General features: G+C 45.6%; 2 protein-coding genes across 2 annotated transcripts; both read left to right on the top strand.

The window, feature by feature from the left end:
* Positions 1-40,088: 40,088 nt before the first annotated feature.
* LOC140476839 (actin, non-muscle 6.2-like) lies at positions 40,089-45,304 on the top strand. Its single transcript, XM_072569654.1, has 3 exons — positions 40,089-40,193; positions 40,449-40,591; positions 43,943-45,304. The coding sequence occupies exons 2-3, from the start codon at positions 40,466-40,468 to the stop codon at positions 44,945-44,947; spliced, it is 1,131 nt and encodes a 376-aa protein (XP_072425755.1). The 5' UTR covers positions 40,089-40,193; positions 40,449-40,465; the 3' UTR covers positions 44,948-45,304.
* Positions 45,305-61,111: 15,807 nt separating this feature from the next.
* Positions 61,112-68,673, top strand: LOC140476838 (actin, non-muscle 6.2). Its single transcript, XM_072569653.1, has 3 exons — positions 61,112-61,237; positions 61,534-61,682; positions 67,301-68,673. The coding sequence occupies exons 2-3, from the start codon at positions 61,557-61,559 to the stop codon at positions 68,303-68,305; spliced, it is 1,131 nt and encodes a 376-aa protein (XP_072425754.1). The 5' UTR covers positions 61,112-61,237; positions 61,534-61,556; the 3' UTR covers positions 68,306-68,673.
* Positions 68,674-72,089: the final 3,416 nt, after the last annotated feature.

Here is a 72,089-nt window from a genome sequence, read left to right as displayed (position 1 = left end):
TTGGGACTGAGATAAGGTGGGGGGAGGGGAAATGAGGAAGCTGGAGAAATCTACATTCATCCCTTGTGGTTGGAGGGTTCCTAGGCAGAAGATGAGGCGCTCTTCCTCCAGGCGTCGTGTGGCCACAACCCCACCAAACACATGTCTGCATACCTCGACACGGTCCTGTCCCCCTTAGTCCAAGAACCCCCCACCTACGTTCGGGACACCACCCACACCCTCCACCTCCTCTATGATTTTCGCACCCCGGCCCCCTGCGCCTTATCTTCATGATGGACATCCAGTCCCTATACACTTCCATCCCCCTATCACGAAGGCATCCAAGCCCTCCGCTTCTTCCTCTCCCACCGACCCAACCAGTACCCTTCCACTGACACCCTCCTCCGACTGACTGAACTGGTCCTCACTCTTAACAACTTCTCTTTCCAATCCTCCCACTTCCTCCAAACCAAAGGAGTAGCCATGGGCACCCACATGGGCCCCAGCTATGCCTGCCTCTTCATTGGATATGTGGAACAGTCCATCTTCCGCAGCAACACCGGCGCCAGCCCCCACTTTTTCCTCCGCTACATCGATGACTGTATTGGCGCTACCTCGTGCTCCCACGAGGAGGTTGAACAGTTCATCCACTTTACTAACACCTTCCACCCCCGACCTCAAATTTATCTGGACCATCTCACCTCCTCCCTCCCCTTCCTAGACCTCTCCATTTCTATCTTGGGCGACTAACTCAACACAGACATTTACTATAAACCGACTGACTCCCACAGCTACCTAGATTACACCGCCTCCAACCCTCCCCCCTGTAAAAACACCATCCCATATTCCTAATTCCTCCGCCTCTGCCACATCTGCTCCCAGGAGGACCAATTCCAATACCGAACAACTCAAATGGCCTCCTTCTTCAAAGACTGCAATTTCCCCTCCGACATGGTCAATGACGCTCTCCACTGCATCTCCTCCACTTCCCGCACCTCCACCCTTGAACCCCACCCCTCCAATCACCACCAGGACAGAACCCCACTGTTCTTACCTTCCACCCCACCAACCTCCAGATACATCATATCATCCTCCGTCATTTCTGCCACCTCCAAACAGACCCCACCACCAGGGATATATTTCCCTCTCCACCCCTATCAGCATTCAGGAGAGACCACTACCTCAGTGACTCCCTCGTCAGGTCCACACCCCCCACCAACCCAACCTCCACTCCCAGCACCTTCCCCTGCAACCGCAAGAAGTGCAAAACTTGCGCCCGCACCTCCCCCCTCACCTCCCTCCAAGGCCCCAATGAATCCTTCTATATCCATCGCAAATTCCCCTGCACCTCCACACACCATTTACTGTATCCTCTACACTGGGGAGACAGATCGCCTACTTGCGGAACGTTTCAGGGAACACCTCTGGGACACCCGCACCAACCAACCCAACCGCCCCGTGGCTGAACACTTTAACTCCCCCTCCCACTCCGCCAAGGACATGCAAGTCCTTGGCCTCCTCCATCGCCAGACCCTGACCACACGACACCTGGAGGAAGAGCGCCTCATCTTCCGCCTCGGAACCCTCCAACCACACGGGATGAATGTAGATTTCTCCAGCTTCCTCATTTCCCCTCCCCCCACCTTATCTCAGTCCCAACCCCCGGATTCAGCACCACCCTCTTGACCTGCAATCTTCTTCCCGACCTCTCCGCCCCGACCCCCCTCTCCTGCCTATCACCCTCACCCCCACCTCCTTCCACCTATCGTATTCCTAGCGCCCCCTCCCCCAAGATCCCCCCCCCCACCCTTTATCTCAGCCTGCTCGGCACACCAGCCTCATTCCTGAAGAAGGGCTTATGCCCGAAACATCGATTCTCCTACTCCTCGGATGGTGCCTGGCCTGCTGTGTTTTTCCAGCACCACATTTTTCAAACCTTTCCACACACTGTGTAGGTCTGGCTGGAAACAACTGCAGGGAATTTTTTTGGTCTCATTATAATTGCAGACATTCAACAGATTGCTGGATAACCTTTTTCCTCAGGCTATAAACACTGTATTTTGGATTTCCCCCAAATAAAAGCTAAAGCAAATGTGTAGTTATGAAATAAAAGACAGTGTTTCCACTTCACCTGGTAAAAATGTTCACGACCATATGGGAGATTTAAGTGAGAAGGGAAATGCATCATTAGATCGAATGGATCGGTTGGAGCGACAGTTCGAGGCAATGAGAACTTTACAGGAGCTGGGGGTGTGATGGATGACAATTATAGGAAGGGAGAAAAGCTGCAGATAGAGTCAGGTACATGGGTTAACTCCAAGAAAGGTAGGAGGGGTAGGCAGGTAGTACAGGAATCTTCTGTGGCAATCCCCATTTCAAACAAATATGCTGTTTTGGAAAATCTAGGGGGGTGATGAACTCTCAGGGGAATGTAGCATGAACAGCCAAGCTTCTGGTATCAAGACTGGCTCTAATGTAATAAGGGGGTACGTCAGGTTCCAAGCGATCGATTATGTTAGGGGATTCTCTAGTCAGAGGCACAGACAGACGTTGCTGCAGCCAGCAGTAAAAAATCAGAATGGTGTGTTACCTCCCTGGTGCCAGGATCAAGGATTTCCACAAGTAAGGGTGGTTTGGGGGGTGGGGGCAAGGGAGATACGGAGGAAAGAGATCAATCTGAGACTGGTACAGTTGAGAAAAGAAGCGAGTCAAACAGTCAGGGCAGGCAAGGGCAAAGCAGAGAACAAGGTTAACATTTAAGTCGTCATTGGACAGGCATATGGACGTACATGGAATAGTGCAGGTGGGATGGGCTTCAGATTGGTATGACAGGTCGGTGCAACATCGAGGGCCGAAGGGCCTGTACTGCGCTGTAATGTTCTATGTTAAGGTAGGACTGATAAATTCAACTACCTTTATTTCAATAAAAGTGGCCTGATAAGGAAGGCAGACGAACTCAGGGGCATGCTTAGAAACATGGGACTGGGATATCATAGCAATTACAGAAACAGCTCAGGGATGGGCAGGACTGGCAGCTTAATGTTCCAGGATACAAATGCTACAGGAAGGATAGAAAGGGAGGCAAGAGAGGAGGGGGAGTGTGGCATTTTTGATAAGGGATAGCATTACAGCTGTGCTGAGGGAGGATATTACCAGAAATCTATCAAGAGAAGTTATTTGGGTGGAACTGAGAAATAAGAAAGGGATGATCACCTTATTGGGATTGCACTATAGCGCCCTAATAGTCAGCGGGAAATTGAGAAGCAAATTTACAAGGGGATTTCAGATTATCTGTAAGAATAACAGGGTGGTTATGGTAGGGGATTTTAACTTTCGAAACATAGACTGGGACTGCCACAGTGTTAAGGGTTTAGATGGAGAGGAATTTGTTAAGTGTGTACAAGAAAGTTTTCTGATTCAGTATGTGGATGTACCTGCTAGAGAAGGTGTAAAACTTGACCTACTCTTCAGAAATAAGGCAGGGCGGGGTGACTGAGGTGTCAGTGGGGGAGCACTTTGGGACCAGCGACCATAGTTCTATTAGTTTTAAAATAATGATGGAAAAGGATAGACCAGATCAACAGTTGAAGTTCTAAATTGGAGGAAGGCTAATTTGGCTGGTATTAGACAAGAACTTTCAAAATCTAATAGGGGGCAGATGTTCGCAGATAAAGGGGACAGCTGGAAAATGGGAAGCCTTCAGAAATGAGATAACGAGAGTCTAGAGTCAGTATATTCCTGTCAGGATGAAAGGAAAGTTTAGGGAATGCTGGATGACTAGAGAAATTGAGATTCTGGATTAGTGGTGCTGGAAGAGCACAGCAGTTCAGGCAGCATCCAAGGAGCAGCGAAATTGACGTTTCGGGCAAAAGCCCTTCATCAGGAATAAAGGCAGTGAGCCTGAAGCATGGATGAGAGAAGCTAGAGGAGGGTGGGGGTGGGGAGAGAGTAGCATAGAATACAATGGGGTGAGTGGGGAGGGGATGAAGGTGATAGGTCGGGGAGGAGGGTGGACGTGGATAGGTGGAAAAGGAGATAGGCAGGTAGGACAAGTCCAGACAAGTCATGGGGACAGTGCTGAGCTGGAAGTTTGGAACTAGGGTGAGGTGGGGGAAGAGGAAATGAGGAAACTGTTGAAGTCCACATTGATGCCCTGGGGTTGAAGTGTTCCGAGGCGGAAGATGAGGCGTTCTTCCTCCAGGCGTCTGGTGGTGAGGGAGGGGCGGTGAAGGAGGCCCAGGACCTCCATGTCCTCGGCAGAGTGGGGAGGGGGAGTTGAAATGTTGGGCCACGGGGGCGGTGTGTTTGATTGGTGCGGGTTGTCCCAGAGATGTTCCCTAAAGCGCTCTTCTAGGAGGGCGTCCCAGTCTCCCCAATGTAGAGGAGACCGCATCGGGAGCAACGGATGCAATAAATGATATTAGTGGATGTGCAGGTAAAACTTTGATGGAATATGTAAGACCCCTTTAGGGGCCTTGGATGGAGGTGAGGGAGGAGGTGTGGGTGCAGATTTGCAATTCCTGTGGTGGCAGGGGAAGGTGCCAAGATGGAAGGGTGGGTTGTAGGGGGGCGTGGACCTGACCAGGTAGTCATGGAGGGAACCGTCTTTGCGGAAGGCGGAAAGGGCGTGGGGAGGGAAATATATCCCTGGTTGTGAGGTCTGTTTGGAGGTGGTCGAAATGTCGGCGGATGATTTGGTTTATGCGAAGGTTGGTAGGTGAGCACCCAGGGGCGTTCTGTCCTTGTTATAGTTGGAGGGGTGGAGTCTGAGGGCAGAGGTGTGGATGTGGACGAGATGCATTGGAGGGCATCTTTAATCAAGTGGGAAGGGAAATTGCGGTCTCTAAAGAAGGAGGCCATCTGGTGTGTTCTGTGGTGGAACTGGTCCTCCTGGGAGCAGATACAGCGGAGGCGGTGGAATTGGGAATACGGGATGGCATTTTTTGCAAGAGGTAGGGGTGGGAAGAGGTGTAATCCAGGTAGCTGTGGGAGTCGGTGGGTTTGTAAAAAATGTCAGTGTCAAGTCGGTCGTCATTAATGGAGATCGAGAGGTCCAGGAAGGGGAGGGAGGTGTCAGAGATGGTCCAGGTAAATTTAAGGTCAGGGTGGAATGTGTTGGTGAAGTTGATGAATTGCTCAACCTCCTCGCGGGAGCACGACGGTAGGCACCAATAGAGAAATTGAGAGTTTAATTAAGAAAAAGAAGGAAGCATATGTGAGGTATAGACAGGATAGAATCCTTAGAAGAGTATAAAGGCAGTAGGAGTATACTTAAGAGGGAAATCAGGAGGGCAAAAAGGGGACATGAGATAGCTTTGGCAAATAGGGTTAAGGAGAATCCAAAGGGTTTTTAAATAATGAATTAAGGACAAAAAGGTAACGAGGGAGTGAATAGGGTTGCTCAAAGATCAGTAAGGCAGCCTCTGTGTGGAGCTACAGGAGATGGGGGGAGATACTAAATGATGGGGCCATTGGTGGTGACATCTTGAAAAATGTCGATGTTACAGAGACGGAAGTGCTGGATGTCTTGAGACACATAAAAGTGATAAATTTTCAGGACCTGGTCAGGTGTACCCATGAACACTGTGGGAAGCTAGGGAAGTGATTGCTGGGTCTCTTGCTGAGATATTTGTATCATTGATAGTCACAGGTGAGGTGCCAGAAGACTGGAGGTTGGCTAACGTGGTGCCACTGTTTAAGAAGGGCGGTAAGGACAAGCCAGAGAACTATAGACCAGTGAGCCTGACCTCGGTAGCAGGCAGGTTGTTGGGAGGGAATCCTGAGGGACAAGATGTACATGTATTTGGAAAGGCAAGGACTGATTAGGGATAGTCAACATGGCTTTGTGCATGGGAAATCATGTCTCACAAACTTGATTGCATTTTTTTGAAAAAGTAACAAGGAGGATTTTTGAGGGCAGAGCGGTAGATGTGATCTATATGGACTTCACTAAGGCGTTAGACAAGGTTCCCAATGGGAAACTGGTTAGCACGGTTAGATCTCATAGAATATACGGAGAACTAGTCATTTGGATACAGAACTGGCTTGAAGGTAGAAGACAGAGGGTAGTGGTGGATGGTTGCTTTTCAGACTGGAGACCTGTGACCAGTGGAATGCTGGGTCAGTAGGAGTATGCTTCAGAGGGAAGTCAGGAGGGCAAAAAGGGACATGAGATAGCCTTGGCAAATATGGTTAAAGAGAATTCAAAAGGTTTTTACAAATGCATTAAGGACAAAAGGGTAACTAGGGAGAGAATAGGGCCCCTCACAGATCAGCAAGGCGGCCTATGTGTGGAGCTGGGGAGATGGGGGAGATACTAAATGAGTATTTTGTATCAATGGAAGATATACAACGTGGGGAAATAGATGGGGACATCTTCAAAAGTGTCCATATTTTTGAATATGGATCGGTGCTGGGTGTACTATTTTTTCTCATTTATATAAATGATTTGGATATGAACATAGGAGGTATAGTTAGTAAGTTTGCAGATGACACCAGAATTCGAGGTGTAGCGGACAGTGAAGATTGTCAACCTCAGATTACAACTGGATCTTGATCAGATGGGCCAATGGGCTGAGAAGTGGCAGATAGAATTTAATCTAGATAAATGCGAGGTGCTGCATTTTGGGAAAGCAAATCAGAGCAGGACTTATACACTTAATGGTAAGGTCCTGGGGAGTGTTGCTGAACAAAGAGACCTTGGACTGCAGATTTGTAGCTCCTTGAAAGTGGAGTCGCAGGCAGATAGGATAGTGAAGAAGGTGTTGGTATGCTTTCCTTTATTGGTCAGAACACCGAGTACAGGAGTTGGGAGGTCATTTTGTGGCTGTACATGCTGTTGGTTAGATCACTGTTGGACTACTGCGTGCAATTCTGGTCTCCTTCCTATTGGAAGGATGTTGTGAAACTTAAAAGGGTACAGAAAAGATTTACAAGGATGTTGCCAGGGTTGGAGGATTTGAGAAAAATGCAAATTACTGCGGATGCTGGAATCTGAAACCAAAAGAGAAAATGCTAGAAAATCTCAGCAGGTCTGGCAGCATCTGTAAGGAGAGAAAAGAGCTGATGTTTCGCATCTAACTGACCCTTTGTCAACGTTTTAAAAAAGAGAGAAATGGGGAGGTATTTATACTAGGCTGAGAGAAGGTGAGTCATGGCTCTAGAAGCAAAGGTAGCAATAAAGAGGTGATAATGACAGTGCATAGAGAGATTATAGGGAGATTAGGACCTGTGTATGACCGAGGCTGAAGCCAGTGCTATGTGACAAAATATGTGGGGAATGGGTGAAGCAGAGGCAAAACGGAAAACAGGGGAGAAGGGTAGCAAAGGGGGAAGAGGAGAGGAGAAAGGTGATGAGAGAATGGGGAGCGAGAGAAAGAGAGAAAATCAAGAAATAAGAGGTACAGAACAGTGAAAAAAATATTTAAAAAGAAATAAAATAACAAAGCAAAATGAAAATAGAGGCATTGAGGGTGGTGCGTGTATGGAATGAGCTGCCAGAGGAAGTGGTGGAGGCTGGTACAATTACAACATTTAAGAGGCAGTTAGATGGGTACATGAATAGGAAGGGTTTGGAGGGATATGGGTCAAATGGTGGCAAATGGCACTAGATTAGGTTGGGATATCTGGTCGGCATGGACAAGTTTGACCAAAGGGTCTGTTTCCGTGCTGTACATTTCTATGATTCTCTGACTCTAAGGAGACATTCCGGGTGGACTCCTTTTCTGGGATCAGCACAAACAGCTGCACCTTTGGCTTTCTGTCAACTGATGATGTGATGACATTTCCTCCAGTCCGAAAACCATCAAAATAATAATATTTCTTTATACAACACCAACTTTTCATGGTTAGACAGAAATGCACACAAAGAGGTGTGAGAAACATTCACAGTCCCCACTTTTGCCTGAGAAGCACTTCCCTCTGCTGTCCCATTGCAGTCCCACTGCCTCAAGTGAATCAGCCAGATCATTTTGTCACGGTTGGAACAATTAGCATCAATCACTGAGCAGTATCTTGATTAGATTACTTAACGATGTGGAAACAGGCCCTTCGGCCCAACAAGTCCACACCGACCCTCCGAAGAGCAACCCACCCAGACCCATTCCCCTACATTTACCCCTTCACCTAACACTACGAGCAATTTAGCATGGCCAATTCACCTAACCTGCACACCTTTAGACTGTGGGAGGAAACCAAAGCACCCGGAGAAAACCCACGCAGACATGGGGAGAATGTGCAAACGCCACACAGACAATCACCAGAGGCGGGATTTGAACCTGGGCCCCTGGTGCTGTGAGGCAGCAGTGCTAACCACTGTGCCACCGTGCCACCCATCTTGCTGAGCACAACATGGCTTTTAAAATTATTATTCTTTCATGGATTTGGAACATCACTGACAAGGCCAGCATTTGTTGTCCATCACTAACTGTTCTGGTACAGAGTGGCTCACTCGGCCCATCTCAGAGAGTGATCCAGAGTCAATAATACTCCTATTGCTCTGGAGACACATACAGGTCAAACCAGGCAACAATGGCAGATTTCATGCCCCAAAGAGCATTAGTGAACCAGTTGAATTGCTTTCAACAATCAATAGTCTCATTGTCATCATCACTAGTTTAATAATTTCAGTTTTTATTAAACAAATTCAAAGTTTCACCAGCTGCAGTTTTGGGACTTGAAGCCCAGTCCTCACACACAGAGGTGGGTTTCTGGATTACTAGCCCAGTGACAGTACCACAGTCATCATGACAAATACACGCCACAATTCAAAATTGTTAATTGTACTTGCGTTCTTTGGGACATTTTTAAAGGAGCTTTAAATATCAAGCCTTCAGCAGGATTCTCCCACATGTCCTTATGGGCAAAAGGCTACCATTTATTGTTTTTATTAAGGGCAGGAAATTATGTTTCTTTTGTTGTGATCAGTAACTTAGAAGTGCTTAAACATCAGTAAAGTCGGAATTCATGGCTGGCAGCATTACAATATTCAAATTTGGTTGATTACAATGCAAACTGCCACAAGCAAAGTACACAATCTCCAGCAGCTTTCTGCCAATGCTTCATTCCTATAGTAACAGCGATAAGCAGTTGGATAGAGTCGATATCAGTATTCATCGGTCTTCCAGATAGTCATTTCCCCTTCCCTGCCTGCCTGAAAAGAGCTGATAACAAGCTGTATTTATGTGGCTAGAAAATAAAACAAAAACCCTTCAAATGTCTCGAAATAAATTTGCATGTGGGGATTTAGAATGATGACCAAAAGATTGGTTTGAAGGGGTATGTTTTGGAAGTGGAGGCATGGGGAAGTGAGGGGGAGGGACTCAGACACAATACAAATTACACAGATGGAAGCTTTGCCACTGGCAGCAGAATGGAGAGGGTCTTCAGGACATAGATGGCCTGTTAGAGGTACACAGGCTCAGGACACAACATCTGCATGGAGGCAGGTCACAGGGCAATAGGAAAGAAGAGGGGAGTTGCTAGTTGGGACATACAAGCCAGCAAGGAGAGTACTCCAGAAATATCTGGAGTCTGAGAAGGTTAGAAGTAAAGGAAAGTAGGAAGGAGTATTAGGTGTAAGAGGAGAAGTAAACAAACAATATTGTAGCAGGATATCCCATTTGGGACTGAGCAAGACACAAAGGATGTTGAGGATCCGATCAAGGGAGGAAATATTCAGCAGCAAGCAACTCACCACAACCACAGCCTTCATTCAGTCTACTATTACACTGTTACCAGAGTTTTGTCAACATCACCTGAAAATATTCTACAGTCACATGGATCAGATCGCAGTCTGGCATCCTAGGGAGGTTGTCCAAATAGGGCGATTTCATGGAATGATTTCATGCATTCTTAAAGTGCCACAATTCCTTTGAGACTGCATTGTACAGTGAAACAGACCAACAGGTTGGCAACATGATACAGCAGGAGGTCTCCATTACTGGCCTGCTGGTGAAACAAGTCATTATCAATTGCAAGCAGGGTCAATGCAGGTCCTGACACCTTGTTGATGTCATTATGAAATGGCCAAAAGTCACAAGTACATCAGTCAATAGCTTTAATTTACAGAGCAAAGAAGCAGATGCAATATGTAATAGCTGATGACAGCAGCAATTGTTTCAATATAGAGTTTGACACAGAGGAAACAGTGGTGCTATATTGCAATTTCAGTGTAACTTGATGTACAGGGTGTGAGCCAAATGTTCAGCTCCTGTGGGAAATGGGAGACTTCAAGGCACTGTGAAAGATTTATCTATGGATAACTCATGAGATAATTCGTTCAGGCTAGTTGTCATAGCAGACCAGAAACATTGTACAATGGCTTGAGCACACACCTTTAAAGAGGCAATGTCATGAGGAAATAGTGGAGAAGACCCTTGAATTAGTTTTGAAATCCCCAATAGCGGGAATGGGGTCAGTGGCAAAGTGACCAGATCACATCAGCTAACTGCTTTAAAATAAATTGCAGCAAAGGAGGGCAGTGCCAATCAATGACATCATGTAGGCAGGACCCCATTACTGATTGCATTCAAGCTTGACCAAATGCCATAGGGGGGAAAGTGATATGATTAAAATGGAGGAGAAAGTGAGGACTGCAGATGCTGGAAATCAGAGCTGAAAATGTGTTGCTGGAAAAGCGCAGCAGGTCAGGCAGCATCCAAGGAACAGGAGAATCGACATTTTGGGCATGAGCCCTTCTCCGTGCCCGAAATGTCGATTCTCCTGCTCCTTGGATGCTGCCTGACCTGCTGCACTTTTCCAGCAACACATTTTCAGCAAATGCTAACTACACTCCATTTCAAAACTGCATGCAACCACACCAAAAACCTCACTGTCGCACAAGCTCCATGCATAGGGTACAATGAGCCCAGATAATCTGGCCACCTATAATCTTGTGGAACAGACAATTAAACAATCCAACATTCCCACATTCCTGCAATTCCATTTTGTTATTCATTCTTGACTCTTAAAACCACCAGTGGCAGCAGTGCCTTCTGCTATCATCCCAGTACATCCCAGTAGAATGTCCTTCTTAAACTGGTCTCTCTGAATCTTTGTCCTTGTGGAAAGTGCCTTCTAAGAACCATTACCTCTTACCAAAGTTTGAGTAACACATGCCAAAATCTCCTCTCTGGCTTGGAGTCAGTTTTAGTCTGCTTATACACTTATCAAAGCACTTGGTTATTATAGAAATGTGAGGTATTTTCATTGCGTGCAGTCAAGAAACTGCACCATCCACACTCCATCCCTTTGGCCAGAACTGTCGTCTCACTGATGAAAGGGAGAACGTGTCCAGTTGATAAATCTGTTGGGAAGCGATGGGGTCCAGCTTTGGCAACTCAACTCTTGTAAGTAGATCACAGGCAAAAAGGTTGCCTGTGGACAACTCCTTTTCAATATCGTCCATCAGAATGAGGAAAATATAATTGCTACTCACTTTGACAAGGTAAAAACAATAACTGCAGATGCTGGAAACCAAATTCTGGATTAGTGGTGCTGGAAGAGCACAGCAGTTCAGGCAGCATCCCAGATGGCCTCCTTCTTTAGAGACCGCAATTTCCCTTCCCACGTGGTTAAAGATGCCCTCCAACGCATCTTGTCCACATCCCGCACCTCCGCCCTCAGACCCCACCCCTCCAACCGTAACAAGGACAGAACGCCCCTGGTGCTCACCTTCCACCCTACAAACCTTTGCATAAACCAAATCATCCGCCGACATTTCCGCCACCTCCAAACAGACCCCACTACCAGGGATATATTTCCCTCCCCACCCCTTTCCGCCTTCCGCAAAGACCGTTCCCTCCGTGACTACCTGGTCAGGTCCACACCCCCCTACAACCCACCCTCCCATCCTGGCACCTTCCCCTGCCACCACAGGAACTGTAAAACCTGTGCCCACACCTCCTTCCTCACCTCCATCCAAGGCCCTAAAGGAGCCTTCCACATCCATTAAAGTTTTATCTGCAAATCCACTAATATAATTTATTGCATCCGTTGCTCCCAATGCTCTACATTGGGGAGACTGGATGCCTCCTAGCAGAGCACTTTAGGGAACATCTCCGAGACACCCGCACCAATCAACCAAACCGCTCTGTGGCCCAACATTTCAACTCCCCCTCCCACTCTGCCGAGGACATGGAGGTCCTGGGCCTCCTTCACCGCCGCTCCCTCAACACCAGACGCCTGGAGGAAGAACGCCTCATCTTCCGCCTCGGAACACTTCAATCCCAGGGCATCAATGTGGACTTCAACAGCTTCCTCATTTCCCCTTCCTCCACCTCATCCTAGTTTCAAAATTCCAGTTCAGCACTGTCCCCTTGACTTGTCCGGACTTGTCCTACCTGCCTAGCTCCTTTTCCACCTATCCACTCCACTCTCCCCTCCCTGACCTATCATCTTCATCTCCTCCCCCATTCACCCATTGTACTCTATGCTACTCTCTCCCCACCCCCACCCTCCTCTAGCTTATCTCTCCACATTTCAGGCTCACTGCCTTTATTCCTGATGAAGGGCTTTTGCCCGAAACGTCAATTTCGCTGCTCGTTGGATGCTGCCTGAACTGCTGTGCTCTTCCAGCACCACTAATCTAGAATACTCACTTTGACAAGGTAAAAACAATGACTGCAGATGCTGAAAACCAAATACTGGATTAGTGGTGCTGGAAGAGCACAGCAGTTCAGGCAGCATCCAACGAGCAGCGAAATCGACGTTTCGGGCAAAAGCCCTTCATCAGGAACCAGTCAGAGATCCGATCAACACCTGTAAAAGCAACGTCTAATGACACATTTTGATTCCAGTCAAACCCACTCACAGAGTGGATTTCCTGTTGGAGCCAACCGGGAGTTTCTCCAATTTCAACACTCAGATAACCAGCTAATCCCTCAGTTGGGATTTCACAGGCAGTGCATCAAGTTAGGTCTTTTGGATCCAAACCATGGAAGTGTGTGGCTTTCTGAAAATTCAAGTTACACGGCACCAGCAGTTTCAGACCCTCACTAGTGAACTTTTTGAAACATTTAAACAAGAGCAAACCAATGCAGATGATGGAAATCTATATCAAAATGAAAGTCAAGGAGTGTGCGTGGAGAGGGAAACACAGCTAACGTTCCATGTTATCAGTCTTTTCAGCAGATTTGAAACTAAACAAATGATTTTGCAAAAGATCAAATAAATCCTCGATATGGAGAATGAACCTCGCATTTATCTAGCATCAGTCATGACCCTCAGGATTGTGAATTCTAGTTCAGGAAAGGTTAATAACAGGTTCAGTTGGTGGTTAGGAAGGTAAATGGGGTCCAGGATTGGCCACTCAACCCTGACTGGTTAGAATTCAGTTCAAGAGGGCTAGAATACAAGGGCAGAGATATACTGCTGAGGCTGTATAAGGCTTCTGATCAGACTGTTTTTGGAATATTATGAAAGGGTTTGGACTCCCGATCTAAGGAAGGATGTGCTGGCCTTGGAGAGGGTCCAGAGAAGGTTTACAAGAATGATCCTGGGGGTGAAAGGCTTATCAATATGAAGAAGGTTGAGGACTCTGGGGCCTGTACTCAATAGAGTTTAGAAGAATGAAGGGGACTGGATTGAAGCTTACAAAATGCTGAGTGGCCTGGAATCGAGAAGAGACTAGGGTCCAAGGGCACAGCCTCAGAATGAAAGGACATTGAAAGAATTGAGATGAGGAGGAATTTCTTCAGCTAGAGGGTGGTAGTCTGGAATTCATTGCCACAGAGGGCTGTGGAGACCAAGGCACTCAATTTAAGACAGAGATAGATAAGTAAGGGGATCAAGGATTATGGGGAGAAGGCAGGAGAATGGGGTTGAGAAACATGTCAGACATAATCAAATAGCGGAGAAGATGTGATGGACCAAATGGTCCTTAAACTGCAGACCACTTAACTTCAATTTCTATTGGGGAATGGGATTGAGAAACATATCAGCCATGATGGAATGGCAGAGCCATTGATGGGCCAAATGGCCTAATTCTGCTCCAATGTCTGATGATTTGTCATATGTTTGTATGTACTCTATGATCTTCAAGGAACAGGAACCTTAAAGGAGACATGCAGGCATGTCCTTAAAGGTATAAGCACCCTTGGATTCAGTTTAGTTCGTTCAGTCTTTGTCTCTTGTCATTTCTCCCACTAACATGGTTCACGCAACACCAACTCCTCACACCTCTTCCCATCCAACTAATTCCACTCAATCTTTCCTTAACAAACCCCCACCCGTTTCTCATTACCCTCAATACCTCCTCCAATCCCAGCAAACCGACCACTCCGGAAAAATTGTAAAAACAGTTAGAGGCACATGCTGAAAAGTTGGAGAGTCTGAGACAAGCCTGAGCACGGCCCAGTGAGACATACAGGAAGGCAGAGTGTGTGAGACAGAGAGAACCCTGAGGGCAGGAACCTGCCCCAACGGAAACTGCAGAGACACTCCACATTCCATACCTTATATGGAAGAAAACTCCAGCACACAAGAGTGTCGGTTATAGGAGTGGCAGGTGAGAGAACGAGTAAATGACATGTAATGTCAAAAAGAGATCTTAATCAGGAGCCTCAATGTCCCTTCCAGAGAAGGGGTTCAGTGGTTGAGAACCTGCAACTCCGAGCTGGTGGGAATACAGCAATGATTAACTCATTACTTGTCTCCCCAAAACCTGTTCACCATTTACAAGATACAAGTCTGACATGTCCAAGGTAATAATATTGGTTTTGCCACTGACCAGAAATCTGGAGATCAACTCTAAAGCACCGAAAACCCAGATCGAATCCTAACAGGGCACCTGATGGGGTTTAATAATCACCACTTCCAGTTCTCCTCCAAGCCACACACCATGTTGACTGGGAATTGTATCACTGTTTCTTCACTGTTATGGTACAAAATTCTGCAACTTCCTCCATCACAGTAGTGTGGACATCTTTAGATGACACGGACTGCAGCAGCTCACCATCACCTTCTCAGGGCATTTAGGGATGGGCAGTAAATGCTGGCCCAGACTGCGACCCTCCCATGTCCAATTAATACATAATAAGAAATCTATAAGATTGGACTTTAAAGCTGGAGCCAGCCATGGCGACCACGAATTGATTGTTGTAAAAACCTACCTGGTTCACCAATGCCCTTTAGGAAAGCAAATCTGCCCCCTTAACTGGTCTGGGCCTACATATGACACCAAACCCACAGCAACGTGACTTAGTCTTAACTGTCTCCTGAAATGAGCGAAAGTGAGGACTGCAGATGCTGGAGATTAGAGTCGAGACTGTGGTGCTGGAAAAGCGCAGCAGGTTCAGGCAGCATCTGAGCGGCAGGAGAATCGATGTTTCAGGTTTTTGCTGACTTCTGAACTGGCAGAGCAAGACACTGAGTTGCTAAAAGAAAATCCAAAGGGATTTGGTTTGGAGAGTGGGGGGCAGGAGAATGGGAGGGAGCGTGTCATGTAAGAGATTGAGGAGCGAGAGGAGAAACCAGGAAATGGAACTGGATGAGAGAAGGATGGGGAATAGGGTGGATTTGGGAACTGTGAAGAGCAGTGTGAACTGATTCATTTTAGTAGGAAGAACTTGGACTGACCATACAAAATAAACAGTATCATTCCAAATGGTACATAGGAACAGAGGGAAGCTTCAAAGGGTTCAGAAAAGATTTATAAGGATGTTGCCAGGGTTGGAGGGTTTGAGCTATAGGGAGAGGCTGAATAGGCTGGGGCTATTTTCCTGGAGCATTGGAGGCTGAGGGGTGACCTTATACAGGTTTATACAATCATGACGGGCGGCACGGTGGCACAGTGGTTAGCACTGCTGCCTCACAGTGCTGGAGACCCGGGTTCAATTCCCGCCTCAGGCGACTGACTGAGTGGAGTTTGCACATTCTCCCCGTGTCTGCGTGGGTTTCCTCCGGGTGCTCTGGTTTCCTCCCACAGTCCAAAGATGTGCAGATCCAGTGAATTGGCCATGCTAAATTGCCCGTAGTGTTAGGTAAGGGGTAAATGTAGGGGTATGGGTGGGGTGCGCTTCGGCGGGTCGGTGTAGACTTGTTGGGCCAAAGGGCCTGTTTCCACACTGTAATGTAATCTAGTGAAGGGCATGGATAGGGTAAATACACAAGGTCTGTTCATGGGGGTGGGGCATACAGAACTAGAGGGTATAGGTTTAGGGTGAGAGGGGAAAGATATAATAGAGACCTAAGGGGCAACTTTTTCACACAGAGGGTGGTATGGGTATGGAATGAGCTGCCAAGGGAAGTGGTGGAGGCTGGTACAATTGCAACATTTAAAAGGCATCTGGATGGGTACATGAATAGGAAGGGTTTGGAGGGATATGGGCCAGGTACTGGCAGGTGGGACTAGATTGGGTTGGGATATCTGGTCAGCATGGACAAGTTGGACCAAAGGATCTGTTTCCATCCTGTACATCTCTATGACTCTATGACACACTTCATTGGAGGTAACAGGCCAGACTGGGTGAGTGGTCAATAAAGCTTACAAAGCCCTCAGCTTTACAACTGGAGGAATGGAGTACAAAAACAAAGAGTTTTTAACACAGGATTAGCCGTGGCCATTTTCCTCGGATGGTGATGGCTAGCAGGAGGGGACATAACTTTACATTGAGGGATGATAGATATAGGACAGATGTCAGCGGTAGTTTCTTCACTCACAGAGTAGTAGGGGCATGGAATTCATTGCCTGCAACAGTAGTAGACTCATCAACGTTAAGGGCATTTAAATGGTCTTTGATATGGATGAAAATGGAATAGTGTAGGATAGAGGAGGCTTCAGATTGGTTTCACAGGTCTGTGCAACATCAAGGGCCGAAGGGCTTGTACTGCGCTGGAATGTTCTATGTTCTATGGCTGGGGTATTGTGTCCAATTTTGAAGGGATTAGACAGAATGCAGAATAGATATACGGGAATGGTTTCAGGATAAGGAACTTCAGTGAAGAGGACAGATTCAAGAAGCTGAGAAAGTTTCATTAAAGAGGAGATGAATGAGGGGAGATTTGACTGTGATGTTTGAAATCACGAGAACACAAGTATTTGGAAAAGGGGAGGCTACTTGATCTTGCTGTGGTCTACCATTCACTAAGACCATAGCTTTTCTGATAGAGATCTTCCTCCACTTTCCTGCTTGCTGCTTATAACCCTTGAATGTTAACGATCCAAAATCTCAGCTTTAGATACATTCAGTTACACAGCCTCCATTGCTCATTAGTGAACAGAATTCCAGTACTGATGGGCTTTAAAAATTATATCTTCACAGCAGACCATCAAGAGTTAATCATAACGGCTTAATTGCTGTCTGACAGTGTGATAGGGTCAGGTACTCTCAAGTGGTTAGGGTCTGGAACGTACTGTCTGAGATTGTATCCAAAGGGAATTGTACAGGCATTGGAAGACAACTATTTGTTTTGGGGAAAGATGTGAGGGAGTGGGATTAGCTGAGCTGCCTTTGCACAGATTGGGTGCTGAGAAGATGGGCTGAATAGCCTCCTTCTGTGAGATAACCATTTCATGATTTTATCCATTTAAGTTACAGTTTTCCTTGTTCGGGTGTAAAAACAAGAAAAATGAGATTATGGATTCCACAGCTGTCTCATGCTCAGAGCAGCAGATTGAAAGAAACTTCATTGTCTTAATGTTACCTTGGGTGCACCCCTAATCCCCAATGGCTGCGTACGGCTTCCCCTCCCACCTCTGAACTACATTGGATGTTTTCAGATCCACAGGCCTGACCCACATTGGATGGTGGTCTCATGTGATGGGGAAAGGTGTGGGAATGTGATATTAAAGAAACAGGACTGATAGACGTTTTTATTGCCTTACAGAGAGAGTAGTACACACTTACAAATGTTAAAACTGAGCAGATAATTTACTGAAATATTGAGCTGATCTTTATTAAAATTCTCATTCTCTGTTTCAGTCATCTCCTGCTTGGATTTTCAAGATGGCCATAGGAATCAGTGTTAGTGCCAGTTATTTACAATATACATATATTAAAGACTTGGGTGGGCTGACAGGGTTGATGCAGCAAGGTTGTTTTCTGTTTTGAAAGAATTGAGGTTGAGAAGGCATAATCTCAGAATAAGGGGTCACATATTTAAAAGAGCAATGAGAAGAGACTGTTTTCTCAGAGAGAGTAGTCAACCTGTGGAATTCTTTACCGCAGACGGCTGTTGAGAGAGGGTCATTAAGCATATTCAAGGCTGAAAGACAGATTTTTAATCAGTCAGGAAATCAAGCGTTGTGGGGAAAAAAGCAGGAAGGTGAATTTGAGGATTACCAAATCCACCATAATCTCATTGAATAGTGGATCTGATTTGATGGGCTGAATGCCCTACTTCTGCTCCCACATGTTACGGTCTTATGGAATTAAAGTCTAATGGTGACCATGAAGCCACTGTTGATTTTTGTAAAATCTCATCTGGTTCATCTTACCTGGTCTGGTCTACACATTAATCTGAAATACAGAAATATGGCTGACTCTTAACTGCTCCCTGAAATGTCCCAGCAAATCTCTCAGATGTATTAAAGCACTGAAAAGTGTCAAAAAAGTAATGCTACTGGATGGAAAAGGCATTAGAAATGGCAATCACAACTCTCCAAAGTCCTCCTGACTAACATTAGATTACTTACAGTGTGGAAACAGTCTGTAGAGGAACGGGTCTGGGTGGGTTACGCTTTGGTGGGTCGGTGTGGACTTGTTGGGCCGAAGGGCCTGTTTCCACACTGCAAGTAATCTAATGTAAAAACATCTGGAGGCTAGTGCCAAAAATAGGTGAGCTGTCTAGTCAAGTCACAGACTAGTCAAGCAACCGTGGGATACAGTAAGAAGAGAGTTGTCCTGGGAGTCCTCAACATTGAATCCAGACTCCAATGAAGTTCCATGGCTTCAGGTTATTGCTGAGCAGGTGCTGCTTGATAGCACTGTTGGTGACCCCTTCCATCACTTTACTGAGGATCAAGAGGAGACTGATGGGGCGGTAATTGGCTGGGTTGGATTTGTCCTGCTTCTTGTGTAATAGATGTACCTGGGCAGTCCTACAATATTCACCACCAAGAGTGGCTCAGCAGCAGTACTACTGATCGAGCTGGTCGGGTCCTAAAGGGCACAGCTGTTAAACTCCATCTGTGGCAGGTGGTGAGGGTACCAACAAGAGGAAAATCCCAAAAGGTGGTTGGGGTCTGGAATGTACTGACTGGGAGGGTAGATGAGGCAGAAAACCTCACAACCTTTAAAATGTGCTTGGATGAGCATTTGAAGTGTTTTAACATTCAAGGCTATGGGCGTAGTGCAGGAAAGTGGGACTAGTGGTATACTTTTGGCAGTACACATTTGATTGGTCAAAGGGCTGCTTCTCTATTGCAGGATTTTATGTATCTATAAGGCTGAAGCATTTGCAACAATTTTCAAACAGAAGTGCCAAGTGGGTGATTCAGCTCAGTCTGCTCCAGTGGTTCCCAGCATCACAGATACCAGTCTTCAGTCAATTCAATTTACTCCACATGATACCAAGAAGCTGTTGAAGACCCTGGATACTGTAAAGACAATGGGCCCTGACAATATTCTGGCAATAGTATTGAAGGCTTGTGCTCCAGTACTTGCTGCTCCCCTAATCAAACTGTTCCAGTACAATCACAACACTAGCATCTGCCTGACAACGTGGAAAATTGCCCAGGTACATCTAAAGTGATAAACTCGTATTTATTGTCCACTCCTCATAACCCAGCAAGCAGTTACAAGTCAACTGCATTGCTGTGCGGCTGGAGCCACATATCGGACAGATTTCCTTCCCTAAAGGTCATTCGTGAACCAGATGGATTTTTACAACAATCAATTAGGCTAGATTTTAATGCCATATTTCTTTTGTGTTGAATTCAAATTTCACCAGCTGGCATGTTGGGATTTGAAGCTATTCCCCAGAGAATACTAGTCCAGTGACATTACCACTACGCTACCAGCTCCAGGAGATGTCTGGAGTTTGGAGCTACAGTTCAGGAATGAGTAATGATACTTGGTAATGTGCTAAACAATAATCTCATTCAATACACTGGTGAAGTTAATATACGCATTCAAAAAACAATTTAAATAATAATATTAGTGATAATATTTAAAAAAGAGAATATCTTTATTGACAGTGACGAGGTTGTGTATAAAAGAAGAAAGGAAGAAACAGCAACTATATTACACCACAAACAATAAGCCCAGATTCATCTTCGATCTGTGGGAACAGCAGTTATTCTTCGGAAATAGAAACTGAAAGGGATTCATCTCTGGCAGCCAAATTGTTTCATGTCAAATGACTTTGACAACGTAGTGGAATTTCAAAAGCAGCTCACAATCTCCACATAGCCAGCTCAATTTCAGAACGATGGGACGAAATAAAGTCAGCTACAGTAGTCACCTGTGTCCTGAACATTAGGTTTGAGCAAACAATGCAGAATTATGTGACCCCCCACCCACCTCCTCTGGCTCTAGAGTTAAAGTGAGCAGACCTTACCACAAAGCAGAATAATGTGAAGTCACAAAGCAACATGGCAGAACTCCAACAACTTAATGCCGTATCCCAGAGACAAAACTGGAAGAGAAAAGGGGAAACAAAAGGGCAATGCAACAGGAAGCTTACCATCCTGAGTGTTGAAGCAGTGGTCTCTGGCACTGAGCCTGGCTCTGTGGCTCAAAAGGAAAGGGGGGAGAACAGAAAAGTGTTAGTAGCAAGAGACTTAATAGTTGGAGAAATGGACAGGAGATTCAGTGTTTGCTAACGAGACTCCCAAAAGGTATATTGCCTCCCTGTTGTCAGGGTCCAGGATGTGTCTGATCGAGTCTACAAGATTCTGAAGAGGGAGGGTGAGCAGCCTAAAGTCGTGAAGTACCCATTAGTACCAATGACATAGCTAGGAAAAGGGATAAGGATCCAAAAGGTGATTTCAGGGAGTTAGATTGGAAGTTAAAAAGCAGGTCAAGCAGAGTAGTAATCTCAGGATTATGACTGGTGTCACATGCTAGTGAGGCAAGGAACAGGGAGCAAGTGCAGCTAAACACATGGCTTACAGGGCTGGTGCAGGAGGGAGGGCTTCAGGTACCTAGATCATTGGGATACCTTCTGGGGAAGGTGGGACCTGTACATGAAGGATGGGTTACACTTAAACTGGAGGGGCACAAATGTCCTGGGTGGGAGATTTGCGAGAACATTTCAGGAGGGTTTAAACTAGTTTGGCAGGGGGTTGGGAACCACAGGTACAGATCAGAGGAGGAGGGTAGTTATCAGGAAGAATACACAGTTGATAGAGCAAAGAGAAGGGTTAAAATATGTCTGTTGCAATGCAAGGAGTGTCAGGAATAAAAGTGATGAACTTAGAGCATGGATTAGCACTTGGAACTATGATGTTGTGACCATAACAGAGACATGGATTTCACAGGGGCAGGAATGGTTGCTGGATGTTTGAGGGTCTAGATCTTTAAAAAAAAACAGGGAGGGGGGAAAGAGGAGGGGGAGTAGCACTGTTAATTAGAGAGGGCATCACAGCTGCAGAAAAGGAGGTTGTTGAGGAGGGTTTGTTTACTGAGTCAGCATGGGTGGAAGTCAGTCACAGGAAAGGAGCAGTCATTTTATTGGGTGTTTTCTATAGACCCCTGAATAGCAGCAGAGAGATGAAGAACAGATTAGACAGCAGATCTTGGAATGGGGCAGATGTAACAGAGTTGTTGTAATGGGTGACTTCAACCTCCCCAATATTGATTGGAATCTCGTTGGTGCGGATGGTCTAGATGGAGCCGATTTTGTCAGGTGTGTCCAGGAAGGATTCCTGACTCAACATGTCAATAGGCCAATTAGGGGGGAGGCCATATGAGGTTTGGTGCTAGGCAATGAACCAGGCCAGGTGTCAGACCTCTCAGCAGGAGAGCATTTCGGTGACAGTGACCACAACTGCCTCACCTTCCCCATAGCCACGGAGAGGGTTAGGAATAGACAGTATGGGAAGGTAATTAACTGAGGGAGGGGAAATTATACAGCTATTAGGCAGGAGCTGTGGTGTATAAATTGTAGAGTATAAACTGGGAACAACTGTTCCACGGGAAATGCACAACAGAAATGTGGAGGCTGTTTAGGAGCAATTGTTGCAAGTTTTGGATAACTTTGTCCCACCGAAACAGGCAAGGAATGGTAAGATGAAGGACCCATGGATGACAAGAGAAGAAGAGCTTCTTGTCAAGAGGAAGAAGGAAGCTTCCTTAAGGGTAAGGAAGCAAGAATCTGGCACAATTTTAGAGGGTTACAGGGTAGCTCAGAAAGAATTCAAAAATGGACTGAGAAGAGCTAGGATGGGGCACGAGAAAACCTTGGTGGGAAGGATTAGGTAAAAACAAGGATGGCCGATGCTGGAAACCAGAGTCTAGACTAGAGTGGTGCTGGAAAAGCACAGCAGGTCAGGCAGCATCCGAGGAGCAGGAAAATTGACATTTCGGGCAAAAGCTGAAACTACCTGGTCAGGTCCACGCCCCCCCTACAACCCACCCTCCCATCCTGGCACCTTCCCCTGCCACCACAGGAATTGCAAAACCTGCGCCCACACCTCCTCCCTCACCTCTATCCAAGGCCCTAAAGGAGCCTTCCACATCCATCAAAGTTTTACTTGCACATCCACTAATATCATTTATTGTATCCGTTGCTCCCGATGCGGTCTCCTCTACATTGGGGAGACTAGATGCCTCCTAGCAGAGCGCTTTAGGGAACATCTCCGAGACACCCGCACCAATCAACCAAACCGCCCCGTGGCCCAACATTTCAACTCCTCCTCCCACTCTGCCGAGGACATGGAGGTCCTGGGCCTCCTTCACCGCTGCTCCCTCACCACCAGACGCCTGGAGGAAGAACGCCTCATCTTCCACCTCGGAACACTTCAACCCCAGGGCATCAATGTGGACTTCAACAGTTTCCTCATTTCCCCTTCCCCACCTCACCCTAGTTCCAAACTTCCAGCTCAGCACTGTCCCAATGACTTGTCCTACCTGCCTATCTTCCTTTCTACCTGTCCACTCCACCCTCCTCCCTGACCTATCACCTTCATCCCCCCCCCCCACTCACCTATTGTACTCTATGTTACTTTCTCCCCACCCTCCTCTCATTTATCTCTCCACCCTTCAGGTTCTCTGCCTGTATTCCTGATGAAGGGCTCTTGCCCGAAACATCGATTTTACTGCTCCTCGGATGCTGCCTGAACTGCTGTGCCAGCACCACTCTAATCTAGACTCTGAGAAGGATTAGGGAAAACCCAAAGGCTTTCTACACTTATGTAAGGAATAACAGAATGATCAGAGAGAGGATAGAGCCAATAAGGGATAGTGGAGGGAACTTGTGCCTGGGGTCTGCAGAGGTAGGGGAGGCCCTAAATGAATTTTTAGCTTCGGTATTCAATAGAGAGAGGGACCATGTCGATAGTGAGAACACTGTGGACCAAGTTAATAGGCTAGAACAAATTGATATTAAGGAACTGGATGTGTTGGAAATTCTGGCAAGTATCAAGAAAGATAAGACCCCAGGACTGAACCAGATATATCCAAGGGTACTACAGGAAGTGAGGAATGAGATTCCTGTCCCTCTGATCTTTGCATCCTCACTCTCCACTGGAGTAGTACTGGATGATTGGAAGGAGGTGAATGTTGTTGCTCTAAGAAAGGGAATAGGGAAATCCCTGGGAATTACAGACCAGTCAGCCTTACATCTGTGGTAAACAAGGTACTGGAAAGGATTCTGAGATGTATGACTATTTGGAAAAGCATAGTTTGATTAAAGATAGTCACCATGGCCTTGTGAGGGGCAGGTCATGCCTCATAAACCTTATTGAGTTCTTTGAGGATGCAATGAGACAAATTGAAGAAGGTCAAGCAGTGGATGTGGTATATGTGGATTTCAGTAAGGCATTTGATAAGGTTCCCCACAGTAGGCTCATTCAAAAAGTTAGGAGGTATGGGATACAGGGAAATGTGGCTGTCTGGATACAGGATTGTCTGGCCGAAAGAAGACAGCGAGTGGTAGCGGATGGAAAATATTCAGCCTGGAGGTCGGTGACCAGTGGTGTCCAGTAGGGATCTATTCTTGGACCTCTGCTCTTTGTAGATTTTATAAATGACTTGGATGAAGAAGTGGAAGGTTGGGTTAGTAAGTTTGCCGATGACACAAAGGTCGGTGGTGTAGATAGTGTCGAGGGCTGTTGCAGGCTACATGACATTGACAGGATGTAGAGCTGGGCTGAGAAGTGGCAGTTGGAGTTCAAACCTTGGGTAAATGCAAAGTGATTCATTTTGGAAGGTCAAATTTGAATGTTAAAAACAGGGTTAAAGACAGGATTCTTGGCAGTGTGGAGGAACAGCGGGATCTTGGGGTCCATAGATCCCTCAAAGTTGCCTATATTGTTTTGGCCTTCATTAAACTTAAGATTGAGCTTAAGAGCTGCAAGGTTTTGCTGCAGCTCCCTGAAACCCTGGTTAGACCACATTCGGAATAAAGAAAGAACAAAGATCAAAGAGAATTTATAGCTCAGGAACAGACCCTTCGGCCCTCCAAGCCTGAGGCGATCCAAATCTACCGTCTAAACCTGTCACCCGATTCCTAAGCATCTGTATCCCTCTGCTCCCCACCTACTCCTGCATCTGTCCAGGCGCATTTTAAATGAATCTACCGTGCCTGCCTCTACCACCTCTGCTGGCAAAACGTTCCACCTACCACCCTCTGTGTGAAGTATTTGCCGCGTGTATCCCCCTTAAACTTTTCACCTCTCACCTTGAACGTGTGACCTCTCGTTATTGAATCCTTCACCCAGGGAAAAAGCTTGTCTCTATCTACCCTGTCTATACCCTTCATGATTTTGTAAACCTCAATCAGGGTCCCCCATCAATCTCCTTTTTTCTAATGAAAACAATCCTAACCCACCTAGCCTCTCTTCATCGCTAGCACCTTCCATACCAGGCAACTTCCTTGTAAACCTTCTCTGCACCCCCTCTAAAGCCACATCCTTTTGGTAATGTGGCGACCAGAACTGTACACAGTATTCTAAATGCAGCCTAACCAATGTCTTGTACAATTTTAACATTACTTGCCAGCTCTTATACTCAATAAAGGCAATCATACCATACGCCCTCTTGACCACTCTATCCAACTATGCAGCCACCTTCTGGGTACAATGGACCTGAACTCCCAGATCTCTCTGCCCATCAACTTTTCCCAAGGCTCTTCCATTTACTGTATAATTCACTCTAGAATTAGACTTCCCAAAATGCATCGCCTCACATTTGTCTGGATTGAACTCCATTTGCCACTTCTCTGCCCAAATCTCCAGTCTAAATATATTCTCCTGTATACTTTGACAGTCCCCTATGTTTTCTGCTCCACCAATCTTCGTGTCATCTGCAAACTTGCTGATCATACCAACAGTGCCCTCTTCCAGATCATTTATGTATATTACAAACAACAGTGGCCCTAGCACTGATCCCTGTGGAACCCCACTGGTCACCTTTCTCTATTTCGAGAAACTCACTTCAACTACTACTCTCTGTCCCCTGTTGCTCAACCAGTTCTTCATCCACCTCACTAGAACACCCTGCATACCATGTGACTTCACTTTCTCCATTAGTTGACCAAGGGGAACCTTATCAAACGCCTTACTAAAGTCCATTTATATGACATCTACAGCCCTGCCTTCATCTATCAATTTGATCACTTCCTCAAAGAACTCTGTTAAGTTGGTAAGGTACGACCTCCCATCACAAACTATGTTGTCTATCAATGATAATCCCATCCTTTTCCAAATTTAAATACATCCTATCCCTCAGTACCTTCTCCAGCAACTTCCCCACCACTGACGTCAGGCTCACTGGTCTGTAGTTACCCGGAATATCCCTATTAACCTTCTTGTACAGGGGGACAACATGAGCAACCCTCCAGTCCTCCAGCATCTCACCTGTATTTAAGGGTGCTACAAAGATATCTGTCAGAGCCCCAGCTATTTCCTCTCTCACCTCCCTCAGCAACCTGGGATGGATCCCATCCAGTCCTGCAGATTTGTCCACCTTAATATCCTTTAGCCTATCCAATACATCTTCCTTCCTTATGTCAACGTGATCCAGAGTAAACAAACTTCTATCTCTAATCTCAACATTTATCATGTCCCTCTCCTCGGTGAACACTGATGCAAAGTAATCATTGAGAATCTGACCCATTTTCTCAGGTTCGACACACAACCTTCCTTCCTTATCCTTTAGTGGACCAACCCTTTCTCTAGTTACCTTCTTGCCTCTTAAGTAAGAATAAAAGGCCTTGGCATTCTCCTTAATTCTGCTCACTAAAGCTATTTCATGATCCCTTTTAGCCCGCTTGATTCCTCGTTTAAGACTGGTCCTACTCTCCCGATATTCCTCCAGGGCCTGTTCTGTTCTTAGCTGCCTGGACCTTACGTACGCTTCCCTTTTCCTCTTGACTAGTCGCACAATTTCTCCTGTCATCCACGGTTCACAAATCTTGCTCTTCCTAATCCTTGTTTTCAACGGGACATGCCTATCCTGCACTATCTTTAACCTATCTTTGAAAGCCTCCCACATCTCAAATGTGGATTTCCCTTCAAATAGCTGTGACCAATCCACATTTCCCAGCTCCTGTCGAAGATAATTGGCCTTGGCCTAGTTTAGTACTCTTCCCTTAGGACCACTCTCATCTTCTGGAATATTACGTCCAGTTCTGATTGCCTCATTATAGGAAGTATGGAGATGCTTTACAGAGGAGATTTACCAGGATGCTACCTGAATTAGAGGGCTTGTCTTATGAAGAGCGGTTGAGTGAGCTTTTCACACTGGAGAGAAGAAGGAAGAGAGGTGTTGATAGAGTTGTACAAGGTAATGAGAGACATAGATAGAGTAGATAGAGTAGATAGCCAGAGGCCTTTCCCCAGGGCAGAATTTCAAGGTAATTGGAGGAAGGTATAGGGGAGATGTTTGCGGTAGGTTCTTTACGCAGAGAGTGGTGGGTGTGTGGAATGCATTGCCAGTGGTGAGAGTACCGTCAGAGACATTAGGGACATTTAAGGGACTGCTGGACAAGCACACGGAGCGCAGTAAATTGAGGGGCATGTAGGTTAGGTCGATCTTAGATTAAGATAAACGCTTGGCACAACATTGTTGCCAAAGGGCTTGTATTGAGCCGTACTGTTCTATGTTCTATGTTCAATCACAATATGCAAAGCTTGTCTGAAGCTGCCAAGGTCAAATGGACTAAATCTCCCTCGCTCACTGGACAGTGTCTCTCTTCTTAAAGTTTATGATGGTGCCATCCATCAACACTGGAAAGAACATTTCCAACAACTGCTCAGCTGTAAATTACCAGTGGTAGCCCTGGTAGGTATGTTAGAATCTATGAGTGGATTCCAATCGATGGAGAGCTGCAACAAGCATTCAAAACACATGAAAAAAAAACAAAGTGCTGGCCCTGGCAATATTCCAGCTGAGATCTTCAAAGGTGGTACCGGGATTTTGCTGACATCACAATTTTGTGCACTCATCCTATGGATTTGGGAAGAAAATTAACTTCCTCCATTCCTGACTTCAGGGATACAAACCATTCTAACTGCCTTCAAGAAGGGAGACAAGTCATCTGTGGAAAATATTGGGTTAGTGCCCTCTGCTCCAGATCCTGACCACCTCCCTGTTGATTCACTTCCTTCCTGTGACTGAGGAAACCCTCCTAAAGACTCAGTGCAGCTTTAGACCTTCTAGCAGAACATCTGTCATGACCATTGTAACCAGAAAAATTCAAGAAATAGAACTATGACAACACAAAAAATTCTTCATTGCATCCATTGACATGACCAAAGTATCTGACTCAAGGAATTCAAAGGACTCTGTCGATTACTCACCAGAGATTTTAATTTCCAAGAAATCTCATCACAATCATGCAACTGCATCATAATGACACGATCGCAACTGCCTTGAGGAGATCTGAAACAGATGTCCCAGACACCACCAACACCATCCCTGGATATGTCATGTCTCACTGGCACACCCTTCCTATCAAATATAGGAATTCAGGGAGCTGTTGATTATCCCTGGCGCTGATATCTGCACAGAGTGTGGTTGTGGTTCCTCTCAGACAACATGGATCAGATAGAGCAGCCTTTGGAAACACAGAGGTGTAGTGATTGTAACAAGGTCAGTCACGTGGACCTCATGGAATATGAGTTCCCTGACTGGGGCTGATTGTTTATCTGATCTAATCAGGGAGCCCTGGATGACAAGATATAAACAGGCATGTCAGACATCCTGGTAAAAACAATGACTGCAGATTCTGGAAACCAGATTCTGGATTAGTGGTGCTGGAAGAGCACAGCAGTTCAAGCAGCATCCGAGGAGCAGTGAAATCGACGTTTCGGGCAAAAGCCCTTGGATGCTGCCTGACCTGCTGTGCTTTTCCAGCACCACACTCTCGACTCTGATCTCCAGAATCTGCAGTCCTCACTTTCGCCTACTTTTTCACTGGAGCATAGGATGCTGAGGGATGACCTTATAGAGGTTTATAAAATCATGAAGGGCATGGATAAGGTGAATAGAAAACTTATTTTTCCCAGGATAGGGGAGTCCAAACCTAGAGGGCATAGGTTTAAGATGAAAGGGGAAAAATTTGAAAGGCACTTGAAGGCAACTTTTTCACACAGAAAATGACGTGTATATGGAATGAATTGCCAGCGGAAATGGTAGAAGGTAGGACTAATAAATTAAACTGCATTTATTTCAATGCAAGGGGCCTAACAGGGAAGGCAGATGAACTCAGGGCATGGTTTAGATCATGGGACTGGGATATCATAGCAATTACAGAAACATCGCTCAGGGATGGGCAGGACTGGCAGCTTAATGTTCCAGGATACAAATGTTACAGGAAGGATAGAAAGGGAGGCAAGAGAGGAGGGGGAGTGGCATTTTTGATAAGGGATAGCATTACAGCTGTGCTGAGGGAGGATATTACCAGAAATCTATCAAGAGAAGTTATTTGGGTGGAACTGAGAAATAAGAAAGGGATGATCACCTTATTGGGATTGCACTATAGCGCCCTAATAGTCAGCGGGAAATTGAGAAGCAAATTTATAAGGGGATTTCAGATTATCTGCAAGAATAACAGGGTGGTTATGGTCGGGGATTTTAACTTTCCAAACATAGACTGGGACTGCCATAGTGTTAAAGGTTTAAACGGAGGGGAATTTGTTAAGTGTGTACAAGACGATTTTCTGATTCAGTATGTGGATGTACCGACCAGAGAAGGTGCAAAACTTGACCTACTCTTGGGAAATAAGGCAGGGCAGGTGACTGAGGTGTCAGTGGGGAAGCACTTTGGGGCCAGCGACCATAATTCTATTAGATTTAAAATAGTGATGGAAAAGGATAGACCAGACCTAAAAGTTGAAGTTCTAAATTGGAGAAAGGCCAATTTTGACAGTATTAGATAAGAACTTTTGAAAGCTGATTGGAGGCAGATGTACACAGGTAAAGGGACTGCTGGAAAATGGGAAGCCTTCAGAAATGAGATAACAAGAATCCAGAGAAAATATATTCCTGTCAGGATGAAAGGGAAGGCTGGTAGGTATAGGGAATGCTGGATGACGAAAGAAATTGAGGGTTTGGTTTAGAAAATGAAGGAAGCATATGTCAGATATCGACAGGATAGATTGAGTGAATCCTTAGAAGAGTATAAAGGGAGTAGGAGTATACTTAAGAGGGAAATCAGGAGGGCAAAAAGGGGACATGAGATAGCTTTGGCAAATAGAGTTAAGGAGAATCCAAAGGGTTTTTACAAATATATTAAGGGCAAAAGGGTAACTAGGGAGAGAATAGGGCCCCTCAAAGATCAGCAAGGCAGCCTTTGTGTGGAGCCACAGAAAATGGGGGAGATACTAAATGAATATTTTGCATCAGTACTTAACTGTGGAAAAGGATATGGAAGGTATAGACTGCAGGGAAATAGATGGTGGCATCTTCAAAAATGTCCATATTACAGAGGAGGAAGTACTGGATGTTCTGAAATACATAAAAGTGGACAAATCCCCCGGACCTGATCAGGTGTACCCAAGACCTCTGTGGGAAGCTAGAGAAGTGATTGCTGAGATATTTGTATCATTGATAGTCACAGGTGAGGTACCGGAAGACTGGAGGTTGGCTAACATGGTGCCACTGTTTAAGGAGGGTGGTAAGGACAAGCCAGGGAACTATAGACCAGTGACCCTGACCTCGGTGGTGGGCAAGTTGTTGGAGGGAATCCTGAGGGACAGATGTACATGTATTTTGGAAAGGCAAGGACTGATTAGGGATAGTCAACATGGCTTTGTGCGGGAAATCATGTCTCACAAACTTGATTGTGTTTTTTGAAGAAGTAACAAAGAGGATTGATGAGGGCAGAGCTGTAGGTGTGATTTATAAGCAATTCAGGTAAAAATAAGGACTGCAGAAGCTGGAAACCAGATTCTAGATTAGAGTGGTGCTGGAAAAGCGCAGCAGTTCAGGCAGCATCCGAGGAGCGGGAAAATCAACGTTTCGAGCAAAAGCCCTTCATCCACTATTCCTGATGAAGAGCTTTTGCCTGAGACGTCGATCTTCCCGTTCCTCGGATGCTGCCTGAACTGCTGTGCTTTTCCAGCACCACTCTAATCTAGAATCTATATGGACTTCAGTAAGGCATTCAACAAGGTTCTCCATGGGAGACTGGTTAGCAAGGTTAGATCTCATGGAATACAGAGAGAACTAGCCATTTGGATACAGAACTGGCTCAAAGGTAGAAGACAGAGGGTGGTGGTGGAGGGTTGTTCTTCAGACTGGAGGCCTGTGACCAGTGGAGTGCCACAAGGATCAGTGCTGGGTCCACTACTTTTTATCATTTACATAAATGATTTGGATGCAAGCATAAGAGGTACAGTTAGAAAGTTTGCAGATGACACCAAAATTGGAGGTGTAGTGGACAGCGAAGAGGGTTACCTCAGATTACAACAGGCTCTGAACCAGATGAGCCAATGGGCTGAGAAGTGGCAGATGGAGTTTAATTCAGATAAATGTGAGGTGCTACATTTTGGGAAAGCAAATCTTAGCAGGACTTATACACTTAATGGTAAGGTCCTAGGGTGTGTTGCTGAACAAAGAGTCCTTGGGGTGCAGGTTCATAGCTCCTTGAAAGTGGAGTTGCAGGTATTTAGGATAGTGAAGAAGGCATTTGGTATGCTTTCCTTTATTGGTCAGATTATTGAGTACAGGAGTTGGGAGGTCATGGTGCGGCTGTACAGGACATTGGTTAGACCACTGTTGGAATATTGCGTGCAATTCTAGTCTCCTTCCTATTGTTGTGAAACATGGAAGGGTTCAGAAAAGATTTACAAGGATGTTGCCAGGGTTGGAGGATTTGAGCTACAGGGAGACGCTGAACAGGCTGGGGCTATTTTCCCTGGAGCGTCGGAGGCTGAGAGGTTTACAAAATTATGAGGGGCGTGGATAGGGTAAATAGACAAAGTCTTTTCCCTGGAATTGGGGAGTCCAGAACTAGAGGGCATAGGTTTAGAGTGAGAGGGGAAAGATATAGAAGAGACCTAAGGAGCAACTTTTTCACACAGAGGGTGGTACATGTGTGGAATGAGCTGCCAGAGAATGTGGTGGAGGCTGGTACAATTACAACATTTAAGAGACAGTTGGATGGGTATATGAATAGGAAGGGTTTGGAGGGATATGGGCCAGGTGCTGGCAGGTGGGACTAGATTGGGTTGGGATATCTGTCGGCATGGACGGGTTGGACCGAAGGGTCTGTTTCCATGGCGTACATCTCTATGATTCTGTGACTCTATAAGTGAGCAGAATTACAACATTTAAAATATATTTCGACAGGTACATGGATAGGAAAGGTTTAGAGGGATATGGGCTAACCACAGACATTTGGGATTAATTCAGATTAGGAAACAGGTTCGGTACGGATAAATTGGGCTGAAGGGTCTGTTTCCATGCTGTATGACTCTATGACCCAGTAGAGGTGGTGTACAGTAGGGAGTGCCTTAACATTGATTCCAGACTCCATGAATTCTCATGGCATCAGGTTAAACATGGACAATGAAATCTCCTGCTAAGTACTATGTATTGTCCTCGCTCGGCTGATGAATTAGTAATCCTTTATGTTGAAAAACACTTAGAGGAAGCCCTGGGGGTGGCAAAGGCATAGAGTCTGGGTGAGAGATTTCACTTTCCACCACTAAGAGTGGCTGGATAACAGCACTACCGACTGACCTGGTCGGGTCTTAAAGGACGTAGCTGCTGGACTGGGTCTGCAGCAGGTGGTGAGGGAACCAACAAAAGGGAAAAATGTACTTGACCTCATCCTTACCAATCTGCCATGTGCAGATGCATCTGTCCATGAATGTATCAGTAAGAGTGTCCACCACACAGTCCTTGTGGAGCCGAAGTCCCTCTTCACACTGAGAATATCCTCCACTGTGTTGTGTGGCACTATCACTGTGCTAAATAGGTCAGACTTTGAACATATCTAACAATTCAAAACTGGCCATCCATGAAAAGCTGTGGGTCACCAAAAGCAGCAGAACTGTACTCCAGCACAATCTGTAACCTTTTACCATCAAGCCAGGGGATCAAACCTGATTCAGTGGAGAGTGCAGGAGGACATGCCAGGAGCAGCACCAGTCATAATTAAAAATTAGATATCAATCTCGGTAACTGCTCCTTTCCCTCTCCAAGGCTATGCTAAATGTGAGGCAGTTGTGGTCACTGTCCCAAAGTGTTCTCCCAGTGGGAGATCTAACACCTGTCCTGGCTCGTTGCAGAGCACCAAATCCAAAATGGCCTCTCCCCTCGTTGGCCTGTCTACATACTGAATAAGGAAACCCTCCTGAACTCACCTGACAAAAACGGCTCCATCCAAACCATCTGCACTAAGGAGGTTCCAGTCGATGTTGGGAAAGTTGAAATCACCCATAACAACAATCCTGCTACATCTGCATTTTTCCAAAATCTACCAGCCTATGAGATCTTCAATCCCCCTACTGATATTAGGGGGTCTGTAGAAAACCCCAAATGCGGTGGCTGTTCCCTTGCTGTTCCTAACTTCCATTCAAACTGACTCAGTAGACAAACCTTCCTCAACAAACTTTGTTTCTTTAGCTGTGATGCACTCTCTGATTAGCAATGCTACACCCCTCCTCTTTTCCAACCTTACTGTTCTTTTCAAATGTTCTAAACCCTGGAACATCAAGCAACCAAACTTGCCCCTGTGAAACCCCCATCTCCGTTATGGCCACAACATTGTAGCCCCAAGTACTGATCCATGCTCGAAGTTCGTCACTCTTATTTCGGACACTCCTTGCATTAAAGCAGACACACTTTAACCGATCCCTTTGTTTCATCGCGTGAGAAACCTTCCTGATAGATTCAATACATCCCCAACTGACCCCCTCTCAGACATGTGGCTCTGATTCCCACCCTCCTGCCAAACTAGTTTAAAACCTCCCGAATCCCACGTGCAGATCTCCCACCCAGGACATTTGTGCCCCTCCAGTTCTGGTGTAACCCATCCTTCATGTACAGGTCCCACCTTCCCCAGAAGGTATCCCAATGGTCTAGGTATCTGAAGCCCTCCCTCCTGCACCAGCCTTGCAGCCACATGTTAAGCTGCATTCGCTGCCTGTTCCTCACCTCACTATCTCGTGGCACCGGTAGCAAACCTGAGATCACTACTCTACTCGTCCTGCTCTTCAGCTTCCAACCTAACTCTCTGTAGTCACTTTTCAGATCCTCAATCCCTTTCCTGACTATGTCATTGGTGCCAATATGTACCATGATTTTTGGCTGCTCACCCTCCCCCTTCAGATCTTGTAAACTCGATCAGCGACATCCCGGACCCTGGCACTGGGGAGGCAACAAACCTTCCGGGAGTCCCGTTCCTGACCACAAAATCTCCTGTCAATCCGTCTAACTATTGAGTCCCCTACCACTAGTGCTTTTCTATTCTTCTCCCTTCCCTTCTGAGCCACAGGGCCAGGCTTAGTGCCCGAGACCTGACAACTATGGCTTTCCCCTGGTAGGCTGTCCCCACCAGCAGTATCCAAAACGGTATACTTATTGCTGAGGGGAACGGCCACAGGGGATCCCTGCTCTGACCGTCAGTTCCCTTTCCTCCCCCTGACAGTTACCCAGCTGTCCTTATCCTGTGTCTAGGGAGTGACCACCTCCCTGTACATCCTCTCAATTTCCCCCTCAGCCTCTCGGATGATCCGTAGTTCATCCAGCTCCAGCTCCAGTTCCCTAACTCGGTTTTCGAGGAGCTGGAGTTGGGTGCACTTCCCGCAGATGTAGTCAGCAGAGACATGGGAAGTGTCTCTCCTCTGCCACATTCTGCAGGAGGAACATGCAACTGCCCTAACATCTACATCCCGCTACTCTGAAAGCCCGCACAGGATTAAACAAGGGAAGGGAACGAAAAAGAAACCTGAAAACTTACCGAGTTAACAGACTCTTAGTAAGGTTAGAGGAGGAGGGTGGGAGGGAGGCCCTACGGTGTAGGGTCTCGGATTTAGAGCTCACCCACTTAAACACTTCCCAGAATTCCTTCATTCCTCCCTCATATCTCTCAGCAAATGGAGGCTCCAACGCCTGTGGTAAGTCTCACATTTAGCATAGCCTTGGAGAGGGAAAGGAGCAGTTACCGAGGGAAAATATTTAATTGGGGAAAAGGAAATTATGACGCTATCATACAGGAGTTGCAAAGTACAGACTGGGAGCAATTGTTCCACAGAAAGGGCACAGCAGACATGTACAGACTATTTAAGGAGCAGTTGTTGCGAGTGATGCACGAATTTGTTCCTCTGAGACTGGTAAGAAGGGGTAAGATTAAGGAACCTTGGATGATGAGAACAGAGGAATGTCTCGTCAAAAGCAGCTTACATAAGGTAGAGGTAGCAAGGATCTAGCACAGCTTTAGAGGATTACAGGTTTGCTAGAAAGGAGCTCAGAAATGGACTGAGGAGAGCCAGGAGGGGGCACGAAAAAGGCTTGGCAAGAAGGACTAGGGAGAACCCAAAGGCATTTTACTCATACGTGAGGAATAATAGAATGATCAGGGAGAAGGTAGGGCCAATCAGGGATAGAGTAGGGAACTTATGTATGGAGTCTGAGCAGATAGGGAAGCCCTAAGTGAGTTTTTTGCTTTGTTTTTCACCAAGGAAAGGGAACTTGTTGTAAATGAAAACAGAGGAGCTGGGATACAGTCTTGACCAGATCAAGATTGATGAAGTTGATGTGCTGGAACCTTTGGAAAACATTAAGATTGATAAGTTCCCAGGGCCAGACCAGATTTATCCGAGGCTGCTCCGGGAAGTGAGAAAGGAGGTTGAGAAGCCGCTGGTGAGGATATTTGCCTCCTCACTCTCCACAGGAGACGTACCAGAGGATTGGAAGGAGGTGAATGTTGTTCCACTTTTCAAGAAGGGTAATAGGGAAATCCCTGACAAATCCCTGAAATCCCAGTCAGTCTTACGTCTGTAGTCAGCAAGGGTTTGGAAAGAATTCTGAGGGATAGGATTTATGACTATTTGGCAAAGCATAGTGTGATTAAAGGCAGTCAGCATGGCTTTGTGAGGGGCAAGTCATGTCTCACAAATCTTATTGGGTTATTTGAGGAGGTGACAAGACAGGTCAACAAAGGTCGAGCAGTAGATATGGTGTATATGGATTTCAGCAAGGCATTTGATAAGGTAGACTCATTCATATAGTCAGGAGGTATGGGATACAGGGAGATTAGGCTGTCTGGATTCAGAATTCTGATGACAGAAGGCAGGAGAGTGGTTGTAGATGGAAGTATTCTGCCTGGAGGTCAGTGTTGAGTGGGGTCCCGCAGGGCTCTGTTCTTGGGCCTCTGTTCTTTGCAGTTTTTATAAATGACTTGGATGAGGAGATTGAGGGGTGGGTTAGTAAATTTGCAGATGAGACTGAGGTTGAAGGTGTCATTGATAGTATCGAGGGCTACTGAAGGCTGCAGCGTGACATTGACAGGATACAGAACTGGGCTGAGAAATGGCAGATGGAGTTCAACCTGGATAAATGTGAAGTGATGCATTTTGGAAGGTTGGACTCGAATGCTGAATATAGGATTAAAGACAGGATCCTTGGCAGTGTGGAGGAACAGAGGGATCTGGGTCTGCATGGTGTTTTGGCTTTCATTAACGGAGGGATCGAGTTTAATAGCTGCGAGGTTTTGCTGCAGCTCTACAAGTCCCTGGTGAGACCACACTTGGAATATTGTGTCCAGTTCTGGTCGCCCTACTATAGGAAAGATACAGAGGCTTTGGAGAGGGTGAAAAGAAGGTTTACCAGGATGCTGCTTGGACTGGAGGGCTTGCCTTATGAAGAAAGATTGACTAAGTTCGGACTTTTCTCTCTGGAGAGAAGGGGGAAGAGAGAAGACCTGATCGAGATGTACAAAATAATGAGAGGAATAGATAGAATCAATAGCCAGAGACTTTTCTCCAGGGCAGGATTGACTGGTATGAGAAGTCATCGTTTGAAGATACTAGGAGGAAGGCATAAAGGAGACGTCAGAGGTAGGTTCTTTACGCAGAGAGTTGTGAATGTATGGAATGCGTTGCCAGCTGTGGTGGTGGAAGCAGAGTCATTGGGGACATTTAAGCAACTGCTGGACATGCACATGGATAGCAGTGAGTTGAGGGGTGTGTAGGTTAAGTTACTATATTTGGCACAACATCGTGGGCTGTACTTTTCTATGTTCTAACCTGGTGAAGCTATAAAACAGGGTTGATTGTATATCAAACGGCAAAAGCATCAAGTGATAACTCGAGTTAAGCAATCCCACAAATAATGAATCATATCTAAACTCTGCAGTCCTGTCACATCCAGTCATGAACGGTGGTGGACAATTAAACAATTCACTGGAGGAGGAGGAGGCTCCATAAATATTAACATCTTCAATGATGAAAGAGCTCAGCACATCAGTGCAAAAGCTAAGTATTTGCAGCAATCTTCAGCTGGAAGTGACAAGTGACTGATCCATCTCTCCCTCCACCAGAGGTCTCCATCATCACAGCTTCCAGTCTTCAGCTAATTCATGTAATGTCAAGGAATGGTAAGAGCCATTGGACTTTTTTTATTCATTGGCATCTTGGAGAGGCCAGAATTTCTCGGCCATCCCTAATTGCCTGGAGGGCAGTTAAGAATCAACCACATTGCTGGGACCTGAAAACATTGCAGCAATAGTCCTGCTGACTTGTGGTCCAGAACTTGCTGCACTCCTAGTAAACCTGTTCCAGTACAGCTACAACACTGGCATCAACCTGATAATGTGGAAATTGGGAAAACGTGAGAACTGCAGATGCTGGAGAGTCAGAGTTGAAACGTTTGGTGCTAGAAAAGCAGGTCAGGCCGCATCCAAGGAGCAGGAGAATCGACGTTTTGGGTTTAATCCCTTCATCAGGAATGTCACAAATCTCTATACAAAAAGCACGATTGTAAGACACAGAATTTATAGCAAAAGTTTACAGTGTGATGTAACTGAAATTATACATTGAAAAAAACCTGGATTGTTTGTTAAGTCTCTTATCTGTTAAAATGACCATGTTAGTTTCAGTTCTTTCTCTGTCAGCCCATTCCATACACATACCACCCTCTGTGTGAAAAGATTGCCCTGTAATTCTCTTTTATATCTTTCCCCTCTCACCCTAAACCTATGCCCTCTAGTTCTGGACTCCCCGACCCCAGGGAAAAGACTTTGTCTATTTACCCTATCCATGCCCCTCATAACTTTGTAAACCTCTATAAGGTCACCCCTCAGCCTCTGACGCTCCAGGGAAAACAGCCACAGCCTGTTCAGCCTCTCCTTGTAGCTCAAATTCTCCAACCCTGGCAACATCCTTGTAAATCTTTTCTGAACCCTTTCAAGTTTCACAACATCTTTCCGATAGGAAGGAGACCAGAATTGCATGCAATATTCCAACAGTGGCCTAACCAATGTCCTGTACAGCTGCAACATGACCTCCCAACTCCTGTACTCAATACTCTGACCAATAAAGGAAAGCATACCAAACGCCTTCTTCACTATCCTATCTACCTGCGACTCCACTTTCAAGGAGCTACGAACTTGCACTCCAAGGTCTCTTTGTTCAGCAATGCTCCCTAGGACCTTACCATTAAGTGCATAAATCCTGCTAAGATTTGCTTTCCCAAAATGCAGCACCTCGCATTTATCTGAATTAAACTCTATCTGCCACTTCTGTAATCTTCGCTGTCCACTACATCTCCAATTTTGGTGTCATCTGAAAATTTACTAACTGTACCTCTTATGCTCGCATCCAAATCATTTATGCAAATAACAAAAAGTAGAGGGCCCAGCACCGATCCTTGTGGCACTCCACTGGTCACAGGCCTCCAGTCTGAAAAACAACCCTCCACCACCACCCTCTGTCTTCTACCTTTGAGCCAGTTCTGTATCCAAATGGCCAGTTCTCCCTGTGTTCCGTGAGATCTAACCTTGCTAACCAGTCTCCCATGGGGAATCTTGTCAAACGTCTTACTGAAGTCCATATAGATCACATCTACTGCTCTGCCCTCATCAATCCTCTTTGTTACTTCCTCAAAAAACTCAATCAAGTTTGTAAGACATGATTTCCCACGCACAAAGCCATGTTGACAATCCCTAATCAGTCCTTGCCTTTCCAAATACATGTACACCCAGTACCTCAGGATTCCATTCAACAACTTGCCCACCACCGAGGTGAACACCTGAGATACAGTCAATGGTGAGCAGGGTCCCTGGCTCTGTGCACAAAGTCTCTCTGTTGCTGTTTTTCAATGTTAGTTGCTGGTGAGCCCTACAATGTCAGTCTTTTTTTCCTGAATGTGCTGCAAGTATATGGGAGCTATGGCAGACAGCAATGTCCTTGGATGCAGCTGGTGCTTGTTGATTGTGCCCTAAGTTGCTGTTTAAATGGTATCCTTCAGAACGAGTGGCAAGCTGAATTCAGCCGCCAACCATTCCGAAATCTAGGTCGAGTTTTCTTGATGTCTTGCTTGTTTGGTAATATAGGAAGCTGAATATTAATGAAGTGAGCTGGGCTGTTAACAGGGCGTTTCATTAGCAAAAATCTTCCTTAAAAGGTTACTCATTGCTGCCTAGTGAGAAACTCACCACGCTTCTTGTGAAAAGCATAAAAGATGAAGCAAGATACTAACAATGTTCCTCAGACTGTTACAAGGTTATGTTTCCACACTCCTGCATGAACTGTTGAGTCAAGTACCTCCATATAAGAACATGACAGGAGCAGTGGGCCATTTTGCCCTTCCAGCCTGATCAGCTATTCCATAAGATCATGGCTGATCTGATACGACATTAATCCCAAAACATTCATTACTCTAAAATCTGACTGATGTCGCCTTGTCAATGACGTAGTATCCGCTGCCCAGGAAGGGTCGACTTATGGTCCTCAAAAACAAGCAATTTCTCCTCATCTCTGTCTTAAATGGGAGATGTCTCATTTTGAAACCATGTCCCTTAGGTCTAGAACCCTACACGAGTATGAAACACTTTCAGGGAGAAGGATAGAAAGTGAAGGGGGAAAGGGAGGAGAAAGACAGAGACTCATGCAGTTAAATTGACTTCTTGAATACTTTTATTGTGAGGTGATAAATGCTTATCGAGCAAGGTATTGAAATTACCGGGGTAGGAGAGAATGTGTGCTTGAGGTTACAGTCAAATCAACCGTGATCGTAATAAATGAAGAAGCAAGCTCAAGGTGCTGATTGGCCTACTCCTGTTTTGTATGTTCATGTCAGCAGCAGCCTCAATGTAAATATGAATATTAAAAACAACTAACAAAGTGAACGATTCTTCAAAGAAATTTAAGGTGTAAAAGGTGAGTTAATGAGATTCTTAGCTCTGATTCAGGCACTTTTTTTCCCTCGACCTTCAATTACTGTTAGTGATACCCATCCTCCCTTAATTAGCTATTCTTCACTCCACCCCACTCCAGTTCTCAATTGGTTGCAGTGGCACGCCTCCGCCTTCTTCAGCTTCAGTGATTGGTTGTTCTAAGACGGGCTATGAAGGGGACCAACACCAATAAAGGCAGAAGTGGTAGTATCCTGATGTAGTATTCTTCCTGGTTAGACAATTCTGCTGTTCTCTGTGAGCTAGTAAGTGGGGTTTGGAAATTAAGGAGTATGAGGAAGTAGAATTTGTGCTCTAACTAAATTGGTTGGAATAAGTTCTGTTTCAACTTTAAATATTGTGATGTTTGTTGTGACTTTAGTTTGTGTTGAATATAATGTTTTTGTAACCCTTATTTCAATTCAAAGGGCTGGTTCTGGCATGTTGGCTGATGTTGTTGTGATTATTCTTAATACATTTTAGATCAATTTTTAATGATTTAGAAAATGTTTTTCCTCTAGCCTGCAGATTCTAAACCATGGCCGAAGATGATGTTGCAGCTCTGGTGGTCGACAATGGGTCTGGAATGTGTAAGGCTGGCTTTGCAGGTGATGATGCTCCCAGGGCTGTGTTTCCCTCCATTGTGGGACGCCCCCGTCACCAGGTGAGCTCTGATTTTAACAAAAAGATCTTTTGTTCTTCTCTAGTGTTATGTGGGGAACTTGATCTCTTGTGTAAACATAACATGTCTCTAGTTTTGTAGTCTGTGTCTCCTCTTTTTTTAACTGCAGTATGTTCTAGTAGCAGTTTGTAGTTGATATTTCTAATTAACATCAAAGCAGACTGAAATCATTTGAAGACCTGAAACCTGAGCTGTTGCCTAGTTGTGTTGGACTGGGGTGAACAAAGTTTTAAAAATCCCGCAACACCAGGTTAGTCCAACAGGTTTATTTGGAAGCACTAGTCTTGAGTGCTGCTCCTTCCACAGGTAGTGTGGAGAATAAGATTGTAAGTTTAGTGTGATGTAACAAATCATATTGCAAAAGACCTGGATTGCTTAAGTCTCACCTCTTAAAATGAACATGTTGGTTTCAGTTATTTCTTATGTAAATTACAGAACTTTTTAAAATTACATTTTTCAAGTGAACTTTAACAGTTAGTGTAATGTCTGCCAAATAATGCATTGAAGGTGAGGTGCCCTGTGTGACACTGTCATGCTGTAATGTTCAGAATGGTTCTAATCTTTACAGAATACTGCATGCATTCATGCAGTTTTTGAGCAAAATAAATGTAATTTCTGCAGGTACAAACCCACCCTATGGGTGGGGTGTGTGTAAAGGGGTATAACTCGGTGGAAGTGAATGAGAGGGGGTCTATTTTTTTTAGTGTCCCTAAATCTGGGTTTTTTAAGATTGTGGTACAGACAGCCTCACACCTTAAATGCATTATCTGGGCTGACATGATGCCAATTTTAAAGTTTACTTGAATATAACTTTAAAGTTTCTTTCTTTACACATGAGAAAACTGAAGCCAACATGCTGAGAGAATTGGCAAACAATCCAGGTCTCTTTCAATATAGAATTTCAGTTACATTACTGTAAGACATAATTTATAGCAAAAGTTTACAATGTTATACTCTATAACTAACTGATGAAGGAGCAGTGCTCCAAAAGCTAGTGCTTCCAAGTAGTCCTGCTGGACTAAAACCTGGTATTTTTGGTGTTTTTTTTTTAGCCCAGCATATGCTGAGGATCGAGGTGGAATGGGTCAGATTATGTGGCCATTCCTTTCCTGATTCCTCAATCCTGCTGAGAAGAAAGATTGGCTGTCTGTCCCTCCCACAGAATTCCTCTTCCTCTTTTGAAGCTGTGCATTTCCTTAATGTCCTGGTGTCTCTCCCAGTGGAATCTGGAGGCGGCTGTTCAGCTGTTGTCTATTTGTGTAGCCTCATCCACTTTACTGTCAGTGTTCTACAATCCTCATTCAGCAACCAGTTTTGAAATTCCTAACTGACCTCACTTTCTTGGGTGTGTACCCTTGACTCTCCGGTATTGTGCAACATGTTTCCTAATGTTACATCTGAAAACTTTGCAGTTACATGAGCCACTCTTGGGCATCTATCCCTGAGAAGGAAACAACTTATCCAGACTCCAAATAGATTTGGTCGTGTTTTTTTTTTTTGGCCTTTCATTTTTTTTGGTGTTGGCTACACTGAGCTGAGACCTTGTGCATAGGTTTAAAGTGCAATGTTTGGACTCAGTTTAACTGAGATCCAGGTAGTGATGCTAAAGTCAACATTTGTTGCTCATTGAAGGTATTGCTCACTCTCATTTCTATGGTCTCTTGGGTGTGTGGAGGCAGCCACGGTTGCTGTCTGGAAAGGGCTCCAGGGTTTGACTTGTGGCAGAACAGTATTCCAAATCAGGATGGTGTGAATTGGAGTGGAGTTTCCTGGCAGTGATGTCATCTGCCCTTGTCCTCCATGTGGTAGTGGTCATGGTTCAGAAGGTGCTGCCAAGGGGACTTGACCCATTACCACAAGGCAACTTGTGGATGGTACACCCCATCATGACTGCATTAGTGTGAATGGTGAAAGTCCAAGCTTACAGACGGTTTACAAGAATACTAACTTGTGTCACCATGGAGAATGCACTATTTAAATATTTGATCACTCACTGCAGTTTGGTTTTAACTATAACTTCACTAAAGGAACTGTTCTGAAGAATGAAGCAGAATTGTTCAAACAACTGCTGTTCACAGGTTTGCTTGCCAAGACAGGGGCTGGATGCTAACAGAACTCCCAATACAGACAACTGAGCTGAAGGTCTATTTTAAATTGGGTTTTCTACAATTATTTAGTATTCTTGGATTATTCAGCAAATGCTATCCAACACTCATGGTACTGCAATTGGATATTGGAATCTTCAGTGTAACCTAATTAAAGTCAGTACCTTTATCTCCTGTAAACTACCTATTTGATACCAAACACTAGTGTGTGGGTACATGGTTAATGGGCCTGATATTAACCCAGCCCTGAAATTCACCTATGACATCACTGTAATATGCAAAAAATGGTCTTGGTTTGACAGCAGCATTGGTGGTGAGTGTGACTTGTAATATTACTCCATAAACTAACTTCAATTGTTTGTGAAATGAGCTTTCTTACCTAATCCTGAAAATAACCTCTTTCTCAGAATGAAAGAAGTAGCCTAGATCCTCTTCATGAGAGCCACTATCTTGCAGGATATCTTGTTCCTTATGCCAGAGTCTTCATAATTTTATGGAAGGTAGGCTTCAATGGTTGGCCAGCACTTCCTACCCTGTGAGCTGGCTAATTAGATTAGATTACTTAGTGTGGAAACAGGTCCTTTGGCCCAACAAGTCCACACCAACCTGCCAAAGCGCAACCCACCCAAACCATTCCTCTACATTTTACCTTCACCTAACACTACGGGCAATTTAGGATGGCCAATCCACCTAACCTGCACTTTTTTCTCTTTGGACTGTGGGAGGAAACCAGAGCACCTGGAGGAAACCCACCCAGGCACTGGGAGAATGTGCAAACTCCAATCAGTTGCCTGAGGTGGGCATTGAACTCTGGTCTCTGGTGCTGTGAGGCAACCGTGCTAATGACTGTGCCACCATGCTGCCCAGGTAGACCCAAAATGATGGGGAGGGTATGCCAAACCTAGTTCCATCTGAAAGGACCAGTGCATTAGACAAACCACACTGAATCCTGTCTTTGACCCTGGAGCAGTATATTTCCATCTAGAAGTTACCTCTTATGGTACAGTTTTGACACCACCTTGTGACTACAGTAGTTTGAGGCAATTCACTAGTATTTTTAACAAAGTGAAATCCAGGGGAAATGTTGACCCAGTGATTGTGTCCCAGCAATGGCTTTTAAAAAGACTACTATGGAATGACAACTGAAATAGCCTGAATCGGAGTTTTGTTTTTCTTGAAAGGATTAATCAGTGCTTGAGTTATTCTTATCTTTATCTTCTTGTTCCAGGGGGTGATGGTTGGAATGGGTCAGAAAGACAGTTATGTTGGAGATGAAGCCCAGAGCAAGAGGGGTATTCTGACCCTGAAGTACCCGATTGAACATGGTATTGTGACCAACTGGGATGACATGGAGAAGATCTGGCACCACACCTTCTACAACGAATTGCGAGTGGCCCCAGAGGAACATCCTGTTCTCCTCACAGAGGCACCCCTCAACCCCAAAGCCAACAGGGAGAAGATGACCCAGATCATGTTTGAGACCTTCAACACACCAGCCATGTATGTTGCCATTCAAGCCGTGCTGTCCTTGTACGCCTCCGGGCGTACGACTGGCATTGTGCTAGATTCTGGTGACGGCGTGTCCCACACCGTGCCCATCTACGAAGGGTACGCCTTGCCTCATGCCATCCTGAGATTGGACTTGGCTGGCCGGGATCTCACTGATTACCTGATGAAGATCCTGACCGAACGTGGGTATTCCTTCACGACCACAGCCGAGAGGGAGATTGTGCGTGACATCAAGGAGAAACTTGCTTACGTGGCCCTGGACTTTGAATCTGAGATGCAGACAGCCGGCACCTCCTCAGCCTTGGAAAAAAGTTACGAGCTGCCTGATGGTCAGGTCATCACCATCGGCAACGAGCGCTTCAGGTGCCCAGAAACCTTGTTCCAGCCCTCCTTCATTGGTATGGAGGGTGTTGGGATTCACGAGACCACTTTTAACAGTATAATGAGATGTGATGTAGATATCAGGAAGGATCTGTATGCTAACATTGTCCTGTCTGGTGGAACCACCATGTTCCCAGGTATTGCTGATCGGATGCAGAAGGAAATCACAGCCTTGGCTCCGAGCACAATGAAGATTAAGATCATAGCTCCCCCAGAGAGGAAGTATTCAGTATGGATCGGAGGTTCCATCTTGGCTTCTCTCTCCACCTTCCAGCAAATGTGGATCAGTAAGCAGGAGTATGATGAGTCTGGGCCATCCATTGTCCATCGCAAGTGCTTCTAACGTTTAGGGCTGTAGCTGTTGAAAGTGACAAAACCCTGGAGAATAATGTTTTGTTTATCTCTGATCTGCCTTTGCTCAGGCTGATCTAATACATTCTGCCCTGTTCCTCCTGCTTCCTCTTCCACTTCCTCTTTAGTCATGTGCAGTTTGAATATCTCCTTTTTTGGGCAATGGAGACCATACCATTATGATCTGAGATGGGCTCTAATTGCCAGTGAAGAATAAGTTTGTTTTTTTTCAAAAAGCAGCATTACTGTCCTTTAATTCATGAACTGATGGGTAATGTCTGTGACACTGAAGGTTTACATAGTGGTGAATGTTACTTTATCATGTGAAAATAAATCACTTTGTCAACAACTTTTTTTTCTGGATAATCATTCTTTTGAGAACAGGAAACCTGAATTCAGTGAGTTTTTCCAGTCAGGTTGAGAATTTTACTCTGTTTCAAGTTTATAGTTTTCCTAATGGCAACAACTTTCATTTTAAGATAGCAGATGTTGTAACTTATTAAAATTCATTATAGCAGTTATTATAATGGGACTGATTAGAGGACATCTTATTTAGCAAGATGTTGCCTGAAGGAGCACATTCAGCATTGTGTAGCTTCAGTTGGCTGAAGCTCTTTTCATAACAGGAACAGCATTTATCTACCGTACTCCACTTTCTACGGTCTCTAAGTGGTGTCTTAATCAGACACCTCTGTTTTCATGTAGCAGTTTGCTGCCCCATGTCAGTGACTGCATTTTGTTCACTAGTACACTCGAGAGTATCTGCTCACAAAAGCTGCAGTCTTTATTCTTGCTCCTGTTTTGAGGTCAGAGGGAATTTTTTTACATGAAATCTTATTAATTTAATATTTTATTTATGTAAACAACACTTGATGCCTCCACTTGTTGGAGATTTCTCCAACTAGAGCACATTATGTCCTCTCTGTAGATTCCTTGCCATCTACATATGCATTTAAAACACAACTGTAAACGCTGAAGCTGTAGCTGGCATCAAAGCACTTGAAGGGGATTGTTTTTCTTTAAAACCAGGTCCATGATGAGGCTCCCTCTCAGCCAAGGCGTAGGCAGATCAGACCTAATTTTGTCAAATATTGGGTCAGGTTAAAGGACCTGAATGGCCTCCTTTGATTCTTCACAACAAACGTGTACTTAATTTTTTTTTTCTTTGAAGAAAAGGACACTGCAAGGTTTTCATCTTGTATTTACCAGGACAACTAAGAAATAGTGATAAGGGGAGAATTGTTTTGTGCAGGAGAATAGTGACTGGATGACAAGTACTGACCTCCAGTGGAAACATGACTATGGAGACTGTGTAATGACAACATCTCTACTAACTTGTTCACACTATTATTAACTGCTTTCTCCTTTTTAAACTTGCAATAGTGAATTGTTTGGATTTTTGACAAACAAAAGCAGGACTGAAGATCTAAGAGCAAAATTTTATGCAGCGACAGTGACAAATCAGCTCATCACTAATCACAATGAAGGGTCTAACCTGGCTTCACACTTGCAGCAATACTGTGGAGAGGAAAAGATTTAAAATTTGGCAGATAATGTGCCATACCTTAAAAAGGCCTTCAATCTACATTTGCATAGCTGTATCAATAGGAGAATAGATTTGAAGATATGGCAGACTTGTCAGTTTGGGACAAGGTGAGAGAGGGAGTTACGCCTCCCCAGGGAAAGGAGTCGATGTTTTGTGGTAGTGGGGGCTAGTCCAGATGAAGAACCTTACACCTAAACCAACATCCCTGCTGGCTTGAGCTGATTACGTGAGAAGTAATTCTTGTTGCTCAGAGAATGGTCTCTCTCTCTCTCTCTCTCTCTCTCTCTCTCTCTCTCTCTCTCTCTCTCTCTCTCTCTCTCTCTCTCTCTCTCTCTCTCTCTCTCTCTCTCTCTCTCTCTCTCTCTCTCTCTTTCCCCCCCCCCCCGCAGGTTAATTTGGATGAGGGAAAACTAATGCACTATAGCTAAGAATGTAGATAACAAAAATAAGTGGGAGGATGTAGGTGGAAGGATAGAGACCAGTAAGTAGGCAGAATACTTGACAGACTAAAATGTGAGGTTTGGCACCTTTAGCAGGAAGAATAAAGGTGCTGAATATTATTTAAATTGATAAAGAATGCAGAAAGCTATATAGCACAGAGGGATTTAGGAGTCCTCATCCTAAGAAACCAGAAGTAGGACATTCTCATTTTCAAACTCATTCAGTGTAATCATGGCTGACCGTTTAACTCCGTACCCTGTTTCTGCTTTCTCCCCACACCCTTTGATATATTCAACCCTCCGTCTCCATGTACAGCACATGGACTGCAGCAATTTTAAAAGGACAGTTTGTTGTCTTCTCAAGGGCAGCTCGGGACAGGTAATGAATGCTGACCCAGCCAGTGACATCTACATCCCACAAGTGAACCTTTTTTAAAAACAAAATTGATAATTCCTCAAACAGTGTGTTTTGGCCTCAACTGCTTTGTGTGGCATAGAATTCCACAGGCTCACCACTCTCTGGATGAAGCAATTTCACCTCATCTCTGTCCTTAGATACACAGGCTTTGGAGATATCCAGATCTTCTGTTTAGGGGCAACATGGTGGCTCAGTGGTTAGCGCTGCTGCCTCACAGCGCTAGGGATCAGAGTTCAATTCCAGCCTCCGGTGACTGTCTGTGTGGGTTTCCTCCGGATGCTCCAGTCTCCTCCCACAATCGAAAGGTGTGCAGGTTAGGTGAATTGGCCATGATAAATTGTCCATAGTGTTCAAGGGTGTGTAGGTTTGGTGCTTTTGTCAAGGGTGTGGACTTGTTGGGCTGAAGGGCCTGTTTCCACACTAGGGATTCTGATTCTACCTAAACCTGTCACCCATTTTCAAAGGATCTGTATCCCTTTGCTCCCTGCCCATTCATATGTCTGTCTTGATACATCTTAAGTAATGCTATTGTGCCCGCCTCTACCCATCCACTGGCAACATGTTCCAGGCACCCACCACCCTCTGCGTAAAGAACTTTCGATGCATATCTCCCTTAACGTTTTCCCCCCTCACCTTGAACTCATGACCAGTAATTAAGACCCCTACTCTGGGGAAAAAGCTTCTTCCTATCCACCCTGTCTATACCTCTCATGATTTTGTAGACCTCATTCGGGTTCTCCCCTCAACCTCTTTTTTTTTTTTAATGAAAATAATCCTAACCTACTTAACCTCTCTTCACAGCTGGCACCCTCCAAACAAGGCAACATCTTAGTGAACCTCCTCTGCATCCCCTCAAATGCATCCACATCCTTTTGGTAATGTGGCGATCAGAACTGTACTCAGTATTCCAAATGTGGCCAAACCAAAGTCTTATACAACTGTAACATGACCTGCCAACTCTTGTACTCAATACCCTGTCTGATGAAGGACAGCATGCTGTATGCCTTCTTGACCACTCTATTGACCTGTATTGTCACCTTCAGGGAACAATGGACCTGAACACCCAGATCTCTCTGTATATCAATTTTCCCCACGGCTTTTCCATTTACCTTATGGTTTGCTCTTGAATCAGATCTTTGAAAATACATCACCTCGCATTTGCCTGGATTGACCTCCATCTGCCATTTCTCTGCCCAACTCTCCAGTCTATCTATATTCTGCTGTATTCTGACAGACTCCTTCACTATCTGCTACTTCACCAGTCTTAGTGTCATCTGCATACTTGCTAATCAGACCACCTATACCTTCCTCCAGATCATTTATGTATATCACAAACAGTGGTCCCAGTACGGATCCCTGTGGAACACCACTGGTCATAGCTCTCGATTTTGAGAAACTCACTTCCGCTACTACTCTCTGTCTGTTGCTGCCCAGACAGTTCTTTATCCATCCAGCTCGTACACCCTGCACACCATGCAACTTCACTTTCTCCAGCCTACTATGGGGAACTTTATCAAACATCTTACTGAAGTCCATCTATATGACATCTATAGACCTTCCCTCATCAATTGACTTTGTCACTTCCTCAAAGAGTTCTATTAAGTTGAAATTCTATTAAGCTGCTCAAAACTATGTTGACGTTACTGACAAGGGGTAGGTTCTTCACTCGGCGAGTCGTAAGTTCATGGAATGCCCTGCCAGTAGCAGTGGTGGACGCTCCCTCTTTATGGGTATTGGATAGGTATATGGAGGATAGTGGGTTAGTGTAGGTTAGGTGGGCTTTGATCGGCGCAACATCGAGGGCCGAAGGGCCTGTACTGCGCTGTATTCTTCTATGATCTATGTTCTATGTTCTAAGCCCATTTTCTTCCCAATGTAAATAGATCCTATCCCTCAATATTTTCTCTAGCAGCTTTCCGAATATTAACATCAGGCTCACCGGACTACAATTAACTGGATTATCCCAGCTACCTTTCTTAAACAAGTGGTCAACAGGAGCAATTCTCCAGTCCTCTAGGACCTCACCTGTGTTCAGGGATGTTGCAAGGATATCTGTTAAGGCCCCAGCTGTCTCCTCTCTTCCTCAGTAACCTGGATAGATCCCATCCGGACCTAGGGACTAGTCCACCTTAGAATACCAATACTTCCCCTCTCCTTATGCCAACTTGACCTAGAGTAATCAAATATCTATCCCTAACCTCAACAATCATCATGTCCCTCTCCTCTGTGAATACTGATACAAAGTACTCGTTAAGAATCTCACCCATTCTCTCTGACTCCACGCATAACTTTCATCCTTTGAGTGGGCCAACCCTTTCTCTCGTTACCCTCTTGCTCCTTATATACGAATAAAAGGTTTTGGGATTTTCCTTAACCCTGTTTCTAAAGATATTTCATGATCCTTTTTAGCTCTCTTAATTCCTCATTTCAGATTGGTCCTACTTTCCTAATGTTCTTCTAAAGCTTCGTCTGTTTTCAGTGGCCTAGACCTTATGTACGTTTCCTTTATCCTCTGAGCTAGTCTCACAATTTCACCTGTCAACCATGGTTGCCTAATCTTGCCATTTCCATCCCACATTTTCAAAAGGGCATGTCTGTCCTGCATTCTAATAAGTCTCTCTTTAAAAGCCTCCCACATATTAAATGTGGATTTACCTTCAAACAGCTGCTCCAATCTACATTCCCCAGCTCCTGCTGAATGTTGGTATAGTTGGCCTTCCCCCAGTTTAGCTCTTCCTTTAGGACCACTCCCGTCCTTGTCCATGAATATTCTAAAACTTATTGTGATCATTTATTCCCAAAGTGATCCCCGACTGAAATTTCAACCACCTGGCTGGGCTCATTCCCCAAAACCAGGTCCAGTATAGCCCCTTCCCAAGTTGGACTATTTACATTCTGCTCTAGAAAACCCTCCTGGATGCTCTATCTCGACCTCTAACACTAAGTGAATCCCAGTCAATGTTGGGAAAATTAAAATCTCCTTTTCACACTACGCTGTTACTCCTACATCTTTCCATAATCTGTACCTCTGTCTCACTCTCGCTGTTGGGAGGCCTGTAGTACAGCCCCAACATTGTTTCCACACCCTTCCTATTTCTAAGCTTTGCCTGTATTGCCTCAGTGCTCGAGTCCTCCATAGTGCCCTCCTTCAGCACAGCGGTGATAGCCTCTCTGGCCAGTAATGCAACTCCTCCACCCCTTTTACCTCCCTCTCTATCCTGCCTGAAGCATCAATACCCTGGGATACTTAGTTGCCAATCGTTCCCTTCCCCCAACCAAGTCTCAGTAATAGCAATAACATCATACTCCCAGATACTAATCCAACCCCTATGTTCATCTGCCATACTGACTACACTTCTCACATTAAAACTAATACATCTCAGACCAGCTGTGCCTTTGCGTTCATCATCTGCTCCCTGCCTACTCTTCCCCTTAGTCACGCTGACTTCATGATCCAGTTCTTTACAGGCTTTAGTTACTGCCTCCTTACTGTCCACTAACCTCCTCATTTGGTTCCCATCCCCCTGCCACATTAGTTTAGACCCTCCCCAACAGCATTAGCAAAAGCACCCCCAAGGACATTGGTTCCAATCTGGCCCAAAGTTGTTTTTTATTAATTTGTGGGATTTCTGTGTCACTCACTGGCCAGCATTGATAGCCCATCCCTATTTGCCCTTGAGAAGGTGGTAGTAAGCTGCCTTCTTGAATCGCTGCAGTCCACTTGCTGTGGGTTGACCCACAATGCTGCTTGGGAGGGAATTCCAGGATTTTGACCCAGTGACACTGAAGGAATGGCGGCATATTTCCAAGTCAGGGTAGTGAGTGGCTTGGAGGGGATATTGCAGCTGGTGGTGTTCCCAAGTACCTACTGCCCTTGTCCATCAAGCTGGAAGTGGCTATGGGTTTGGAAGGTGCAGTATAAGGATCTTTGGTGAATTTCTGCAATGCATCTTATAGGTAGCACACACTGCTGCTACTGAGCATTGGTGGTGGAGGGATTAGTGCCAATCAAGTGGGTTGCTTTGTCCTGGACAGTGTCAAACTTCTTAAATGTTGTTGGACCTGCACCATCCAGGGCAAGTGGGGAGTATTCCATCACACTTCTGACTTGTGCCTTGTTGATAGATTTTGGGGTGTCAGGAGGTGCATTACTCGCTGCAGTGTACTTAGTCTCTGATCTGCTCTAGTAGCCACTATGTTTATGTGGTGAATCCAGTTGAGTTTCTGGTCAATGGTAACCCCAAGGATGTTGACAGTGGGGGATTCAGTGATGGTAATACTGTTGAATGTCAAGGGGTGATGGTTAGAGTGTCTCTCCTTGGTGATGGACACTGTCTGGCATTTGTGTGGTGTGAATGTTACTTGCCACTTGTTGGCCCAAGCCTTCAGTATCTGAGGAGTCGTGCAATCATCGGCTAACAATCCCCACGTCTGACCTTATGACACAGGGAAGGTCATTGATGCAACAGCTGAAGATTGTTGGGTCTGGGATACTACCCTGAGCGAATCCTGTAGCTGAGATGACTGACTCTCCACAACCACAACCATCTTCCTTTGTGAAAGGTATGACTCTAACCAGAGGAGTGCTTGCCCCCTGATACCCATTGATTCCAGGCGAAAGTAAGGACTGCAGATGCTGGAGGTTAGAGTCAAGAGTGTGGTGCTGGAAAAGCACAGCAGATCAGACAGCATCCAAGGAGCAGGAAAATCGATATTGCTGATGAAGGGCTTTTGGCCAAAACATTGATTTTCCTGCTCCTCAAATGCTTTCTGACCTGCTGTGCTTTCCCAGCACCACACTCTTGACCCATTGATTTCAGTTTTGCCAGTGCTCCTTAGAACAAAGAACAAAGAAAATGTACAGCCCAGGAATAGGCCCTTCAGCCCTCCAAGCCTGAGCCGATCCAAATCTACTGTCTAAACCTGTCGCCCAATTTAATCTACCGTGCCTGCTTCTACCACCTCTGCTGGCAAAACGTTCCAAACACCCACCACCCTCTGTGTGAAGTACTTGTCGCGTGTATCCCCCTTAAACTTTTCACCTCTCACCTTGAAAGTGTGACCTCTCGTTATTGAATCCTTCACCCTGGGAAAAAGCTCGTCTCTATCCACCCTGTCTATACCCTTCATGATTTTGTAAACCTCAATCAGGTCTCCCCTCAATCTCCTTTTTTCTAGTGAAAATAAACCTAACCTACTCAACCTCTCTTCATAGCTAGTACCTTCCATACCAGGCAACATCCTCGTAAACCTTCTCTGCATCCTCTCCAAAGCATCTACATCCTTTTGGTAACATGGCGACCAGAACTGTACACAGTAGTCTAAATGCGGCCGAACCAATGTCTTGTAAAATTTTAACATGATTTGTTAGCTCCTATACTAAATACCCCGTCCAATGAAGGCAAGCATATTTTCTTGACCACTCTAGCCAACTGTGAAGCAACCTTCAGGGTACAATGGACCTGAACTCCCAGATCTCTCTGCCCATCAACTTTTCCCAAGGCTCTTCCATTCATTGTATAATTTGCTCTAGAATTAAACTTGCCTAAATGTATCACCTCACGTTTGTCTGGATTGAACTCCATCTGCCACTTTTCCGCCCAACTCTCCAGGCTATCTATATCCTCCTGTATTCTCTGACAGTCCCTTATGCTTTCTTCTACTCCACCAATCTTCGTGTCATCTGCAAACTTGCTGATCATACCAACAGTTCCCTCTTCCAGATCATTTATGTACATCACAAACAACAGTGGCCCCAATACTGACCCCAGGGAACACCACTGGTCACCTTTCTCCATTTCGAGAAACTCCCTTCAACTACTACTCTCTGTTTCCTGTTGCTCAACCAGTTCTCTATCCACCTAGCTAGGACACCCTGCACACCATGTGACTTCACTTTCTCTATTTGTCTACAATGGGAACCTTATCAAACGCCTTACTAAATTCTATGTATACAACCTCAAAAGCCCTTCCTTCATCTATCAACTTGGTCACTTCCCCCAAGAACTCTATTAAGTTGGTAAGGCACGATCTCCCCCACACAAAACCATGTTGCCTATCACTGATAAGCCCATTCTTTTCTAAATATAAATAGATCCTGTCCTTCAGTACCCTCTCCAGCAACTTTCCCACCACTGACGTCAGGCTCACTGGTCTGTAGTTACCCGGAATATCCCTACTACCCTTCTTGTACAGGGGGACAACATGAGCAACCTTCCGGTCCTCCGGCACCTCACCTGTATTTAAAGATGCCACAAAGATACCTGCCAGGGCCCCAGCTAGTTCCTCTCTTGCTTCCCTCAGCAACCTGGGATAGATCCCATCCGGTCCTGGGGATTTGTCCACCTTGATAACCACTTGCCTACTTATGTCAACGTGATCCAAACTAATCAAACTTCTAACTCTAGTCTCAACATTCATCATGTTCCTTTCCTTGATGCCATACTCAGTCAAATGCAGCCTTGATGTCAAGTGCTGTCATTCTCACCTCACCTCTGAAATTTCGCTCTTTTGCCCATGTTTGAACCAAGGCTGTAATGAGGTCAGGAGCTGTGACCCTGGCGACACCCAAACTGGGCATCACTGAGCAGGTGCTGCTTGATAGCACTGTTGATGAGCCCTTCCATCACTTTACTGATGATTGAGAGTCGACTGATTGGGCAATAATTGGCTGGGTTAGATTTCTCCTGCTCTTTATGTACAGGACATACCTGGGCAATTTTCCACATTGTTGGGTAGATGCCAGTGTTGGAACTGTACTGGAACAGCTTGGCTAGCGGAGCGGCAAGTTCTAGAGCACACCTCCTCAGTACTATTGCCGGAATGTTCTCAGGGCCCAATGCCTTTGCAGTATCCAGTGTCTGCAGCCCTTCCTTGATATCACGTGGAATGAACTAATGAAGCCTGGTATCTGTGAAGCTGGGGATCATGGGAGGAGTCCAAGATGGATCATCCACTCAGCACTTCTGACTGAAGATTGCTGCAAATGTATCAGCCTTATCTTTGCCCTGATGTGCTGGGCTCCCCCATCATTGAGGATGGGGATATTTGTGAAGCCTCCTCCTCCAGTGAGTGAGTTAATTATCCACCACCATTCACCACTGGAAGTAGAAGGACTGTAGAGCTTAGATCTGATCTGTTGGTTGTGGGATCGCTCAGCTCTGTCTGTCACTTACTATTTATGCTATTTGGTAAATAGTCCTGTTTGGTAGCTTCACCAGGTTGACACCCCATTTTCAGGTATGCCTGGTACTGCTCCTGGCATGGTCTCCTACACTCTCAGTTGAACCAGGGTTGATCGCCTGGCTTGATGGTAATGGTTGAGTGGGGGATATACCGGACCGTGAGGTTATAGATTGTGCTGGAATACAGTTTAGATTAGATTACTTACAGTGTGGAACAGGCCCTTCGGCCCAACAAGTCCACACTGACCCTCTGAAGAGCAACCCACCCAGACCCATTCCTCTACATTTACCCCTTCACCTAACACTACGGGCAATTTAGCACGGCCAATTCACCTGACCTGCACATCTTTGTGACGGTGGGAGGAAACCGGAGCACCCGGGGAAACCCATGCAGACAGGAGGAGAAAGTGCAAACGCCACGCAGACAATTGTCTGAGGCGGGAATTGAACCCGGGTCTCTGGTGCTGTGAGGCCCGTGCTGCCCAACAGTTCTGCTGCTGTTGTTGGTCTACAGTGCATCATGGACGCCCAGTCTTGGCCTACTAGATTGGTTCAAAGTCTGTCCCATTTAGCATGGTGTTAATGCGACACAGTACGATGGAGGGTACTCTCAATGGGAAGGCGGGACTTTGTCTCCACCAGGACAGTGCAGTGGTCACTCTTACTGACACTGTCATGGACAGATGCTTCTGCAGCCAGCAGATTGGTAAAGATGAGGTCAGGTATGTTTTTCCCTTTTGTTGGTTCCTTCACCACCTGCCGTAGACCTAGTCCAGCAGCGATGTCATTTAGGACCCGACCAGCTCGATCAGTAATGCTGCTGTTGAGCCACTCTTGGTGGTGGGACACTGAAATCCCCCACCTAGAGGACAGTTTGTGTCCTTGCCACCCTCAGTGCTTCCTCTGAGTGATGTTCAACATGGAGGGGTACTGCTTTATCAGCCATAAGAGGACGGTACGTGGTAACCAGAAAGAGGTTTCCTTGCCCATGTTTAACCTGAAACAATGAGACTTCATGGGGTCCAGAGTCGAAGTCAAGGACTCCCAGGGCAACTCCCTCCCGAATGTATACCACTGTGCCACCACCTCTGCTGGGTCTGCACTGCCGGTGGGACGGGACTTATCTGGGGATGGTAAAGGTGGTGTCGGAGGTGTTTTCTAAAAGGTGTAGACTGTCCAATTTGTAATAGTCCCACCACCTCCAGAACTGTTGCCAAAACTCTGACCCTCTCCCTCCCCCACCATTTCCCAAACCACACATTCATCCTGCCTATTGTTTCTGTCTTACTCTGACTAACATGTGACACTGGTAGCAATCCTGAGGTTACTAACTCTGAGCTCCTACTGTTTAACTTGTCTCCTAACTCCCTAAATTCTGCTTGTAGGACCTCGTCCTGTTTTTAACCTATATCATTGGTGCCTATATGCACCATGACAACAGGCTGTTCACCCTCCCCTTGAGAATGTTCTGCAGCCAATCGGAGACATCCCTGACCTGTGCACCTGGGAGGCAACATACCATTCAGGAGTCTCATTTTCAACCACAGAACCACCTATCTGCGCCCATTACAATTGAATCCCCTATGACTATAGCCCTTCCACTCTGTTTCCTGCCCTTCCGTACAGCAGAGCCAGTCATGGTGCCATGAACCTGGCTATTGCTGCCTTCCCCTGGTGAGCCATCTACCCAACAGCCTCCAAAGCGGTACACCTGTTTTGGACGGAGATGACCGCAGGGAACACCTGCACTGCATTCCTGCTCTTTCTTTGCCATTTGGTCACCCATTCCATTTCTCCCTCAGCAATCCTAATCTGCGGTGTGACCAATTCACTAAAAGTGCTATCCATGACCACCTCAGCATCACGGATGCTCCAAAGTGAGTGCATCTGCAGCTCCAGAGCTGTCATGAGGTCTAACAAGAGCTGCAGCTGGACACACTTCCTCCATGTGAAGGAGCCAGGAACATCAGCCGCGTCCCAGAACTTCCATGTTGAGCAAGAGGAGCATAACACTGGTCTGAGATCTCCTGCTATTTTTAATCTTAAACTTAACTTAGTCAAACCATAATATCAAATAATAGATAAGAGAAAAAGAAAATGTTTTACCAATCACACAATAAAAAAGAAATAGAAAACCTTATCGACACCTGAGGTGGAAGGTGGCAGACGCTACATGTCATATCTCGAGTTCAGCCGTTGCCCAAATATATTAGTTCACTCGCCTTCCCAGAGTGCAGTTTGACCACTCCCACTCAGCTCCTCGCTCTCCCTGACTCTTGAGGTAAGTCCTTTTGGGGGGAGGTTTACCTTCCAAGCAGCCCCCGGTCCTTGCTCTCCCCACTTCTGCTGCTGCTGAAAATGGACGAGCTTGTTGAAATAAATTAGATGCTTTAGAAAGTTGATATAAATTAGATGCATAAAGGCTGTTTCTCTGATGAAGAGTCATCTAGACTTGAAACGTTAGCTTGTTCTCTCTCCATGGATACTGCCTGACCCGCTGTGATCTCCAGCATGTTTTGTTTTCAGTACAGGTTTCAGCATCTGTGTTAATTCGCTCCCACGGTTGTTTCCCTTGTGCGAGAATCTAGAACTAGATGGCACAATCTCAGAATAAGAGGTTGGCTATTGAAAACATGTTCAAAGGCTTAACATCCTTGGGGGTTCCTATTGACTAACAACTGAATTGGACCATTACCGCAGCAAGAGGAGTAGGTAAGAAGCTGGTAGTTATGCTGACCACCCAGCCTGTTCATTAACAATAAAGCGTAAGTCAGGAATGTGAAAGGATAATTTCCACTTCCTGGATGAGTGCAACTCCAACTTGATACTATCCAAGACAAAGCAGCCTGCTGGGATTGGCATCCCATTCTATTCACTCTGCATTCTCTCCTTACACCTTCACTCCTTCCACCTAGGACATAGTTTGACAAATGTGTGTATTTTCTACAAAAGACATTGCAGCCACTCACTAAGGCTCCTTCAGCAGCATCTTTGAAACCTGCAACCTGTAGCATTTCAAAGATGAGGACAGCAGGTGAGCAGGGATAATACCAAAAGAATATTTCCCTCCAAGCCACACACAATCTTGACTTGGAAACAGACCGTCACTCCTTCACTGTCACTGCCTCGAGATCCTGCAACATCAGTGTGCACATACCTACTGCAGGAGCTGTGATCAGTCAGGAAGGCAGCTTCCCAGTGTTCTCCATGAATGGGAAGGATTTTTTTTTAATTGAGTTTAATAAGCACCAAACATTGTGATAATATCATGTGGATTTAAGATTAGAGTAAAATAAGACCTTCTGGGTGACAGACCTCCCCATAGTCTTTGTAGTTAGGGCAAGTCTATTCTTATAACTGATAAATGGTTCCAGAAATGCAAAAGAAACTACCTAATTACTTTATAAGCCTCTTATTGCTAAACTGAAAATTGGCATGTAAACAGGAACGAACCGAGGCACTTAGAAATGATGGATGGCAGTACACATTGTGATCATCATCTTCTCGTGGGCAATTAGGGATGGGGGTGGGGTGAATGCTGGTACAGACATTTTAAAAAAATTAATGAGAATATGGAGATGATTCAAAATTAGTTAGTTTTGGTATCAGCGTGTATTAAAGTTGAAATGAGGTACACAGAAGAGTAGGAGAAACAACTTGAAACAAAATGGAATTGGGTGACAGCAGATATGGTCCAAAGTAGATTGGAATGGAAGTTAGTGTAGCAATGTTTCCATCACAAATAATCACAAAGGAAAATGTTCACTGAGATCGAGCTCCAGAAAAGAGGCCTGGATAATCAAAATTCCTGAATATCAGGGATACAGGAAAGATAGGAGGAAAATGATATCAGCAGTTTAAATAATAATGCTTTAAAGATTACAACATAGTGTTTCAGAGCGAGAACCATGAAACAGTGACTAAAGTTCTACCTTTAGCTAATTCTGCCTTCAATGACTTACCAGACTAATGCCATTTACAAGTTCACTGATGACCCCACCATAGTCAGTCAAATCTCAAGATGGCAATGAAACAGACTACATACAGGAGATGGAAGACCTGGAAAAATGGTGCACTGAGAACGACCTAGCTCTCTGTGCCAGTAAAACCAAGGAACTTATTATTGACTTCCAGCGGGATATTACTCATGCCCCCCCTCCACATTAACACCACAGAGATGGAATGAGTGGAGAGTGTCAAGCTCCTGGGAGTGGTCATCCACAACAAGCTTTCTTGGACTCTTCATATGGATGCATTGGTTACAAAGGCCTAACAACATCTCTTCTCCCTCAGGCAGCTGAAGAAATTTGGCATGATGGTAAATACCCTTACCAATTTTTATAGGTGTGCCATCAAGATCATTCTGTCTGGATGTATCACTGCCTGGTGTGGTAACTGTACCATTCAAGATCAGAGCCGGTTGCAGAGAGTGGTGAACTCGGCCCAGATAATCACAAAGGTCAACCTCCCATCTATAGAATCCATCTACCAGGCCCGCTGTCAAGGAAAGGCCGCCAGCATTCTCAAAGATCCATCCCACCCTGGCAATGTTTTTCTACAACCTCTACCATTGGGGAGAAGGTACAGAAGCCTGAACACATGCACCAGCCGGTTTCGAAACAGTTTCTACCCTATTGTTGTTAGAATACTGAATAGACTCTCAAACTCTTAACATTTGCCTAAACCTGTGTTTTTGTTTTTGCTGCTGTTTATCTATTATTTACTATCTATGCGACTTAACTCTGTGACCTGCCTGTATTGCTCACAAGACCAAGCTTTTCACTGTGACTCAGTTCAATTCATTTCAATGTGCGTCGCAACTGACAGGATCCACAGTAAAATGGGCCCATCTGTTCATGGCCAACAGTGACAAGATTATTTGAAAGTCTTCAAGAGAAGAAATCAATGTGAACAAACACATTTACAGGAGACAACAGCTCTCCTGCCAGGAGGTAAAGCTGTTGATAAATAATGTGCTCAGGGACAACAGAAAAACACCAAGCTTGGTTAAAAAAGTAAAAAGGAACAGAAGTAGGCTAATCTTGACAAACTTTGGCAAATGGAAAAGCAATAAAGAAACTGAAGAAACAGGAAAGTTTTCAAATGGGAGTTTGCAAAGATATTTTGTGAGGCACATCAAAGTCAAGGCAAATAAATACAAAGAGATTAGGGAAAAAAGTGATCAGGACCAATGTAGATTCCCCAAAATTGATAATGTTGATATTATCAGTAAAAATCAGAAAGCGGTAGAGATGCTGTATGTTGCCAGTACACTGAGAGGAAGGAGTCACTGGCTGGCCATAACAAGCAAACAAATATTGAGACAAGGACTTACCAAGATGAATGTATCAAAATAACAAAAGAAGGCAATGAAGGGAAAGAGAGGCAAACTTCCGACAATGCTGCACTCCCTCAGCACTGACCCTCTGACAGTGTGGCACTCCCTCAGCACTGACCCTCTGACAGTGCGGCATTCCCTCAGCACTGACCCTCCGACAGTGTGGCATTCCCTCAGCACAGACCTTCCGACAGTGCGGCACTCCCTCAGCACTGACCCTCCGACAGTGCAGCATTCCCTCAGCACTGACCCTCCGACAGTGTGGCATTCCCTCAGCACTGACCCTCCGACAATGAAGCAATCCCTCAACACTGACCTTCCGACAGTGCGGCACTCCCTCAGGACTGACCCTCCGACAATGCAGCACTCACTCAGGGCTGACCCTCTGACAGTGTGGCACTCCCTCAGCACTGACCCTCCGACAGTGTGGCATTCCCTCAGCACAGACCTTCCGACAATGAAGCACTCCCTCAACACTGACCCTCCGACAGTGCAGTACACCCTCAGACTGACCCTCCGACAGTGCTGCACTTCTTCAGCACTGACCCTGCAACAATGTAGCACTCCCTCAACACTGAGCCTCTGACGGTGTGGCACTCCCTCAGCAATCCCTCAGCACTGACCCTCCGACAATGCAGCACTCCCTCAGCACTGACCGTCTGACAATGAAGCACTCCCTCAACACTGAGCCTCTGATGGTGTGGCAATCCCTCAGCACTGATCATCTGACAATGAAGCACTCACTCAGCGCTGACCCTCTGACAGTGCGGCGTTCCCTCAGCACTGACCCTCCAACAGAGAGGCACTCCCTCAGCGCTGACCCTCTGACAGTGTGGCATTCCCTCAGCACTGACCCTCCGATAGTGTGGCATTCCCTCAGCACTGACCCTTCGACAGTGCGGCACTCCCTCAACACTGACCCTTTGACACTGCACCATTCCCTCAGCACTGACCCTCCGACAGTATGGCATTCCCTCAGAACTGACCCTCCGACAATGCGGCACTCCCTCAGCACTGACCCTCCGACAGTGTGGCACTCCCTCAACACTGACCCTTTGACACTGCAGCATTCCCTCAACACTGACCCTCTGACAGTGCAGTACACCCTCTCTCCTATACTACAGGCTATATATATATAAAATGTACAATGCACCAAAGCCCTGGTTGAAAAGTTGAAGGTGGAAGCTCCTGTCTGATAGGCAGCCTGAACTGGACCAGTTCCTCCCCTTGCTGCTCATTGGCTAGCTGCTGAGTGATGAGACTGGGAGGTGCTCAGTACTAATAAAGACAACAGGCAGGCAGAGTAACAGTCTCATTTCCTTCTTGCAGAAGCAGAGAAAGCATTTTGTGTGAGAGGTAGGTGCTGCTTGGAAAATAAGGTGTGGTAGGAGTGAAGGCTTGTCTTTGCTCAGAGGTGTCTAATGGGCTCTCAGTTTTGAATGCTGGGACATTGGTTGGATGGGGGGGGGTCTGTAATTTGTGTTGGGGTTTGTTCTTGTGGGAAAAAAAAGGAAGTTCCAGAAGTTGTAGTGAGGTCTGTTTCAAGTTAGTGAGCTATGTCTCTTCCTGTATTGTGTTAGTGCTTTTTTTAAAAAAATTCCTGTCTTGTGTCTATGTCAATGGGCATCTCCCCTTTTTTTTGTCTCTTTCAGTCACCTCCTGCAGATTCTAAACCATGGCCGAAGATGAAATTGCAGCTCTGGTGGTCGACAATGGGTCTGGAATGTGTAAGGCTGGCTTTGCAGGTGATGATGCTCCCAGGGCTGTGTTTCCCTCCATTGTGGGACGCCCCCGTCACCAGGTGAGCTCTCTGTGGATGGTCTTTCAGTGTCCCTATCCTTTATGGCTGGGTTTTTCTTTCCCCTTTGGGTGTGGAGTCTTTGTTTCTTGTAACTGTAAACTTGTTACGGCTTCCTCTTTTGCTGCACTGTTTGTGGCCTACATTCTCTTTCCTTTGGAGACTGGGGTTTGACTTTAACCCTTGCTAGCTCCTACTCTTGCAGTTTGGGTGTGGCCGTCAGTGTGGGGTTATTCCTGTTTGGGGTTGTATCTCACCCCTTTACTGAGTTGTTCCTGTTGAATCATGATTCGGAGATGCCGGTGTTGGACTGGGGTGTACAAAGTTAAAAATCACACAACACCAGGTTATAGTCTAACAAGTTTAATTGGAAGCACTAGCTTTCAGTGTTGCTCCTTCACCTGAAGGAGTGTTGCTCTGAAAGCTAGTGTGCTTCCAATTAAACTTGTTAGACTATAACCTGGTGTTGTGTGATTTTTAACTGTTGAATCATGATGGTCTTATCTGGTGTCAGTGGGGAAACTGTCAATGCTGAAAGTTAGATTCTACTACTTACATAAAAGGGAACCCTTTTGAGGTCACTTTTTTTTTCTTCCTCCATAAAATGAGGCTGAAATATATACCCATAAAATGGGGGACATTTTGAAATGCAGTTTGATTTGGATATGGTGGTAATAGTAACTGCTGAAGGATAACTTAAATATCTCTCCCAGCTGGCGTTGCAGGAATATTAGAAGTGGGACTGATGGCTTTGCTGTTGGAATGAGTCGTACTGAGTTTTTCTCTCCTTGTGCAGTAACATGCTCCAGTTTTGTAAAACCAACTTTAAGCTAAGGGAACTGAAACCTGAGCCTTGAATTGTGGCCAGGACAGGGTTAAGCCAGGTGTGGGATGATCTAGCTTATACCTAGGCATTCCTTTCCCAGTCTCCTGGAGCAGTGTTTCAGGCAATGTTTGCTCCTCCCTTAGGATTCCTCTTTATTCTGTACAGTTTTAATCTCCCTGGTGTGCTTTAACCTTGTCAGTAAATGGTTCGATGTGCCTGAGAAGCAGTGAGAGGAAGTTACTCAGTTCCTTGAACCACTTCTGATTCAAATTAGGCTGTGGTTTTTGGTTATCTGAAACCTTGCTTTATATGGGTTGATATGCTTGTGTACTGATGTTGATTGGCCTGTTTGAAATTGTGAAGTGCTTCCTCCGTTACCACTTGTATCTACACTTTATTTGGTTTTGTGTTGAGTTTCTCCTGTGTTCTGAAGAATTGCTTCTTGGTACCCTCTGGTCCGGCTCTGTATTTTAACATTTATTGTTCTTTTTTTTTGGGCTTCTCTATCTGGTACTGCTACCCCTTCCCACAGTGGGAAAACTGGAAGTAAGTTGTATCCAGGGCCACCTTATCCCACCACATCCCAGCATGTTTCTGGTATATCGGTGCTTCATCCCCACTGGAGACCCCACAAATCTTCTGTAACTTAAATTCCAGATTACATTTTCAAAAGAAAAGCAGTGAATTATGTAAATTGTTGCTAAGTATTGATATCCACTGTATCCAACCCAAAATATTATTGCTGTAGTTAGAATGCAGCCTATTCTTTCACCAGGACCATGGTGGAACAGAAGGTAGGCCTTTGGAATAGGGGGTTCCAATGCTTGGATCAGTTTGGATGAGGTGGGAGTGGGGATGTGCAGTGCAGTCCAGACAGGTTATAGAGTGTGTTATAGTAACATTTACATACTTTGTCCTGCATGAATGGAACAAGCAAAGAGGGATGGAATTGTGCTGAAGAGCTGGAAGAGCAGCATCAGTCTACTGAACATGAAGATATGGAGCAAGAGGAACATCACCTACAGTATTATAGAGTAGTATCAGGTTATACAAGACAGCTGGGATTTATGGGCGGCACGGTGGCACAGTGGTTAGCACTGCTGCCTCACAGCACCAGAGACCTAGGTTCAATTCCTGCCTCAGGTGACTGACCGTGTGGAGTTTGCACATTCTCCCCGTGTCTGCGTGGGTTTCCTCTGGGTGCTCTGGTTTAACCTAACTCTACAGCAGCTGCAGTTTTCACTATCTCCAAGTTTTTTTTTGATTAGATTAGTGTGGAAACAGGCCCTTTGGCCCAACAAGTCCACACCACCCCACTGAAGCGCAACCTACCCATACCCCTACATTTACCCCTTACCTAACACTACGGGCAATTTAGCATGGCCAATTCACCTGACCTGCACATCTTTGGACTGTGGGAGGAAACCGGAGCACCTGGAGGAAAGTTATTGAGTTGCTAGTCTGTCATAGGCTTTACTGTTGAATTCAGTTGGTTTGAGAGCCCAATAGCTTTCCAGATACACCAATGCAGTCAACACTAAAGAATAAAGTTATCATAATCCTAGAGGACTGCTCTCTTAGAGAAAGATGACTGGTGGCTTAACCTGAGGGTCACGATGCCTCTGAAGGAGGGGGTGGGGGGTGGAGGCTGAGAGAAAGTCCTTCATTCAAGCACAGCAGAGAAACATGTTGGTATTGCTCTGTATGAAAACTGAGCTAACCAACCCCACCACTATCGAAGTGGTGAGTTTGATGAAAAGGATTGCTGTCATGGATTGAATGTGTTTTGAGAATCTCAAAACATCATGAGTCTAAGTAGAGTGGTTTGTTTTCTTGATTAAGTAAAGCCACAAGAAGCAGACATTTGTGAACATTCCCATTGGCACAAATAACGAAAGATGATTGGTGTTTGCTAACAAAATTCCTCCAGGTTCAGGACTTCAAGGCAATGACAGGTTATGTTAGCATGCTTTTTGTCCTGTTCCTGCTTCAGTGTACCAACCAAGCTGTTTGCAAGCTGGAGGAGTAATACCTAGTCCCTTTACAGACTGACTCCATAGAGTTATACAAAACATGACCTCTGTTCTCCAATCTTATTCACCCAATCTTTTTTGATTTTGATCTCTGTATAGAGGACTCATACCTATTGTATATCACTTTCACTCCGTTAGCATGCCTGTCTCTCTTTGTTTTATTCTGGGTGTCATCAAATATGTTTCTTCTCCTCTTCTTTCGTTAGCATCCCCCACTCTGGTCATAACTTTTTTTAAAAAACAAAGCACCATTCCAGCTGCCTCCATTTGTGCTGAGTCATGTCCGTCTTGAAACTTTAGCTGTGTTCCTCTTGCCACAGATGCTGCCAGACCTTCTGAGTTTCTCCAACATTGTGTTCCCCACCCAGTCTGGAGCAATGGGAGAAGGATGCAGTTGGGTTTAGATTTTCTCCAAACAACTTTGTTTGGATAATGTTGTGTGGCCATAGTTGACGCAGATCCAACAGGAGCACTTTAAAAAGGAATTGCCTGTACTGAAATGGAAAATTTGAATATTACAGGGAAGCACTAGGTGTGGGAGAAACTATTTCTTTCAAGGAGTTGATATTCTCCTTGTGCACTGAGAATCTACTGGACCTTTTAAAGCAAGGTTAAAGATCACAGCACTGATTTGTTTCTCTAAAGTGCTGGGTAGGGGATGATTAGGTGAAATTTGGCAATAATGCATAAAGAGCACAGAAGGTTTTAATAACAGGAGCAGTGAAAATGCAGTGTGTCATGGCTCTTCCAGTGGAAGGAGAGGCTCTACACCACTCCCAGTCACAACATAAACTTTTGTGGAAGTGATTCTGTTTGACTAATCTCTGCTCTGGAGCTGGGTTGGGGAAATATTGTGGATGAGGCTCATTGATATATGTTCACTTTGCCTCAAATTTGTTCCAGGAGAAAGTGAGGACAGCAGATGCTTGAGATCAGTGTGGTGCTGGAAAAGCACAGCAGGGGCAGGCAGCATCCAAGGAACAGGAGAATCGACGTTTCAGGCATAAGCCCTTATGCCTGAAATGTCAATTCTCCTGCTCCTTGGATGCTGCCTGACCTCCTGTGCTTTTCCAGCAATACATTTTCAGATCTGATCTCCAGCATCTGCCATCCTCCCTTTTTTTTCTCTCTGCTTCATCAGAGGCAGGAGTGTCTTATTTCAGCATAAGTCCTTCAGGATTATTGGGGGTGGGGGGTGTAAGGTTATGGGGCTGAGATAATAGCAGTGGGGAAGGTAGCTTAGAAGATAAGTTGATGCAGGTGTGGGGTGATAAGGTGGAGCAGATAGGTGGGAGAAGTTCCAGAGGGTTGGATCTGGGATAAAGTAGTGGAGGAGAGATGGGGAAACTGGTGAAATAGATCTACTGCAATGTGGCTGGAGGGTCCCACAACAGAATAGGTGTTCTTCCTTCAGGCATTGGGTAGCTAGGATTTGTCAGTGGAGGTGACCCAGGACTTTCATGTCCTTGGGAGTTGAAGTGGTTGGCAGTAGGGTTGTTGGGTGCATGTGTTCTGGAGATGTTATTTCAAATGCTCCACATCTCAGATGCACCCAAAACCTCACTCCCTGTGCTCCCCCTCCATTACACAAAGACATCAAAGTCTGAAGCCATCTCCACTGACAAATCCTTGCTACCCAATGCCTGGAGGAAGAACACCTCATCGTCTGCCTTGGGACTCTCCAACGACATTGCATCAATATCCCTCTCACCAGCTTCCTCATCTGTTTTCCTGCCAGCCCCCTCCCCCCTCCCCTGCAACCTTATCCCAGATCCAACCCTCCAACTCAGCACTGTCCTCGTGAATTTCTCCTACCTGTCCACTCCACCCTCACTCTGACCTATCACCATTACTCCTCACTTGCACTGACTTGTTTCCTTCCAAGCTACCATTCTCCCCAACCACCTTTCTCCCCCCCCCCTCCCCTCCAGTAGTTGGGGGAGGGATGGTGGTGCTGGGGGTACATTCCTGATAAAGGGCTTCCGTCCAAAATGTCATCGCTCCTCTCAGATGCTGCCTAATGTCTCTTTCCACTCAGCAAATAGTTCCAGTCCCATTGACTTTTTCTGTTATTCTGATGTGAGCTTTGTGTCAGCATTGGGTTATTGTAGCAATCTTCCCAACCTGTTGGATAGGGTGGATTTTTTTGTTTTTGAGACCCTTACAGCAACTGAGATTCACATTAATGCTGCTTGTAGACTCCATTCACAACATATGATTGACCCATTTGAACTATATGTCCAAGTTCATTTTTAAAATTGACTAACCCAGTCCTCCTAGTGAAGATATAGGGACACTCTTCCTCAGTCCCTGCTTCACGCATTAGCATTGAATCAACTCTATATTTTGTCACCAGAGTTTGAATGTCCAATGTAAACACTTATCTAGAGCTTATATATACTCCACTCTCTTGCTGATATCACTATCTCTATTGCTGAACCTTTCATTAAAGGGATGGAGTAAAGATCATGAGGATATAATTGTGGAAAGAAGACAAATGTAAGTTTCTGATATCAAAATCCTAAAATGCCTATAGTGAGATGTAGCCTTGGACTGTAAAACACATTCTCTATACCCTAATGAAGTGATCAACAACTCGAAAGCCTGTCAGGATCAGTTATAGGTCTGTGAGCAGGCTCAACTGTTAGCACTGAAGAACACATAATTATGCTGCTGTATTCCTCAACAGGAGATTTCCGATTGGCTTGTAGTTCAACCTTATTTGAATTCATTGTGAACTCATCCTCTGTTTCTTGTTCTAGGGGGTGATGGTTGGAATGGGTCAGAAAGACAGTTATGTTGGAGATGAAGCCCAGAGCAAGAGGGGCATTCTGACCCTGAAGTACCCAATTGAACATGGTATTGTGACCAACTGGGATGACATGGAGAAGATCTGGCACCACACCTTCTACAACGAATTGCGAGTGGCCCCAGAGGAACATCCTGTTCTCCTCACAGAGGCACCCCTCAACCCCAAAGCCAACAGGGAGAAGATGACCCAGATCATGTTTGAGACCTTCAACACACCAGCCATGTACGTTGCCATTCAAGCCGTGCTGTCCTTGTACGCCTCCGGGCGTACGACTGGCATTGTGCTAGATTCTGGTGACGGCGTGTCCCACACCGTGCCCATCTACGAAGGGTACGCCTTGCCTCATGCCATCCTGAGATTGGACTTGGCTGGCCGGGATCTCACTGATTACATGATGAAGATCCTGACCGAACGTGGGTATTCCTTCACGACCACAGCCGAGAGGGAGATTGTGCGTGACATCAAGGAGAAACTTGCTTACGTGGCCCTGGACTTTGAAGCTGAGATGCAGACAGCCAGCACCTCCTCATCCTTGGAAAAAAGTTACGAGCTGCCTGATGGTCAGGTCATCACCATCGGCAACGAGCGCTTCAGGTGCCCAGAAACCTTGTTCCAGCCCTCCTTCATTGGTATGGAGTCAGCTGGCATCCACGAGACCACTTATAATAGTATAATGAAATGTGATGTAGATATCAGGAAGGATCTGTATGCTAACATTGTCCTGTCTGGTGGAACCACCATGTTCCCAGGTATTGCTGATCGGATGCAGAAGGAAATCACAGCCTTGGCTCCGAGCACAATGAAGATTAAGATCATAGCTCCCCCAGAGAGGAAGTATTCAGTATGGATCGGAGGTTCCATCTTGGCTTCTCTCTCCACCTTCCAGCAAATGTGGATCAGTAAGCAGGAGTATGATGAGTCTGGGCCATCCATTGTCCATCGCAAGTGCTTCTAACTTCTAGGGTGTCTGTCACTGTCCAAAGCTTTGTCTTTTTGAAAGCAACCATCAGTGTTTTTTCACAGCTCTGCCTTTGCCCATCCTGATAATGCATTCTGCCCAGTTCCTTCTGCTTTCTCTTCCATTCCTCTGCACTTGTGCAGATTCCGCTTTAGACCACTTTATCGATGGGTAATGGACACAGTGCTAATGTGAGCTGTGAAATGGGTCCAATTGCCAGTGAAGATTGACATTTTTCCCAAGCAGCTTCACTTTGCCTGCCTGCTCATGTACTTGAAGGATATCTCCATGTGAAGCTGAAGGTTTGCTTTGAATTTTTCATTGTAACATGTAAACATTCTGAAATAAATGATTGTTCAGATTTCTTTTTGGCTGATGTTTAGTTGTCATATGTCATACTTTTTAAAAGTATAGAGACCTGAATGTAGCAACTTCCATTAAACCCTTTTAAGGATATTGTAAGTCACCACTTTAAATGTCAATTTAAACATTTAAATCACTAAATGAATTTTGGAGGGACTTGTGTGAGGGAAGTGAAGTCAGTAATTATGCTGGCTGACAGCTAATTTCGACATCCTTCTAGTTTTTGGGTGAAAGGTTGTGGGTTCACTTCCAGGATTTGAACACTGATTTGTCCTCCTATTCGGCTGTAGGGTTGGATGTAGTTATCAGGATGGGATCAAGCTGACATGATTTAAGAGTATGCAGATTATCCTGAGTCACTTGCTACGTAGCAGGAGGCCACTTGAAACATGTCCAGTCTCGAGAGCCATCCAGCTGTCCCATTTTACTAAAGTCCTTGGTTTTTCATCTGAATTTTCTAAACTCTTTCCATCAATGTTTTGTTTTTTGGGGGGGGGGGGGTTTGGGTAGAGAATTGGGTCATTACCACTCCCTGCATTTTATTTTCAAATGTTCCCATTTCACTACAGCTTTTGCCCAAAACTTAAATTTGTTTCTCCACTCATTGCACTGAGGTAATAGGCTTCCTTTTTCCTACCTTACCTGAAGAAATTTTATCTTGGGGATTATAAAAAGATTACTGAGCCATTCTCTCACTTGATGTTTAAAGGAGTTTGACACATTTTCCACCTGAGTTGCCTTCAAGTGTACATAATTGAGGGATGGGCACTCTGGGATGCCTGCCTGTGAAAGGTACTATATAAATTAAGTTTTCCTTTGTTCCTGCTCCTATTTCCTGTACTTCAACAGATTGTTGATACTTTGGAATATTCAACAGAAATTGTGGGCAGCATGGTGGGACAGTGGTTAGCACTGCTGCCTCACAGCGGCAGAGACCTGGGTTCAATTTCCACCTCTGGTGACTGCAAACTCTAGTCATTCTGCCAGTGTCTGCATGGGTCTCCTCCGGGTGCTCCAGTTTCCTCCCACCGTCCAAAGATGTGCAAGTCAGGTGAATGGGCAATTTAGCATAGCCAATAGTGTTAAGTGAAGGGGTAAATCTAGGGGTCTGGGTGGGTTGCGCTTCAGGTCAGTGTGGACTTGTTGGGCTGAAGGGCCTGTTTCCACACTGTGTAACCTAAATTGTACTGAAGTCAATCACTGCTTCTTTACATAAGCCACAACTGCAAGTGAATCATGAAAGTTTCATAACACAATACTAATCAAGTAATTTCTTCAGTTATTATCTCTCAGCACCAATAACACTGGGAAGAAGATAGGAAGAAACCTAAAGTGGAGCCTCCAGATTGACACTCCAGTGTATTCCAACTGCCATGGCTCTAGAACAGCCTTGACCTTACTACAATTATTCACAGGTTCTACTTCCCTTTTGTAGAGATTGCTTTTTCTCACAACACAACACACTTGAGTACATAGGTCTGGAATAAGCAACATATGTGGAGGGGGCTAGCAGTACAGTGATCATTCCTTTTTCAGGGTAATTAGGGATGGGCAATGAATATCTACAGATCCACCTCCTGTAACTAAAATACATTCATCAAAATTTGAGAATGGTGTGGGAGGGCTTAGTACCTGCTGATACCAAGCTGAGTTAGTTTTAGGGTTAAAATAAAATGCACAGAAGGATATGGCGAGACAATATGGAGTTGGAAAAATAGAGGGGATCCACAGTAGATTGGAATAGCGGTGAGTGACTATTTCTAGCATTGAAACTCTGGTGCTCCCTTGGCATGGAGAGTCTCTGACAGAGTTGAAGGAGTCCACACTAACCCACTGAACAGCATCTCACCCCTACCCTCTCCTTGTGGCCAATCCACCTAACTTGCACATCTTGGGATTGTGGTAGGAAACCAGAGCACCTGGAAGAAACCCACGCAGATATGAAGAGAATGTGAAAACTCTACACAGACAGTCACCCAAGGCTGGAATAAAACTGGGGTCCCTGATACTGTGAAGCAGCAGCGTTAATCACTTAGGCACCGCACTTTCCCCCCTCATCACCTGACTCTCAGACACTGCACCCAGTTTCTCAGTACTGAGCCATCAACAACAGTGTTCTCTCAATACTGACCATCTGTCCCTGTGGCTCTAGCATAACAAGACCCTCCGATATTGCAGCACTGATCCTGAGACAGTGCAGCACTCTCTCAGCACTGACCCTCCAATAGTACAGACCTCCCTCAGCACTGACCGTCCGACAGTGCGGCTCTCCCTCAGCACAGACCCTCCGACAGTGCGGTACTCCTTCAGCGCTGACCCTCCAACACTGCAGCCCTCCCTCAGCACTCACCCTCTGACAGTACGGCATTCCCTCAGCATTGACTGTCCAAAAATGCGGCACTCCCTCAGCACTGACCCTCCAACAGTGCGACGCCTCCTCAGCACTGACCCTCTGACAGTGCAGCACTCCCTCAACACTGACCCTCCGACAGTGCGGCACTCCCTCAACACTGACCCTCTGACTGTGTGGCACTCACTCGTCACTGACCCTCCGACAGTGCGGAGTTCCCTCCGCACTGACCATCTGATAATGCAGCACTCCCTCCACACTGACCATCCGACAGTGCTGCGCTCCTCAGCACTGACCATCTGACAGTGCGGAGTTCCCTCACACTGACCATCTGATAATGCAGCACTCCCTCCGACAGTGCTGCGCTCCTCAGCACTGACCCTCCGACAGTGTGGCACTCCCTCAGCACTGACCCTCCGACAGTGCGGCGCTCCTTCAGCACTGACCCTCCGACAGTGCAGCACTACCTCAGCGCTGACCCTTCAACAGTGTGGCGTTCCCTCAGCACTGACTCTCTGACAGTAAGGTGTGCGCACAGCACTGAACCACGCAACAGTGCGGCACTCACTCAGCACTGACCCTCCGACAGTGCAGCACTCCCTCAGCACCGACCCTCCGACAGTGCGGCACTCCCTCAGCACTGACCATCTGACAGTGCGGCACTCCCTCAGCACTGACCCTCCAACAGTGCGACACTCCCTCAGCATTGACCCTACAACAGTGCGGCATTCCCTCAGCACTGACCCTCTGACAGTGTGGCACTCCCTCAGCACTGACCCTCCGACAGTATGGTACTCCCTCAGGACTAACCCTCTGACAGTGCAGTGTTCCCTCAGCACTGACCATCTGACAGTGCAGCACTCCCTCAGTGATGACCCTCTGACAGTGCGGCACTCCCTCAACACTGACCCTCAGACAGTGCGGCACTCCCTCAACACTGACCCTCCGACAGTGCGGCACTCCCTCAACACTGACCCTCCGACAGTGCGGCACTCCCTCAACACTGACCCCCCCGACAGTGCGGCACTCCCTCAACACTGACCCCCCCGACACTACGGCACTCCCTCA

The sequence above is a fragment of the Chiloscyllium punctatum genome, chromosome 5, assembly GCF_047496795.1.
Source record: "Chiloscyllium punctatum isolate Juve2018m chromosome 5, sChiPun1.3, whole genome shotgun sequence".
Lineage (NCBI taxonomy): Eukaryota > Metazoa > Chordata > Chondrichthyes > Orectolobiformes > Hemiscylliidae > Chiloscyllium > Chiloscyllium punctatum.
This window is presented reverse-complemented; position numbering and strand designations above follow the sequence as displayed.

Excerpts from the sequence above, each read along its gene's own strand:
- LOC140476839 (XM_072569654.1), top strand. The coding sequence starts at position 40,466 with ATGGCCGAAGATGATGTTGCAGCTCTGGTGGTCGACAATGGGTCTGGA. Across the intron at positions 40,592-43,942 it reads TGGGACGCCCCCGTCACCAG|GGGGTGATGGTTGGAATGGG; the intron begins GTGAGCTCTGAT and ends TTCTTGTTCCAG.
- LOC140476838 (XM_072569653.1), top strand. The coding sequence starts at position 61,557 with ATGGCCGAAGATGAAATTGCAGCTCTGGTGGTCGACAATGGGTCTGGA. Across the intron at positions 61,683-67,300 it reads TGGGACGCCCCCGTCACCAG|GGGGTGATGGTTGGAATGGG; the intron begins GTGAGCTCTCTG and ends TTCTTGTTCTAG.